At 40.4% G+C, this 72,089-nt stretch overlaps 5 long non-coding RNA genes across 5 annotated transcripts; 3 read left to right on the forward strand and 2 right to left on the reverse strand.

Moving 5' to 3' along the window:
• Positions 1 to 5,889: 5,889 nt before the first annotated feature.
• Positions 5,890 to 8,770, reverse strand: LOC145436929 (uncharacterized). The gene is made up of 2 exons (XR_013914494.1): positions 7,141 to 8,770; positions 5,890 to 6,454 (listed from the first exon to the last, which is right to left on the reverse strand). It is a non-coding gene; the product is annotated as an uncharacterized LOC145436929 (long non-coding RNA).
• A 3,084-nt stretch (positions 8,771 to 11,854) lies between these two features.
• LOC145436910 (uncharacterized) lies at positions 11,855 to 16,770 on the forward strand. Its single transcript, XR_013914485.1, has 2 exons — positions 11,855 to 11,984; positions 12,360 to 16,770. It is a non-coding gene; the product is annotated as an uncharacterized LOC145436910 (long non-coding RNA).
• LOC145436909 (uncharacterized) lies at positions 11,972 to 17,713 on the reverse strand. The gene is made up of 3 exons (XR_013914484.1): positions 17,099 to 17,713; positions 16,850 to 17,028; positions 11,972 to 12,326 (listed from the first exon to the last, which is right to left on the reverse strand). It is a non-coding gene; the product is annotated as an uncharacterized LOC145436909 (long non-coding RNA).
• A 22,706-nt stretch (positions 17,714 to 40,419) lies between these two features.
• Positions 40,420 to 49,639, forward strand: LOC145436933 (uncharacterized). Its single transcript, XR_013914498.1, has 2 exons — positions 40,420 to 40,590; positions 49,298 to 49,639. It is a non-coding gene; the product is annotated as an uncharacterized LOC145436933 (long non-coding RNA).
• A 13,040-nt stretch (positions 49,640 to 62,679) lies between these two features.
• On the forward strand, positions 62,680 to 70,780 carry LOC145436934 (uncharacterized). The gene is made up of 3 exons (XR_013914499.1): positions 62,680 to 62,717; positions 68,060 to 68,194; positions 70,316 to 70,780. It is a non-coding gene; the product is annotated as an uncharacterized LOC145436934 (long non-coding RNA).
• The last annotated feature ends 1,309 nt before the right edge of the window (positions 70,781 to 72,089 follow it).

Genomic DNA, 72,089 nt, shown 5'->3' on the forward strand with positions numbered 1-72,089 from the left:
TGCACTGTGCGCTATATGTAAACCATATCCGGGGCATCTCTGATCCCGGCATCTTGTATGATGCAATTGGTATCTCTGTCAAAAACTGCTCTCCAGAAGACACCATCTCCTTCATCGCAAGAACGAGAAGCACACGCACGCTATTTACCCCTTTAACTGTGAGAAAATGCAGCTCAACTGTCTATGGAATGACGTCACCGTAGGGAGGTGGAGCGACACACTTCAAGACGCTACCGGCCTTAAAAGTCGGGACCACATATACTTCCTGAACTTGTAGAAATCCACCCAATACGCTGGGAAGGAACTGACATTGTTGTCGACATATGGTACATCAATACCACCAGTAGGTCATTTGTGAGACCAGCCTCGTAACCATACGGACCCAACAACACTGGTATCCCTTACCGTCGTTCTCAGGGCCAGAGCACCGTGAATTTACACAAACGCCGTTCAGGATCTTGGCTTGTCAATGGAAGATACTTACGTCGACGCGATGCAGAAACGCAATAACTACAGATTGCCATTGATTACTCACAGTTACACTGCTTGCTGTTATTCTCGTCAATTTCGATATACCAACATAGTCCTATCAATTGTATTGCTTATGACTGCCCATTTTCAAGCCAACTCTGTGTGTTTAAGTGAGTCGTCAGTTTAAGACTACCTCCACAGTAGCAGTGTATAGCTTAAGTCAAAACTGCATCCGTTTATGGCAAGTTGGCAACATTAATCAGGAATACCTAATCTGTGACCAATAGCTACATTCTATTTGTTTCATTCTCGGTACAAAGGAAATACATTCTCAAGTTGTGAATTTGTTGAATTTATTGGCCAGTTATTGATTTTGTCAGCACTCTTAGAATTTTGTAAAATCAAGCGAGAGTATGCAACTATGCAAGATTAAGAAAGTATTGTTGTGGAAATATTATTATATCAGAATTAGGTAGTTCTTCTATTCAGAATCTCGAGGGAATCGTAGGGTCCAAAACGAAGAAATGGCATAAGTTTTGAGTATGCAATGCACAAGCTGCCCTGCACTTGTCAAAGTACTTGTGATGCTGGGCAAGTACTATAGTATCACCGACTCATTTCAAAATGAAGACTTTCTTCTAAACGCTCAAGTCTATTAATGATCTTGATTTGGTAGAATAGGGACACTTGATATCTGTCAATACACACATTACAAAAGTGCCGCAAACATGTCCTAAAACTACTTTAAAAAATATAACACTCCGGCAAGTATGCAATATTACATAGTACTCTGAAAAGGTGGAAATACTATCTTCTTTACTTTCATTCAGTGTGCATGCCTCCTCTTTACATCGCCTAGGTCAAGAAATCTTCCTGTCTTTTCATTGTATCGCATTTTGTGGTGTATTGAACTGATAAAATTGCTAATAAACCAATGATGATGATAATGATGATCGTCTGTTTGCACCACAACATAAATGCTTTAAAGTTCAAGGGTCTCTTTGCTTTTTGATAAGCTTTTTCTTTCTTCTCTTGCTTGCTTCCATACGTCCTCGTCAGTGGTGCCGATTTTCGAGCCTCATCGGCTTTACTTAGCCATCTGGGCTTGATTACATGACGCTGCTCATGTAGTTAGGTAAGCAGTGGGAGGCCAGATAAGCCTCCGACCCACTTGCGTCAAGTGGGATTCGAACTCAATTCCAACGCTTCCCCAATCTTTCAGGTAATTTTGCAGTTACCAACCTCTACGTCATAAACTTTCATTATACTCATGGCTGAACTGAATATTTCCCAATTCTTTGCCATCACCACCATACATTGCTGATATTGGATGGTCGTTGTCTAAATCATTTTGATTTCTTTTGACCAGATTCGGATTATTTTTGAAGAACTCGCAAATCGTAAAAGTAGCTTAACCAAATCCATCTGAAATCAAATTTAACACGGTACGGTAATGTTACAATATTAATAATCTCCGATGTTGACTGATCACTGTCTCCGTGTCGATAAGTATACACTTGAAGCATAATAATGCTGCAGCCATACGATGATTAGTTAGTACGTCCAGATGAAAGTACTAAACCTTGGAATTACTTGTTTGAAATAGGCTATCTTAAACTGCTCTATACTCCATCATGTTAATTGAATACTATACATTGTCATCTATCTGCACGAAAAAAAATCAATCCTGTAACACAAACACATAATATGACAGCAAAGACCAGCGCAGTAGCAGAAATTGCGACATACAAATGTATTACTGTCGCAGAGAAGATGATACCAGAAACGCGCTTGGCCCCAGACGGTGGTTGCTATGCTGAAAAGTCACGTGACTTTCGAGCCCAATACGCCAGCTTGGCAACGCAGAATTGAAAACAAAATCGCAAAACGAAGGTGTGACGTTGCGATACTCTCAGAACTAAAAAAGGAAATGTTTCCCGCAAAGTAAAAAATAAAGTAAAAAGAATAGAACTGGAGCACCAAACCAAACTGCAGTCAACATGAAAAGTGACAATGCTGCAAGAAGAATTAAAAATGAGAATATGCGCCAAAGCACAACGATTGAAACGATATAAAAAGCGAGAAACACAATATCGCCAAAATTTGTTATTTGCTCGCAAACCTGGACAATTTTTTCGAATAATGAAACAAAAGTCAAATCAAAAAATTACCAGCAGCAAAACGCCAGCCCCTGCAGATGTGGAAACATTTTGGAAGAAAATATGGAAAACCAAAAAATTGCACAACTCAAATGCAAATTGGATACAAGACCTCCACACTGACGATCTACAAACACCAGAACAACAATGGTCAGAAATCACAAAACAAGAAATCAAGGAGGCCCTAAAAAGTTCACTGAACTGGAAAGCAGCTGGTCCTGACCAGATCAAAAACTTTTGGCTAAAAAACCAACTGCAACACTTAATTACCTAGCGGTGACCTACAATGAAATTTTATCCTCAACCAGCTCGCACGAGATCCCAGCCTGGTTCACACAAGGGATCGCCTATCTTATTCCAAAAAATGAAAACACCAGGGACCTCAAGAACTACAGGCCAATAACATGCCTGACAACCATGTACAAAACACTGACCAAAATCCTGGCAAAACGAAGCTACAAACACCTAGAAAATATTCTACCGCCTGAGCAGAAAGGATGCAAGGAAGGCGCCCTTGGCGGTAAGGACCACCTGCTCCTTGACGAAACTATTCTTGAAAACTGCAAGAGGAGACACACTAACGTCAGCATGGCATGGATGGACTACAAAAAAGCTTTCGATTCAGTCCCTCACACGTGGATACTGAAAACAATGCGTGTGTACAAAATGAATCCGATCATCATCGGATTTATTGAAAATTCAATGAAAAATTGGCATACAAAACTGTTGATCAAACATGACCAACGTGAAATATAAACCTGTACAATTCAGATATGCAATGGTATCTTCCAAGGCGACTCATTCTCACCACTTCTATTCTGCCTCAGCTTAGCTCCACTCAGTGAGTTGCTGAGAAAAAATGAAACAAGATATGTGATGAAAAAAGCAGCAAATTCTGAAGGTCAAAAGATTCATCACTTTTTGTTCATGGATGATCTGAAACTGTATGCGAAATCCGATACAGACCTGAATAACCAAATGAAAATTGTTCATGAGTTTTCGGAAGATATAAAAATGAAATTTGGCCTGGATAAATGCTCAAAACTTACCATACGACGTGAAAGAGCAACCAGCACTGGCGACATGAACTTCAAAATGGACGAAACCATAACAGAACTGAATGCTGAAGATCACTCTAAATATCTAGGGATCTGTGAAAGCGACAACATTAATCATGCTGCAATGAAATCAAGTCTAAAAAAAGAATACATTAGCAGGCTCAAATCAATTCTCAAAACTGAAGTCAATTCCAAAAACAAAATCAATGCCATAAACAATCTTGCAGTGCCTGTCTTTAGATATAGCTTTGGTGTGGTGAACTGGCGCAAAGATGAAATTAAAAAATCGGACACCAAGACGAGAAAACTGATGACAATGCACCACATGCATCACCCAAAATCTGATACACAAAGACTGTACATCCCCAGAAAAAATGGTGGTCGAGGACTATTTGGTTGTATTAAGCTTTAAAGTAATCTAGGCTAAAATCTAGGCTATATACCCATCTAAGAAACAAAATGACAAAGCCCGGAACAAACGAAGATGTCATCTTGCTGAGACTGAAAAAGATGGAGAGTAAACTGGATAATACGCTCGCCGAAGTCAAAGTGTTAAAGGAAGAAAACAAGGAACTGCGCAACATCATCTCAGAACTGCAGACTACAGCTGAAGATATCAAAAAATCTGGTTCTGCCGTAGAAGAACTGCGAGAAGAGATAGAATCTTGCAAGACTGGTATGGAATTCATGAATGCAGAATTTGAGGACACCAAAAAAAATCTAGAACTCGCCTCACAAAAATCCATGCTCAACGAACACGACAAATTTGAGTCAACTATAAGATTCCTGAACAAAAAAATATCTGACCTAGAACGCACCAACGACAACCTGGAGCAGCAATCTCGAAACAACAACCTGGAATTTCATGGTGTTCCCCACTCCGAAAAAGAAAATCTGCCTGAAACTATCATGAAAATAGCTAATGCCTTGAAAGCTGAGATTACTGCGCCACAGATTGTGCAGTGTTATAGAGTGCGCTTCAGAAATAAGGACAAAACAGGACCTGTTATAGCCAAATTCTCTTCAGAGCAACCAAAAAAAGAATTCCTCAAAGTGAAAAAGGCCAAAAGGGATATCAAGGACTTTGGTGTAGAAGGAATGAAACAACTCTTCCTAAACGAAAATTTAACAGATTACAGAAGAGATGTTTTCTTTGAAGCGCGAGCTGCGAAACAAAAAAAAAGCTTCAAATACCTCTGGACTGCAAATGGAAATATCTACATGAAAAAGAATGATGGTGCACCCAGAATCCGCATTGAGTCAAAGGATGACCTCGATAAACTCAAATAGAAACTGCTATACTGCTCTCTCACTGCAAACGCAACCCACACTAAAAAATGGCTCAAAACTTTTTCAACGTGAGCAACTGCAGATCTATCAATTCAACGAATAGTTGTGATATCCCATCATCTCAAGGAATTTTACTTGCACACTTAAACACAAGATCCCTCCAAGCTCATCTAGATGAAATCCCCCCCCTGTTTGAAATGTTCAATTGCTCACCAACCATCATCGGAATTTCTGAGACCAAGTTGAAAGAACATCCAACGACTAATGTTAACCTGACAGGTTTCAACTTTCTACACTCGCCATCTAAAACGAACGCTGGAGGTGTTGGACTATACATCAACGAAGGTCTGAGATATGACATGATGCCCGACGTAAAATTTGAAACCGAAGGCGTAGAATATATATTTGTCAGAGTACATGTACAAAAAGCTCTCACAGTGGCAGTCATCTACAAACACCCAGGAACAAAGCAAGAGACTTTTCTTGACGAATTCTCAAATATTCTGGAAACGCTAACGGCAGCTAACGAACAAATATTTATTATGGGAGACATAAATATTGATTTGCTGAAGACCACCAACTTTAACACAAGGTACCGTGAAATGCTTGATTCTTATGGAATAGCTCAGATAATTACTGAACCCACAAGAATAACTGATCAATCCAAAACTCTACTAGATCACTTCTACTCCAACACTCAGCAATATCACCTGTCCCCTTTTGTGCTCCAACACAGTATGACTGATCACTATCCCATCATCTGCCACATGAAATTGGCCCTGCCACATTGTGCTAAAGAATTTGAATCTCGAACGCCCTTAAACCCACGCGGTATAGAGGAGTATATTGAAATTGTCAGCAATACCTTCAACAACTACAAAATTCCTCCACTCACAACTGACAACTACAACTGCCATTTTGAAAAATTTATTGAGGAACTGCGGGCAGCCCTCGACACATCTTTCCCAATTAGGAAAGTCAACCGCAATGCAAGGCGCTTGAAATCGAAACCCTGGATTGGTCATGACATACTAGTTGCGATCAAAACAAGGGATTGGATGCATAAGCACTACTATCTGCAAGGCACCATCGAAGGCAAAAAAGTGTACAAAAAATATGCAAACCAAGTGACGCATATGAAAGAAAATGCCAAAAAAGCATACTTCCAAAAAAGATTCGAAGAGTGCTCCAAAGATCCCAAGAACACATGGAAAACCATTGGAGAAATTATCAACCTAACTAAAGGTAATGCTCCCAAGAGTACTGATGACATCGAGCTACTCGAGAACGGCAGCATCATCAAAGACCAGCTTGCAGTAGCAGAAAAGTTCAATCAGTATTTTTGCAACATTGGTCCGGATCTTGCAGCTTCAATACCAAACTCCTCCGATGACTTTCTCTCGTACTTGAGTCCTGGTCCTCAGAAATCCATTTTTCTTGAGCCGACAAGTGAAGGAGAAGTTGCGATCGTATTATCTGAAATGAAAAGTAACAAAGCAGTAGGACCCGATCTCATCCCAACTCACTTTCTGAAGCTAGTCTTTAATATTATTGGTGATGTTATATGCATTTTCTTCAATGAGTCGATACGTCTAGGCATTTTCCCAGATGCACTGAAAACTGCCAGAGTAATGCCAGTGTTTAAGAAAGGCTGTAAAAAGCTAATTTCTAACTACCGACCAATATCTGTTTTGCCAAATCTTGCCACGGTTTTTGAGAAACTGATTGACTGCCGACTTAAGAACTTTTTTGAATTGAATGCAGTACTGTCTCCGACCCAGCATGGATTCAGATCCAACCACAACACCAACCATGCAATACTATCAATTGTAACGGACTATTACAAAACCATCAAGCAAAAAGAAAGTGGCTGCAGCATTTTTATCGATCTCCGCAAAGCTTTCGATACAGTTAACCACAGAATCTTAAGATACAAGCTAGAACACTATGGAATCAGGGGTATTGCAGCAACTCTACTTGAAAGCTACCTGGCAAACCGCAAACAATTTGTTAAACTGGGGACATTAAGAACGACTACCAGAGATATAACTTGTGGAGTGCCACAAGGCTCAGTCCTTGGACCGACTTTTTTCCTCATTTATATTAACGACATTGTTAATGCATCTTTATTCCGCACAACGCTATTTGCTGATGATACTCACCTCTTCATAACCTCCAACACTGTCGATGATTTGCATGCATCTGTGAATAGGGAACTCCCAAAAGTGTCGAGATGGCTGCAAGCAAACAAACTAAGTTTGAATGCAGATAAGACCGAAATGCTCGTTTTAAATAATGCCAGTCATAATTTCACTGTGAACATCAATCATAAACAAATCTCAATATGTGACTCAGCAAAATATCTCGGCGTCACCATTGATTCCAAATTGTCTTGGAAGCAGCATATTGAATGCACAATATCAAAACTAGCTCGGTGTGTGGGAATAATGACCCGTCTCCAATCTTTGGTTTCCAAATCAGTACTACGAACCATCTACTTCTCTCTTTTCCACTCGCATCTGCAATATGGAATCGTAGTATGGGGAAATGCATGTACAACATTTTTGTGCAGAATTCGAACCCTGCAAAACCGTGCGATACGGCTGATCTCATCTGTACCTTTACGTACCAATTTATCGCCTTACTACCGTAAGCATCGAATTTTGCGAGTTGATGAACTATATCGCTTCGAAGTATCAAAAGTTGTTCACAAATATTTTTCCAATAGTCTCCCTCCTGTGTTTGATGACTTTTTCATACCTGCTAAACATGTCCATTCCCATTACACGAGATCTTCGTCTAAAGGAAACGTCTACTTACCCCAACCCAATAGCAACCTAACTAAGAGATCTATCGACTACTCGGGACCTATCATCTGGAATGCATTACCATCACATATCCGTGAATTGCCTTATAATAGATTCAAAAAAGCCCTACTTGATCACCTCTTGTCGTTACACTAACACTGTTGCCCTACCTCGCCCAGACATTGCTTCATTGATCATTTGCTACCATTGTTTATTTTTTTTTCTATTTTCCTTTCGTAACTAAACATTTTTTTACAGCCAGACTGTTCTGAGTCAAGTGTACCTGTTTGATGCTGGTGTGATCAGACTAGATGACCTTCACGGTCTTATCGATCATTCCTATCTAATACCGAATACTGTGCACGCATATTTTCTGTACCACCATCACTGCCGTTTGTTATGTATTTTGGTTCGATGAAAATAAAGACTCTCTCTCTCTACAAGAAATTGAACCAACTTTTAAAACAGAAATCATCGGCTTGTCACAGTACATCAACAACAGCGATAACATTTACTGCAAACTCATTGCACAGGAAGACAAACAGCGCAAAACAAAATCTCTGAGCTATCGTCACGACAAGTACGTCAGAGAAGTCAACATGGAAACAGCTAACTTGTACACTGCTGAAAACACTGTTGCCAAACCCACAACAATAGCAAAAGCAGCACGAGTTCGATACAAAAATGCAACGCTCAAAATGAGAGAAACGATATGGGAGTCAATGCCTCTTCATGGACAGCACAAGAAGTTAACTTCACAGCCCCATGTAGACGAGCTTTCATGGACCTGGCTAACCAGCTCTGGCCTGAAACCGGCAAGCGAAGGATTCATTTTTGCAGCACAAGACCAATCGCTTCCCACAAAATACTATCGCAAAATAATTCTGAAGCAAAACACAGACGGCAAATGCAGAATGTGCCACAACCAAAATGAAACTGTGGCACATCTCATGTCCGGCTGTGGTGCACTTGCAGCTACCGAATACACACGGAGAAACAATAGGATTGGTCACTACGTTCATCTTGAATTATGCAAACATTTTAACATCACCACTTCGACAAAAAATTGGTACGATTACAACCCAGCACCAGTGACAGAAAACGACCAGATAAAAATTCAGTGGGATGTACCCGTTAAAACTGACCGCGAAATCTGAAGCAACCGCCCGGATATGATCATCAAACTAAAAAAGAAAAGAGAATGCTAATTCATTGAACTGGCTGTCCCAGCTGATCACAATCTACAACAAAAAGAATCAGAAAAGCTGTCCAAATACGCAGATCTCAAAATGGAATGTGAGAAAATGCGGCTATGCAAAATAAACATTGTACCGATAGTAATTGGCGCTACAGGGGTCGTAAGAAAAAAACTCATGAGACATATCCAACAGATTCCGGGTAACGTTCGATTCGACATGATCTAAAAGATCACGGTATTGGGCACTGTGCATATTCTTCGGAAGGCCTTGAATGCACCACAGGACTAAAATTATACTAGGGAATCACAGCATCATTTCTGTAATTTCGATTCTTCATTTTCAATCATCTCTACCCCTGCTCTGTAACCCTTGCCAATTCTTCATCAACTGCAATTCTGTAATTGACTTCTCCGTGTATTGCATAGGAATAACAATTTGACTGCATTACTGAAATTTTAAAAATTTACTCCAATCTCGCCATTTTCCTTTGGGTGCAGGTTGCTCCCCGGATTATGTGTGTATTGACCAGTTTCTCACTGTGAATAAAGAATATTATATTATTAATAATAGATGCGAAAGGAGGGGCGGTCTGGAGGCCTAAAGTTACATTAGATACTTATGGGAGGCCCCCCGAGAAGTCTACCCCCTTCTATTCGTAGGGCCACCACTGCTATAGGTTGTATAAACTGAATCGGAAACGCGTTCACTCTGAAGTCTAATATATTTATGCACCGTGATTACGAATTTACGATCGATGTTAAAAATTTATAAGTTACTGTTTCGATATTCAAGTTCAAATCTTATTTGTTGACAGGTTTGTGCTTTAAACAGTTCGTCGCGCGTTTCGAAGTCCTAATTCGTAATACAATAAATCCGTACACGTGATTACCGGCAATCCTCACTCACAAAAGACGTTATTTCAAGCAATGAAAGCACCAAATATTTGATTACTTAAGTCAGTCACTAACCGGTCTTTTTAGTTTGTGACGAGCACCCAGCACGTCTCCGTGTTTGAGGAATATAATTTGAGTTCACAGTATGAGAAAACTCATGCAGTGAAATACGTACAATCGTGTAACACTCGTGATATACGGGAATGGATATACAATGTACATAAGGTACAGAGGTAGCAAAGATGAGCGGATTTTAAACTTCTGTGTCCTAATCCAATCCAAATCCGAAGTTTCGAATCCTAATCCAAGTCATAATCCAGAAACTCTGTGCATTCCAATCCTAATCCTGATCCTAATCTGATATAAACTTGGAATTCCCCGTGAAAATCCCAAATCCTCCGCCTATAATTATGTAAATAAAATATACTGCATTAAAAGTGCCAAAGTACATGAAGTAACTTGGGTAAGACGAAAAACCTCGTCGTCATTCGCCACAGGACTTCTATATCTTTTCGAAAATGGATAAATCTAATTCTGATCCTAATCCAATACAAAAATATTCTAAAATCCTAATCCAATCCAAATCGGACAAAATTTACCAAATCCGCTTTTTCCGAATCCTATAATCATAATCCATGCTCATCTCTGATAGCTGATAGGTAGTACACGGAACCAGTACCTACTTCAAACTTCCGCCACGGTATGAATGAAACACGTCATTTTAAGTCAAATCACTCTTGCACCTGAGGACATATAGCAGTGGTCGGGAACCTATGGCTCGCGAGCCATATATGGCTCTTTTGGGTATAAGATATGGCTCTTTGACATATTTTTAATTCTGTACTAAATTTTATCGATATTGCAGCAATAGACACTTACGTGACCTTTGACACGAACCAATCAGGTTGCAGCAGGATGAAAACAAACATCAAGCCCGGGCAAACTTACTATGAGCTCTTATGGAAAAGGGTTGAAAAATGAAGGTTTTTAGCAAAATGACATTTAATTGGGGATAGCTGGCTTTGGTGAATGGTAATAACGTTGAGCTAGTACGTATTTGCAGTGTTATAACCTAGAATAAACCTGAATGGTGGCAAGCAACCATCAGCACGGTATGTCTAAATGAATGGATTTCTGACAACTTTTCGGATGAAACAACTATTGCGGTGTTATCATTAGTCGTAAACAATACTATAGGATTGTCGTACCGAATAGCACGTATTAGAGGAATCTTGAGTCAGGATAGGTGGGGTATTCATTATGTGTGCTCGGTGTTATATGCGTTCTAGTTAGGGAATCATATACGGAACAGTCTGTATCACTATCTAGCAAATTATACTGTTACACTCAGGGTTGTAATGACTCGAGTCATGACTCGACTCGAGTCACGATTTTATGATGACTCGACTCATTTTCTTAAAATACGGAAATGACTCGACTCGAATCAATCTGTGTATTGACTTGACTTGGACTCGAGTCATTGTGCATGACTCGAGACTCTGACGGTCAAGACCGACATTTCATTGTAATTTCGAAGAATAGTAAAGTAACCACACTATTGGGATTTCGTCTATTGGTACTGATACTTGAAAACGCGACCAGAAACTGCTAAAAATGAGGAAAATTAGTATTATAAATGCGAACCATTCGATATCACCAAACTGAGTTATAAAAAGTGGATTCAGCAAGATTTAGCAACTGATCAGTCGACACAATAACTTGGACTCGGCCCTCTGATCGCTGACTTGGACTTGACTCAGTGGTGAATTGAACATGACTCGAGTCAAAACTTTAAACGTGTGATTGACTTGGGACTTGGTTACAACCCTGGTTATACTGGACACTTGTCTGCATATTCTATAATCAGCATGTTACTATAATATATGTGTTAGGCAACATGATCCGACCACAGCTGAAATTGCCATTTTTTGTTCTAGCTCATGTATTGAATCCATCAGGATAAATGCCGGATAAACACAGCAGCTAAACTGCTAATAGCCTACCTACGGTGAAACTTGGAGATTGCTACCCAGAACGTTCCTGGTGTGCGCTTCTACCTTTCCCAGAGCCAATAACATGCATGGAAGAATGTAAAATCTGGATAAAGGCATGTGGACTTCCTTATAGTCATCTGAATTCTCATTTTATTGATAAAATGACGTATGTATTATTGTACCAAAAATATTGAATCGTCACATAATTTAGTAGATAGAACAATGAGTCCAAACTGATATGCAGTCACACCGCTTTCGTTGTTGATGCCACAATCGACTTGGTGTGTGTCTCATATTATTCCGCTCCAGTGTTGTTGCTTGATGGTGTAAAATGGATTGAAATTGTTGAAAGCAATATATTCAATGATAAGATGGATAGTTGATGACATTGGTAGGGGTCGACATGAGTCGCACGAGCACGCCTTGATGGGTGCCTGTACAGCAGTGTTGTTGCTCTGTAAAATAAACATATTATATATTTTATGCAGGCTTGATGGATATCCTTTATGACGCTGCAGAAAGAGGAAGTCGAGGGATAAAACGCAAGAAAATCAAATTTCTAGAAGAAGTATAGAAGCACAAAACAGGAAACTCTTCCAGGAAAATTACAAATTGACGGACAATTATTGCTAGTGAAGTTCAGCTCTCAGAGCACCATAGTGTCAAAAGATGTGGAGAAGCTGATGAAATTTTATACTGGACTACATTAAATTATTTCTGAATTGCCCGACTTATCCTACTGACGTCAAATTCCTGTTATTGTAGTAAGCATAGTATTAAACCATTAGGTGAATCGTATGTAACTGCTTCATTAAATTTCGATTTGGCTATGTAGAGATGTGGTTCTTAAAAATCCAGCATTTGCATCCATTCGCGAATTCTCAAATCTAGAATGATTATTGACTGTACTGAACTGATGAAGACAAACCCCGCCGTGCTCACAATATCTTTCTGTCTATAAATCACATACAACTTTGAAAGGATTGATGGATTGTGGTGTACTAACTTTTGTCCGAGAACCAGTGTTGGTATGACTCGAGTCATGACACTTTGCTAAAATGACTTGACTTGGCATGTCAGAAATGTGGATTGACTAGTGACTCGGAGCAAAATTCATGAGTCAATTTCAAGTCCTCAAGTAATCGGTGTCAATAAAAACCACTGTATCTTGCACACTGTATGTTCGGACTGTTCACGAAACGCTGGTGAGAGTGACCAACCATTCAATGATCGAGCGTTTTACGGAGCCTTCATTGTTCTCTCACAAATATATTTTTATTGCAAACGAATCTTACAGCTTACGTTGTCGTAAACTAGTATACCGTAGTAAAGTAATTTAATAGCAAAATGTCTATTTCTGTTCTACATTTTTACCGTAACCAAATGTCTTGTTTTATTGAAATTGATTGGAATATAGGCTAGTTTATATAGTCCTTAACTATTGACGAAGACTCGAATTGTATCATATCAATTTGTAAATGGGTAATGTATTGCATCTTATCAATTCATTTCTCTATTCTCTATTTTGGATGTTAACTATAAACTGAGGCTATGCAATCACGTAGTTTAGCAGTTCTACGTATACGTGAGCGACACAGCGCCTTCTTGTGTGTATAACTCTGTCTTCGTTCATTGGTGTGTGTGACTTGACTCGTGGCTCGACTTGACTCGAGTCAAAATGTGCAATGACTCGAAATGACTTGTGACTCGAAGGTAGTGACTTGATCCCAACACTGGCGAGAACTATTCACATGGAGCTATGGTGCACTAAGAGATGCTATCATGGCAGAAAAGGGATTCGCAATTGAGCCTGAAATCAAGAAATTAAATCTAGATTTTATATTCCTGCACATGATTTGGCACATCGTCAAATGTCAGGGCCAAACTGTTCCGCAACAAGAAAGATGACGAGACATCATATTCATATTAAACAACTGATCGGAAGAATCAAGGAGTGTGAAATTTTGTCCGGTGTCATAATATGCAGCATTGTCTATCAACTAACCGAATATGGACTAATTGCTTACTCTAATTCAAGATTAGAAATGAATGACGCAACATATTCAGCATTTGTGCAAATTCAGTTCCATTGTGAATATCGTAATGACTAATAGCATGCTACAGATCCTAATTGCATGGTGCCATGGTCAGTGTGTGCCAACAGTGCATGTCTATACCAGTGTTGGGATCAAGTCACTACCTTCAAGTCACGAGTCATTTCGAGTCATTGCACATTTTGACTCAAGTCAAGTCAATCGATTTTCAAAGGTGACTCGAGTCAAGTCAAGTCACTCGATTTTTGGAGGTGACTCGAGTCAAGTCGAGTCAAGTCAAGTCAAGTCACGAGTCAAGTCACATTTCAAGTCAAGTTGCCTTTTCGATGTATGTATGAGGAATGATTACGTCACTGCAATTTGCTAGCTGTCTGAAATACAGTTTGAGTGGTCATTGGTCATTGATTTCGAACCGATGAACGAATATAGAGTTAAATATACACGCAAGAAGGCGCTTTATCGCTCACATATACGTAGAACGTTACCCATTTACAAATAGATATGATACCATTCGAGCCTGTGCCCATGGTTGAGGACTATATAAACTATATTCGACTTCAATTTCAATAAAACAATCGGTTTGGTTAAGGTAAGATGAGAACAGAAACAGACATTTTGCTATTCTATACTTTACCACTAGAGCAGGCCTGGGTAAAGTGCGGCCCGCGGAGCTATTCTGTGCGGCCCGCGAGAGGTTGCTTGAAATTGAAAATATAAAACCTAATTTTTAATGTTGCTGTGTGGTCTAAAACCACAGAATGTATAAACTGAACCAGAAATTTACTATCAAGCCTGTTCATTAACATGCCGCATTTACGCAGCCTACATGCGTGCCCCACATTCTTAATCCAGATTCAAAGTAAAGTGAATGTAGCAAATTATGCCATTACAATTAAAGTCACAAGAAGTCACCGAACCTTCTTTGTTGCCATCGCTACATTACTCATTACACGGTCTCTGTTTCAAATTGTTACGTGATGCGTTTCCAAATCCCTAATTCGTAAAACAATTCAAACAGTGCCCGTGATTTCTATGAATATATCACCACCCATAAAGGATGTCAAAAAAAAGAATCCAAAAGTTTAAATTCAAGGATGGTTCGGAGGACTAAATATTTGTTTACTACCCCTCTTTTTAGGAGTTAGTGCGGAGAAAGTCGCCGTGTTTAAGGAGTATAATTTAAGTCGGTTCCATGACAAAAACACGAAAACATACACTCGACCAAGATACGGCGAATTTCGGAATAACTGTAAGCTTGGCTCAATAACAAGGTCATTTCGGCAAGCTGCACACTTCTCGGAAACCATCAGACAATAAGCTTTATAGTATCCCCAGGACCGTAACTGCCGCACCCCAAACCCCGGAATTGGGAGGCGAGCTCTAAAGGAGCCCAAAATTATTTCGTGAACGAACATAAATTATGGAGCATTTTTTCAAAATTTATGCAACTTCTTTCAAATAGGCCTGATTTAGAGATCACTGGCTCATAGAATTGGCCATTTCGGCGTCAGCCATTACCTCGTCACGACTCACCAAAATATATGAAGTTTAGGCCAACACGGGATAACGAGAATGTACTGCAATTGCAACTGCTGATCAAATTCACTAAGTAAAGGCGAAAAAGCTCGACAGCGAGAAAACCTTAGCCGAAAAGGACTGCCCTTATGCTGACCGAAAAACACGATGTCCTATTGTTCATAGGCAATATTTGCCCGTGAAGAAATACCAATTGGGAATTGTGTGCGTCTTCTAGTTTAGTACAATTTGGCAATTTCAATATCTTTTCACATAGCAGACATGAGGTCACGAAATAACAACATGCAACGAAGTATTTATGCCAACGAACGGGCCCTCCCGAATATTTCCAAGACAGCGCCTCACTTAGCTCTAGCGGTAAAACTGGGTACGTGGGCTGAGAGAGATTAACAAAATATAGCAATATATATGCAATTATCAATATTATAGACCGATTGAATCACGAATCATGGAAAAATTCCGCGCTTCGCGCGATTAGGACATACAACGTTGCCAATTAGTGTATACAAGAAATCCCGCTCAGAAGTAGTGTTAAAAACGTGCATCCCGATGAGGTCTGGTGGGGCGAAGCACCATGAGTTTGATTTATAACTCTCTGGAGGGCCCAAGTCCAAAGTTTGGGGGCTGACGACCGGCTTTTTCGGCCATCTAAAATGCTTCATAATGCATTGATAGAAAAACGCGGATAGGGGTTTAAAGAAGGATCAAAATGTGTCATGTTTAACATTGTTTGAAAATATGACGGCAAATGAATATTTGTTTTGTAATCAACCGTCACTTTCTCATTCCCCAATATCAACACATCCACTGAGCACCATTTAGTGAAATTGACTGCTTTCAATTTAGAAATAAAATCAATACACTGGAAAACAGTTAAAATTTCTGACTCGGCCCGCCAACATATTTTATGATTCTAATTTGGCCCGCGGAGAAAAATAATTGCCCACCCCTGCACTAGAGTTACGACAACGTAAGCTTTAAGCTTCGATCACTTCGCGAACAATCCGAACATATCCAAGATACAGTGATTTTTATCGACACCGATTACTTGATGACTTGAAATTGACTCGTGAATTTTGCTCCGAGTCACGAGTCAATCCACATTTCTGATACGCCAAGTCAAGTCATTTTGGCAAGTGACTCGAGTCAAGTCAAGTCATGCGAAAAAGGTGACTCGAGTCTGACTCGAGTCAAGTCATGACTCGAGTCATCCCAACACTGGTCTATACATACTATATTCCAGTGGTGTGGTGTGCATTGAATCTCATTTAGATGCCCAATTTGTTGAATAAACAGTTCTCCAGGTACAGATGTTGTAGGATTATTTGTGTTTGGTGTAATGTTATAAAATCGAAGACACCAGAGACACCAGACACACCAAAATCTACCTAGAGGCAGGAGTTGATGGGTTCCGAGTACGGTTAAGAGATGGCTTGGCAATCACGATCGAGCTCACTGATGCTGACGCAAATCACAATGTATGTCTTTCAGCCCTTGTAGCTTCAGGTGTTGGATTGTCTTGATCCGTGCATAACTGCATATGCATGAGAGCATATCAGAACCTAATCTGAAAATAAAACCATGGTTACAATATCTATTGCATGAGTCTCTGAAGAAATGCCTTTTTCCTTACTTACCCTGTCTTACAAGTGCAAGACGAATCAATATTAGATTTTCCGAGATATTTCCATCAGGTGTGGTATCTCACTTTTCTGCAAGTTTTTTCTGCGATAACATTGGCTGTTCACTAGAATATTGCTTCCACAATAAGAGTGGATTGTCTCCTCAATCTTTATCCCTAAGTCGTGTACGTAGCTTCGTAGCTTTCTCCGCGGTGTTAGAAGAAAATACTGTCCCACTCAAATCCGAAAATCCGATAGAATATCCATAGCTTTCAATCAATATATACCAAAATTGTACTGTGTGGCAGCGGCTATATTTTTCTAACATATATTTCTGAACAGGAGATATTATGCTTGGAGATTTTACTCGTGACCTGAGCCTATGAAATCGTCAAGTATGCATTACCACAATCCGATAGTATAGTATACATCAATCGTTGCTTAATCCTAAAAGTTGTCAAAACTCCATGCATTTGGACACACCATGCTGATGCGTACTTGCCACCATTCATGTTCATTCTTGATTAAAACGCTGCATCTACATACTAGCTCTGCGCTATTACTATTCATCAGGTCCAGCCATCCCCAATTCAATGTAATTTTGCTAAAAACCTTCATTTTTCAATCCTTTTCCATAAGAGCTCATAGTAAGCTTGCCCGGGCTTGATGTTTGTTTACATCCTGCAGCAACCTGATTGGTTCGTGTCAAAGGTCACGTAAGTGTCTATTAGTTAGTAAATTTTCTTGACGCCCAGTATAATTGTTCTGCCCGTATCCAGGGTTACGAGCTCGTACCCCTTTATAAAATCCTCAAATATAAGTTGCTGTAGCGACAGCGACCAATATTCATCGCGTATTCGATGTACCCGGCATCGCGCGTTGCGTTATCTTGGAGTGCACCATATGTTGGTTAATCAAAGAGAATAGCAGACATGGGAACGCATAAATGACAATCTAGTTTAGAAATACACATTGTCTTCCTCATCTACGCCGAGATATGAACTGCGTTGGAAGTGTCATTCCAATTACAAATCCCAATTACAAGCAACGCTTCGCTATCCATCTTCTCCATTGATAAGTAGCTTTCTAGTATTACCGTTAAAATGTAGGCGTGTAGTGCAACGTTTATGTTACCGCCGTATTTGGATTTTCGAAATGAGTGCTACAGTTATATTACATTAATATCAATTATTATAAATTCTGAGTTATTAGCGATGAATTTCGCTATAACACTGTGATTAGTAGCATACCAGTTTTTACAGAGAAAATATGGCGCCCACGACGAATCCCATGTAGTGAGTTTGAATTGGTACTACAATGACGTCACTAATTTCAATTGTGACGTGATAATTGATGGATATGTATGGCTCTTTGGGAGTTCAAATGGAAAAATATAGGGCTAACTTGGCTCTTCAGACGAAGAAGGTTCCCGACCACTGACATATAGGGTAGTATGCACGTGCACGTGTGTCGTATACACACGTAGAATTTATAATCTCGATGTGATTCTGCTACCTTAGAAAAGCTAAATATTTTCCAATAGCCCATGTCTGCTTTTGCTACCGACAACAAAGAGGAATACGCATGACAATGACAGGGATACAGTGGGGGTGCATTGATCTGCCAAAGATGTACGAGCTGTGGATGGTATCTGGCTGGCATCGTGTCCTGGGGCTCACCAAAATGCGACGAACTTCCCTGCAGTCTTCACAAATACGTACTACGTCGAGAATTGGATTCGGCAACACACCTGTACACCGAGAGGAAAATGATTCGCGTGTTGGACCACGTGACAAAAATGCCGTTGAAAATATGTGAATTTGGAGAGAACGGCATGAGTTGGCTGAATCGCATGCATGATTCCATATTTTGTGATACTTATTTGAATGCTGAAGTACAGGACGACTTGATAAAGGCGTTGCCTCGTTCTTCATTTCTATGGGAAATAGGTAAAGCAAAGGTCCAAATTATGGGACTTCACGTTAAAGAGAATGAAAGTCTATGCATAAAGCAAATAGTTCCAATGCTACATTTGCCATCTTCTTAAATATATACAAAATGCATATTTCGGGAAGATCAGAAACCAGTGTTATTTAGGTACAACATCAATGGCAAATGCAAATGCCTATTCGGATATACACGCAGGTTATATATTTGCGATATAATACCATCTTATCACAGGTTGATTCATCTCCGAGTTACCTAAATAGAGACCAAACGAATTGAAAATACAGAAAGGACCAAATCTATAGGTAAAACATGATACGAATGCCCGTTAAAAATTCTCTATCCGGCCGAACCTTCAATGCTACGTATCAGGTGTGCCAAACTCAAGTTGCAACACGGGCCAGATTCAAACCTTCAAATACCTCGCGGGCCGGATCAGAAAAATTACTCCATAATGTTACCTCAAAATCAATGCCCCTGGTGCCCACTTGAATACTCAATTATGCAGACTACGGATTATAGGGTTCTATACTATCAACACTTTTAATCGTGAACAATGGAATTGATATCGGAGTCGGATGTAACAAAATCTAGCTGTTTACGGGGTCAATCTGGACTTCATTTGTTTATTGTATCATGAAAACAAAATCCGTGCGATTGAGGTCTTGGCTACTAGAGTTGGTGTGGACCTCTGAAAGGTTCAGGTTCGTGTGAACGCAAACCTTTTTTGAAAGGTTCTGTGTGAACGCGATCGTGAACCTCATAACGTCACGTGACGTCATATTGCTAATTCCAACCCTACATTTCAATGAAGTGATAGCATATTTATGTATACACAACAGCACCTAGCAACGACTCGAGCCACATATTGCCACATCGCTGAAGTAGGCTACATATTAACGTTTTGAACGTCGCCAAATGTATCAACTGGGGCAATCAAATGCTGGTAAAATAATCCCATCAAATCAATATCTTCCGTCGCTTTGCCAACACTTTAGACTAGGACTTGCAAGGGAATATAAGCGTACGAGTATTGCTGCGTTGATATTGAGCAGAGTGTAAAACGGGTTTCTATACTTGCTACCGATATTACTCCGTTAACAAGTTATACAGGTATCGTGTACATCAATATATCATTTCACTGAGATGTAGGGTTGGAACTAGCAATATGACGTCACGTGACGTCGTGAGGTTCACGTTCGCGTTCACACAGAACCTTTCAAAAATGTTCGCGTTCACACGAACCTGAACCTTTCTGAGGTCCACACCATCCGTATTGAATACATGCATTTATATAAATTGCTAAAACAATGACTATGATTGCTTTGTGTAGTTGCAATCTGGCGATAGCCCAGCTGTGTATGCGTTGTGAGCAGTAGGCCTGTACGAAATTTAACTGTGAACGCAGACGTTCAGATTTGGTTCATCGTTAAGATATCGAGATTCGGGTTTTTCTGGAAGTCGAGGAGGTGTTAAGTCATAAGCCAAAACGAAGTGCGACCACAGATATTTTATATATCTTTTTGTTTAAAAATAATCTTCTCCATGTACTGTTTCTAACTGGCGTTTTGACTTCTGTGAATAACTACGTTTTAATCAATTTTTCCATAACTCTCTGAGCTCAGTCTGCACTTTTTTCATTAGCGGAATTGGGTGTCATCTTTTTGCTGCTGGTGATTAGGGGGAAACCACAACAGCACCACCACTGTGGGGAGGGTAGGCTATAATGTGCCGTATATGAACGTACTCAACATTTTCTAGTATCAGGGGATTATTTATTGAAAGCAAATTGTACTAAAAATCTCAACATTTCTCAGAAATGTGTTGCATAATACAACCCTTTTTCTGAATCGCTTCGCGGGCCGGATGAAATCGTCTGGCGGCCAGATGCGGCCCCCACGGGCCGTATGCTTGACACCCCTGCTATAGATGATAATAAGATGGAAATACTGTGCTTGTGAAATAGTAATATTTTGCAGTGTCATCATCATCACGCATAGACGCATCCATGTTTGAAGCATACGACGAAGCTGATGTATTTATAATAATATTTCAACAATAGCCAGTGAGGTCCTATCGGGGTTATAGATTTATGGGCATACACACTTCTATTTGTGTGAGAGCCGACACGACAAGAATGAACGGAATTGTCGGGTGCAGTAACGTGGTTCGCATGAATCCAGTGGTTATATCTGTACTACCACACAGCAGCTAAAACACTTCTCACTAAATGATTATTGTTCTGCAAAAATTATGTTTTTTATCAAACGAAGAGCATAATATCTACCTCTGTGGCCAATTGAAAATGTATTGGGTGCCTAGTACCAGACTTACAGTTTGTGAGCCACTGGGCTGAGAGAAGGGCCAAACTTTTACATTATCAAATGATGTACCAATTCCCCCTGTCGGCATAAACTTGATTGGCGATTTGTGCTAACGGTTACCCATATTATTCACATTTATCATGAGTGTCTCTTTTGGTGATGTTTGTGCACTTTTCAATGTGCAAGTTTACATTCTACTATGAATCATTACATCTTAACGCTCACGTGGGTTAAAATCATGATACTTCGCATCATATGGGTACGGGAGTTTTTGAATGCACACGAGCAATTCCGCGAAATGCATACGTAACCGGTAACGTTAAGCGAAATTGGATATAGCTGATAATCACATTAGATTATGGTATACAACGTGACATGTCGCCCGTGACCTCAGCTCTAGGTACGGCGCTTATCATAATGGAAGGAAAGTGGTATCATCCACACAAACGATTAGTAAAAATCGCTTAACCGACACTTCATAGCGAGCAATTGAAAAGAATCAACATATTTTAAATGAATAAAACATTTTACCATATAATTATCAGCAGGGTGTATGGAAAATGCTGACACCGCCGAGAAAACTGGGATGTATGCGACGAAGTGCCAATATTGAGCGGTGTGCAGCCCGAGAAATTGGTTTCGAAATCAACAATCACTAAAATTTACATACGTTGATTTTGTACATGAATACTTTTACGGTGATCTTTTCGCGCCATGCGCGATTTGCCTTCAGATATTCACGATTGTTGCTATGTGTCGTCAGACACCGAATATTATTGCTTGATCAATGCATGACCGTTACCAATTTCTAATTACATGGTGAGCCTTGCAGCACATTAGAAATGTAGAAAGACTTGTTGTTTCACAGCGTTATGTAAATCGGGATTGCCTGTCAAAAAAGTACACGTCGCTGATTTAAAGCATGAGCACATACTTCGGAACAAATGTCAAGAAATGAGATGCAGTATTTTAGCCCGGTCAGGGTATTGAAATCAACATAAGTTATTATGAAACTTATACTGCTATTAATATTGACACAATTGTACATCATGGTCCGTTGATATATGCACATCATTATCTTCGGCTTCAGTAATTGACGAGGTATTAGCAGCGCCCATTGTTTGTCTCGTGACAGTCATTTGAACCTTGGTATCTTTTGCGAAAACGTTTAAGCTTTGGCATGGCATCAGTCGATTTTTCCAGTTTGCCGAAGTCAATATCACCGAAATCACATTAACGCAAAAATTGATCTGCGGGGCCAAATATCTCGTCCCCGGATGACGCCATTTGTGATTGTAAAATACCGCAGTGGCGATGTCGCTCGTTAAACATATTGTGGTATAAAATAACAGGCGCTTCATCAGCGCGAGAGATGTTGCGTCCGCCACGATATTTGTCCGATAATGTTTCGTCAGCGGGAAAATAATCAGAGCCAGAAGAGTGATTTGACAACAAAACGGTGCAATTATCAACGATGCTATGCTGAAATATTTTTTGCATTCATCCGTACAAACACCAACATCACGAAGTACCAAATAGCAAATAGTCAGGCAAACAATACCAGGTACTATAAAGACAACAAAATATTTGCTGACAGCTCTCGAAACTTCATTTGTCAAATGCATCATAGCGGGATTCCGGTAGAACCACCGTTGTCGGAACCACAACGCGCAATAAATCAATATACATGTAATGATGTAAGTGATGCCTATCACGTCAGTCATGTAACTTGAATGTGGCTTCCAATTACTGCGAATGGGCAGAATATCGTGAATAAATACTCCCATTGATGCAGCGGCGATCAAAAAGCTCTCAGACAGTTCTTTTGGATCATTCGATGCAGATTTTTGACGCCAGATTATCCAGCAATACAGGCATTGCGTGAGCAACAAGTAAGCCGCAATTGTACATGCAGTCAGATTAATGACTACTTGTCCAGTAGAAGCAATATTAGGATCTTCAGATACCATACTCTGAAATGCAACCAATATACACTCCCGTTTCATGCAATCAATTTCAGCTGGTCATGTATGATTTCAAATTCAATCTACCGAGTGTGCACATTTTCACAAATCTTACGATGCAGTCCCTTGTCCTCCAACCAGTGATACATCCACCGGTTTTAATTACCGAAGATGAATTAATATTAAACCTATGGAACTTTACTTGGTTACTTCTGGCTTTACGTGGGTATTTTTATTTGGATTTTTTTCAAGTACGACCGATATTCATTTAGAAGTTTTGCATATACCTATAGACAAGTGGTGCCCAACGTGGGCGATATCGCCCTCCAGGCGCGCGATTTTGAGAAACAAGGGCGCGAAAATGCCAAAAGGGCGATCGGGGGCGATAAGGTTCGAAAGTGTTAGAACGCCCATTGGGAGATATTTAATTACCACGGCTAAAAATACATGTGAAGACGGCTCAATCTGCATATGAGAGTTAACTACAAAAAGACTATAACTAGGACGATATTTTTTACATTTCACAATGAGTCAAAATTTTGTCAAAACTGCAGCTTTAGGTAAAGAAATTGTCAAAATTCTCTACAAATTTAAAAGAATATCATACCTACATTTAGTTTGTATCGTAAATGTTTGCACTGTCGGTGAGCTTATCATACGACATTTTATAGCTTTTAGCCTACTTTATAGGCCTGCTGTTGTAGACGGCACAATATCTGCTCATTGCGAATCATAAACGGCCAAATGAAACAGATAGGTTGACATGGTGTTATGCTCAATGTATACCGTAATATACCAACCTAAGAAAAACTTCGTGCTGGGCATTGGTTCTTATATCAAGAAGAGCATGATGAAAAATTGTAATGTAGACAACATTGTCAGAATGAAGCAACACGCTGCGTCACCTGCAGTGTACACACAACTTCAGTGTTGCCAGCCAACAACTGCTGGTATGGAACGTTCTTTCTCCATTCTCGACAAGCTACTTAGTAAGTACAGACACTGTACACTGTACAAGTTGTAATACAACTAATTTTAATTAGGCTATTTCTACCATATTACGTGATGTAACTACTGGAATTCTTTATAGGTCCAGATTTCGTTAAAATGAAATTTTTTCATGTGAAAATGTGTGAATTTCCAAGTCAAATAGTTTTTTTTTCAGGCCAAACTACTTCGTAATAACAGACAGTTCCAGCCAGAAATGATGACAAGTAGTACAATTCTAACATTATGTGGGAAAACCCCTAATTTATATGCATGCTCAAAAAGCTTTTATGGTAAGAAATATCAAAATTTTGATTTCTTAGGTCAATATCTTCCATTTTTAGGTAAAAAATCACCCTAGTCATAGCTAAACGGAAAATGAACACGCAAACCGGTTTTCAGAGCATCTTCTCGGAAAAATGACGTTATTTTTAGTCAATTCATAAGCGATCAGAGTTAGATGAATAAAGCTCCCGTATATGTCCTCTTGTTAGATCCGTGAATATTGGAGGGAGAACATTTGTGTCGAGCTTGATAAGGGGGACCAGTATTCCAAAAAGGTTGGGAATCACTGCTCCAGACGAAATCGATCCTAAACCTGAGACTCGAGTAAACGTGGATAGAGCAGCCTTTAAAACTGGGTCGCCCTGTACTTACAAGATGCGAGAAGTTTTCCTTTCAAAGACTTTGAAACAAGATATAAATTCAAAATATCTTGCAATATAGTAGCGTTGCTATTTTTCTTAGATCAGAGGTCTCAAACTCGAATGTGCTCGCGGGCCAATTTCCTAGCTTTGATGACGCCGCGGGCCGCACCATCAATAAAAGGGGTATTTATTGTATAATTGTCAAGTAGGCTTTATTTTACGGGACGGGATCAAAAAGCCTATTCTCGTAAAATCGTGCATAGTGCGAAGAATATTTATCAGTTGAATAAATTAGCCCAGAAAAGATGCCAGCACTTTTGGTTGGTTTGCACCATAATTTCAAGTTCTAGATAGTATATAGGTCTATAATTCCACAATACATCTCGCACCCCCTGACGTGGTGCTTCGTACCCCGAAGGGGTCCACATACCCCTGCTTAAGAACCCCAAGAATATAAATATCTAATTACTGAATAATCCGTCGGTGTTACAGCTGTGGAGCGTACCACTACCTTACTCGCCACCGGCTATAATAATATGGATGAAGAGACCAAGGATCACCCAAGACGTATATTTATCACTATACATAACGGGGGTAACTGAATGCCAATGGACTCCATGTTGACTTGAATGAATAGCTATATACGCTATGTAAAGCAAGTAACGACATTTTAATATGTTAGGGTACTATTTCCCATGACAGTTTAATAGTTTGTTACATAAGTGGTCGTACCAATTAGTCACGCCGTTCCCAGTCACATGTCCTTCTGCGATTTTAACGTTTAACAAAACTAGAGCCATTTATATTTTATAATCCAGTCATACAGAATTTGAGTAATTTTACATAATGTTGGGCCGAAGTCCCAATCACAATTTTCATTCACGAATCATCAACGAGTCGTGTTTTATCATCATGTACTAGAAATGTGACCTAATAGCTGATCTTCCACCGCATAATAGCTTTTGAGAGTGATGTGATAGTGAAGTCCGATGAGATAATTTCCGGTTTTTGGAGTAGTTTTAGGGTGAACTCAAAGTTTTCAAATCTATCAAATATATGTGGCAGTTGAATAAATTGTCGAATACTTAAAAATCCAAAATTACGTGGCGGGCCGCACAAAATGTTCTCGCGGGCCGCATGCGGATCGCGGGCCGTGTGTTTGAGACGTCTGTACTTAGATGTTATCCACGCACCCTTGTCGTAAATCAGCACGATTTCATTAGTAGGCCTATATGTAACAGGGATGTGGAGTCACATAAATTTTGTTGACTGCCTTTAGAGTGTAAGTTGGGAGCATACTGGCTGGAATCGAAGTCGAAGTTTGCTAAAATATTCTGATGTTACCAAGTGCTACTAAATAGTTCAGTTGCAGAATGCAATTGAATAACTGTCTACACTTTCCACGACAGCAAACCTTCATAGACTTGATTTGTTACTGTGAGCGCAAATTCTGTTAATTTCTCCGAACCGTACTGGTATAATCCCCTTACTTCCTGAAATGACAGTTAGCGTATAATGGCTAGATTCTGTGCCACCTATGGGTTGTGAGTAATTGTACTCCATAATACAATCTTGACTAATCTTTCCGAGGTTAACGAGTGCAAAGCGTATTAATAATGATAACAAAGTCGCGACAAGCGATTATCTCGCTCTAGAGTCTAGAGTCGTTAGTACAGGGGTCGCTAACTCAAAATTGGTCGCGGGTCACTTTTAAAAGTTTGTAGAGGCCGCGGGCCGCATGACTTCAATATTGAGATTAAAATAGGCAACGCTGTTTAACAACCACGATCTGATGATTCTACGACAGTACAACAATGTGCTCTCTAACATGGGCGAGAGGCATAATTACCATAGATAAAATTATATTTTATTGAAGAAATACAAGTACAACAAAATTATCATGATCATCAATTTCATTATATTTTGAACGAAGAGCTGCGCATCATAACTGACAACACTCTTCAACAAGTAAAGCAGCGGTGACCAACCACTTTGCTATTTGCGGCCGCATTTCAGTTACTTATGTAGCATGCGGTCGCATTTCTGTGCGTTGTGCATAGTCGTAATGAACCAACAGGAGGCCAAATACCCATGTTAAACTGACCATGTCAATTACCGGTGATTTCCGGACTATTCACTCATATCGGCTACCATGCGCACCGAAATCGTGAGTAGTCATGTTATGAATAGCCACAGGGATCCGTTTACTAATAGCGCCTAGCGCAAAAAAAAAAATTCATACTCATGAGTTAATTTCGTCATTAATATTAGTACAGTTTCCCATATTACACTCAAATATTTGTGCTTTCTCAGCCCATGTGATCAGATTCACCGGTAGAGTTGATGCTGGCGGTGTCATCAGAAAATTATGGAAGTTATTGATGCTGTGCTGCGTCTTTGGTAGGGCCAATTGCTATTAGTCACCTTTGTTGCATGTTGTTATTTCTTGACCTACCATCAGGATTGTCGGTATACTGGAAACATATTGGATTCGCCCAAACATAGGCCTATGCCGAAAACAACTTTCCTTCGTGACGATAACATGATTACAAATTGGTACGTCTTAATGGGGCGCAGCATTTTCCCCTGCTATTGGTATGTGTACGCCTGCTGGGGGGCTCAGATTACAAATGACACTACTATATATTTTAATCGAAAATCTACACGCATTGAACCGCGAATAGCGCGAAGAAAATTTCCAGAATAATTCAAACCTCTCTTAAATAGGGATCCTTCTTCGGGAACCAGTGGTTCTCAATCTTTTTGCCTGCGTGGAACACTTTTGGACCGTAACGGACACGTGTTGACCCCTTAAGTTTTTGCTCAAAATTAGCTCAATTATCGTGCAACCGGCATTTGTCTTAAGTAAATATTAACTGTATGCTTGTGATAAACAACCACGAAATGACTTTTCTTGAACATAGCATCGTACTGTATGCAGAAATTGGGTAGACTTTTATTATTTCGAAGTGAATATTGCACCTATATCGATTTTCATGAAAATCCACATCTTCGAATATTATTATTATTACACTCAGGTATTAACATTGACGCTTATCGATGTTTGGGCATACTGCGTCACGACACAGACATTTGTACAGAACAGTTTTATTGACTGGCGGTTCCGTATCTTCAGCTTCATCCATCTTCTGGCTTTCTCATTGGACGACTCTCATTCACGCGAATTCACACTTTCACTCTTACACTTGCTTGCGTCCGTCTTCGGGTCTCGGCTGCCGAATTTATGAGAGCGTGACTTACTCTGTTTCTGGGCTTTTCAACACACTGTTAGTACAGCGTGATCAGCGATGAGGAACCCAGATAACCACCGACACATAGAAACATGGCAGAGCCGAGACCCGAGCCAAGAACCATTGATGTCGTGACGGTGTCGCTTAGCACACTGCGCCACTCGCTTCCCCTACATATTCGGTTATTAATGAGCGTCGAAAATCCGTTTCCACAAAGATAGGTGGTGGCGAATGTAATATTAAAACGTGTAACTTTTCCGACTACACCCTTTGGCGTGATCGCAAGTCGCAACATATATCGCACCAAAATTGAGAAACAGAGTTTTAATGAACATATCACGTCCAGCCTAATCATCTTGAAGTTATTCTGAAACAGTGGTTGTGCATCACAGTAGAAATAGATTTTGAGTCGAGGTTTCATTACCCTCATTGGGACAGATTACGAAAAAATTCAGGAAATTCCATTTCAAACGACTGTGCACTATTTTGAGGAGACTGACTGCAAATCGAAAATATGTTTTGCCAACAATTCGAAGTCACTATGTTTGACCTTATCCAACTTTTCATTTTTGAGTCCTGATGTGAGTCCTGAAGTTTTAGCAATTATTAGCTTTCCCAAATTGCAAATTAGGTTTCCAATCATTTTACAAATTCAGAGGTTTCGCGGACCCCCTGACAATGCTTCGTGGACCCCTAGGCTTCCGCGGGCCCCCAGTTGAGAACCACTGGTGTAGGCTATGCAGTGACGTCAATCGATATGAGGTTTGTCGACTTCATAATCACCCAAAGTATCATAAAATTAAAAGTTATTAAGTAAATTCAAAGAGATGTTGGATTCCAAGTTCCGTGAAGAAAATGTTAGGAATCACAGCTGGAGTCCGTCAGAGTCGGTATATTGAATATCGGCAGAGTGTATCATCTCGACAGTACACATAGTCTCCATATGTACGAGTTATGTACTTGTGCGCATGACATTGTAAGTGTAACAGTCTCCATGCGTCTATCTGCCTATTAGTCGACAGTTTTTCACCAAACTTTTCCGATCCGCGAAAGCCGTGTCTCATAAAATCCTATGGAACAAAAACGTCTCGTGCTATAAGTCCATGATTCTTTTCGCCATGCACACCTAACGTATGTTCATGTTCACTGTTGTTGTAGCTCTCAAGTATATTTAGTTAATCCTTTCGGCCAAAAAGCTTCAAAGTATCTTTAATGTACAATAGGGCGGTTCAAAAATAACTTTTTTCCGGATTCCAGGGATTCCCTGATTAAATTGTTAGGTTGCCTAAGAAAGCGCTGCACAACAAATTTGGCTCAATTCCAACAAGTGAAAGCAACCGCCGAGCTAATTTAAATTTTTGAATTTAATATATAAAAAAATATATAAATTTTAAATTTCATAGTCACCCCATGAAATTGTTGAGTTGCCTAAATGATCGACGCATAACAATTCCTGCAAGCTTTCAGCAAGTATAAGCGAAGTTATTGCTGTTAAAACTTGTGTATATGCACAAATAGCCTGGACGGTGGGTAATCCCAGAATCACTGATGGAAAACTCAAGTAACTTCGCTTGTACCGGTTGGAATTGCGTCGAATGTCTATTATATTGTTTTTGTCGATACCTCAACAATTTCATGGGGTTGAGAGCAAAATTTGAAAAACAAATTCAAAAATTTCCATAAGATCTGCGGCTGCTCGTTCTACTGGTTGGAATTGAGCTAAATTTGTTGTGCACCGTTTTTTAGGCAACCTAACAATTTAATCATTGAATCCTAGAATCCGAAAAAAAGATATTTTTGAACAACCCCAATGTACAAATGCATCACTCTCGAAAGTGGCACAGTGCCTTTTCGATTTCGACACCATGTTCGCTGCAGAATACAATACCTAGTTCGAAACATTTTGTCGAAAATAATCCGAGCCAGTTTGACAGTTTGACGGGGGTGTTATAACGGGGAATTGGCAATCCAAAAGTACGCGCAATTCATTTTACATGAAATTGAATAAACCACTGGATTCATGAAAAAATCGTCGGTGTATATTGCGCCCGTCATTTCAGGAAGTAAGGGGATTATACCGGTACGGTTCGGAGAAATTAAGAGAATTTGTGCTCACAGTAACAAATCAAGTCTATGAAGGTCCGCTGTCGTGAAAAGCGTAGTCAGTTATTTAATTGCATTCTGCAACTCAACTATTTAGTGACTCTTGATAACATCAGAATATTTTAGCAAACTTCGACTTCGATTCCAGCCAGTACGCTGCTAACTTTGACTCCAAAGGCGGTCAAAAAAATTTCTGTGACTCCACATCCCTGTTACATATAGGCCTACTAATGAAATCTCACTGATTTACGACAAAACTGCGTGGATAACATCTATGAAAAATAGCAACGCTTGAATTTATATCTTGTTCCAAAGTCGTTGAAAGGAAAACTTCTCGCATCTTTTAAGTACAGGGACGACCCAGTTTTAAAAGCTGCGCTATCCACGTTTACTTGAGTCTCAGGTTTAGGACCGATTTCGACTAGAGCAGTGATTCCCAACCTTTTGCGAATACTGCCCCCCCCCCTTTTCAAGACCGACACAAATTTTCTCCCTCCAATATTTACGGATAAAAAAAGAGGACATATACGGGAACTTTGTTAATCCGACTCTGATCGCTTATGAATTGACTAAAAATAACGTCTTTTTTCCGAGCAGGTACTCTGAAAACCGGTTTGCGCGTCCATTTTCCGTTTAGCTATGACTATGGTGATTTTTTACCTAAAAATGCAAGATGTTGACCTAAATAATCAAACTTTAGATATTTTTTGACCGTGCTTGTAAATTAGGTGTTTTCTCACATAATGTTAGAATTGTACTACTTGTCATCATTTCTGGCTGGAACTGTCTGTTATTACGAAGTGGTTTGGCCTGAAAAATACTTATTTGTCTTAATACTCACAAATTTCTACATGAAAAAACTTAATTTTAACGAAATTTGGACCTATGAATGATACCAGTAGTTACATCACGCAATATTGTAGAAATAATTAAAATTTGTTGCCGTACAACAAAATACAATATCCTGCATTCTCGCGTATAAAGTGTCTGTCCTTACGTAGTGGCTTGCCGAGAATGGAGAAAGAACGTTCCATAGCAGCAGTAGTTGACTGGCAACATTTCAGTTGTGCGTACCTTGCTGGTGACACATCGTGTTGCTTCATTCTGACAATGTTGTCTACCTTACAATTTTTCATCGTGCTCCTCTTGATATAAGAACCAATGCCCACGCAGTTTTTCTTCAGTTGGGATATTGCGGTACGTTCAGAATAACACCATGTTAACCTATTTCTTTCATTTGGCCGTTAATGATTCAAAATGAGCAGACAATATGCCGTCTTCAACAGTAGGCCTATAAAGTCGGCTAACGCTATAAAATGTCGTATGATAAGCTCACCGACAGTACAAACATTTACGACACAAACGAACTGCAGGTGACAATTTTTTTGGACTTGGTAAACAATTTTGACAATTTTTTTGACCTAACGCGACAATTATGACAAAATTTTGACTTAATTTGCAATGTAAAAAAATGGCCCAAGTCATTACCTCTTTTAGTCAACTTTCGTGTCATATGCGGAATAGGCCGTCTTCACGTGTATTTTTTAGCTGTGTTAATTAAATATATCCCACTGGACGTCCTAACATTTTTGAACCCTATCGCTCCCAGTTGCCCCTTCGCCATTTCTGCCCAGTGTTTCTCAAATTCGCTCCCACTGTAAACCACTGGTCTAGAGGTATACGGAAAACTTCTGAATCGATATGGGTCGTACTTTGAATAATACAAATAAAAATACCCATGCAAAGCCAGACGTAACCAAGTAAAGTTCCACGGGTTTACTGTTAGTCTATCTTCGGTAACTAAAACCGGAGGATGTATCACTGGTTGGCGGACATTTCTGTTGTATAGGGACTGCGTCGTAAGATTTGTGAAAATGTGCACACTCGGCAGATTGAACTTGAAATCCTACATGACCAGCTAAAATGGATTGCCTTAACCGGGAATATATATGTTGGTTGCATTTCAGAGTATGTCGTCTGAAGATTCTAGTATTGCTTCCACTGGTCAGGTAGTCGTTAACCTGACAGCATGTACAATTGCGGCTTACTTGTTGCTCACGCAATGCCTGTATTGCTGGAGAATCTGGCGTCAAAGATCTGCATCTGATCCAAAAGAACTGCCTGTGAGCATTCTGATCGCCGCTGCATCGATGGCAGTATTTATTCACGATGCTCTGCTCATTTCGAGTAATTGGCGGCAACCTTCCGGTTACATGAGTTACGTGATAATAAATATCACTTTTAGCGTCGCATGCATACTGATTTATTGCGCGTTGTGGCTCCGACAACGCTGTATCTACATCAATCCCGCACTGATGATGCATTTGATAAATGGAGTTTCGAGAGCTGTCAGCAAGTATTTTGTTGTCTTTATAGTACCTGCTGGTCTTTGCCTGACTCTTTGCTATTTCGTACTTGAATATGTTAGAGTCTGTACGGATAAATGCAATAACTATTTCACTCTAGTGACGCTGATATTTGCACCGTCATTTTGCCAAATCACTCTTCTGGCTCTGATTATTTTCCCGTTAACGAAACATTATCAGACAATAGCGTTGTGGACGAAATATCTCTTGCGCTGATGAAGCGCCTGTTGTTTTTCACTACAATATGTTTAACGAGCGACATCGCCACTGCGGTATTTTACAATCACGAATGGCGCCATCCAACCACTAGATACCTGGTAGCGTGACTAATTCCGGTCCTTCCAATCCGAGCGCACAATGCAAATGCCACCCGGACACCCACATAGCATTAAAGACACGACAATTTGTGTGTGCGTCTCACGAAAGTTTTTCTTTTAGTCTGCTACGTCTGGAATACAACAATATCTTTTGATTATATAACAGACCGGAAGTCATGAATTAGCAACATACACTAAAGTAATTATAACAAGATAACAGACGCTATAATTATGAATTAGGTGCCCTGCTCTACAGGTAAATCTGACCATCAGGGCAGAGAGAGAGAGAGAGAGAGAGAGAGGGGAATAAATAATAATAGTAATGCGATTACCAATATTATTGACGAAAATCAGTCTTCAACTTGAATTTATCACCCTATGGGGCCGAAGACCAACGTTTGGACTAGGGGACGAATAGCTGTTTTGGTCCTGATTCTAGCTACAACCCACGCTAACACGAAACTTAGAAACATTTCCTTCATAACATCGGCTGACAACTATCTAAAATTCGTTCTCTGCGTGACTGCCTAATCGCGTCGAGCAAGTGCGCCGGTGAAGATATCGTGCCATGTAACGGGTTAAGCAGCCGCGGTGGTTGGTCTTGTAGAAATTTCAATAAATTGCAGCTCCATTACGGTGGCGTTCTGAAGGAAATGGCCGCGGCCAAAAATTTTTGTTCGTTTTTACCTTCAATTTGAGACCACATCATTTTTAGAGCGCAGTGCCCCTTTAAATTGTATTGCACTGAGGGATATGATATTTTCCGAAGCTTAAGACAAATAACAGATTTCCATCAGACGTAGACAGCAGTAAAGGAATTAATATACTTTTTACACGCTTTTTACAGTTATTGCGTCTTTTGGTGGTGTTGCATGGTATTCCTGATGGCTTTGTAGTCTGGTTGTTGATAATTGTTGAGGCTAAGCTTCATACAAAATTTGAGACTTTCGTCAGTGATACGAGATCGTAGGTTCGTCTTGATGCTATTCTTAAATGTGATGTCCCATGATGACATACGTAGGTGGATCCAAACATGGTCACATCTCCTGTCTACTAGATTTTGAACATTTTTACTACCAAAATGACGCAACTTGCCAAATTATTGTTCAAAAATAAAGCGTGAAAGGAGAGGTGAGGCATAGGTGAGGCACGGCCGGACCATACCTTACCTGTGATAGCGCAATTAATCGTAAATATCATATAACAACTGATATTATCGAATGTAATTGTCGCACTGAATCCGATTCTACTTTTCAATTCTTAAAATATTCGACGGTAACATAGTGTTGAGCCACACGCCTACATTTTAACAGCGACTACAAAGCTACGTTATCAATCAAGAACGTGGATAGCTATGGCGTTGTTTGTAATTTGAATTTGTCATTGTGAATGTCACTTCCACGGCAGTTCATTTCTCGTCGTAGATCAGGAAGACAATGTTTATTTGAAAACTGCATTGTGATACACGCGCCACCATTTCTCCTAACTAAACTCGTTGGTCAATCAACGTATCGTGCAATCCAAGATTTCGTGAATACGCCATTGTATTAACCTCTCAAATACATGTTTATACTGCCACAAGAATAATTATACAGGTCATGATGAAGATTTAATAACAAGTTGCTGCAATATTGACAGACTGGGCACAAAAATAAAAAATTCGCAAAGAGCCATATCTTATGCCCAAAAGAGCCATATATGGCTCGCGAGCCATAGGTTCCCGACCACTGCCCTAGGGTGTACCAGAATTTGCCAGTGGCGGCTCGTCCTATAGGGCAACTGGGGCATTGCCCCACCTAAAATTCTGTTCAATAACAATTTAACCATTTATAGACGCACAACAATCCATATATACCGAGATCACAGCGAAATCCGCGTTATTCTTGTGCTTTCGCTTTCAAATGCCCATACATAGAGATGTCTCTGCGAAAATCGAATTCTCTTCTGTGTTTTCGCTTTGTGAATGCCTAGCCGGGGCTTGCCCCGGTAGCGCTCATAACAAGCTTTCACTATCTATTCTCTCAAAGCCACGCACAATAAAGAAACGGTGATTTACTCTCTCCTATTCGTAAAATGGCCGAGCAAGTGGGGCAACTATGCCTGGTTGCCCCTAAGGTGTGATGTAACAATCGTATCTATATTTGAACTCGGTTACCGTAATATGCATTGAGTCGACCTTTGCTGGTATAGGTCGATTTTGACGGTGTTTCGTTACATGATAATTCTTGAGACTTGGTATGATATGTCGTGAAAGTAGTATTCAGCACTGCTCCAAGTTTCAGGCTTGCTACTTACAGATAGGGGTAGTAATTTCGTTTCCGAAGTTCAGTGTGTGCTGATCTATCATGTACATTGTACAGCAAACAGATTTTACTCAAAAGCCGGTATTGGCCTCCATTGATTTTGATGATGTTCCATACCGAGATCGGTCATGACATTTGGCACGGTAAGTCTTAATGTTAGTATCGACCGCTCTAACAAGTTTTAAGTTTGTCACTGAACTATGTGGGTGGTAATTTCGTTTCCAAAGACGAGTGAGAGCTGACTATTCATTTATCGCTAACAGATTTACGCAAAAGCCGTTATTGGTCTCTATTGATTTTAACGATGTTCCATACCTAGATCTGTCATGAGGTTTTGCACGGTATGTCTTGATTTTAGTATCGAACGCGGTGCCAAGTCTTAAAGTTGACACTCAACGATTGAGGCAGTTATTTCGTTTTCGAGGTCGAGTATGGTGATCTGATACTTGGCCTACCTACATCATTGCGGATCTCACGCAAAAGCTGGTGTCTGTCTGTGCTAATCTAGTCTGCGTTCCATAACGAGATCGGTGATGATATTTCCAATGGTATATCTCGATGATCGCATGAAACAGCTAACTAAGATTCTCGGTTTGCATTCAAATATTCACATAATTTTATGTTCGCCAATGTCCATTTCACTGTGAAATTGTGGCCTTCAAACCATTTGCTTACAATCCCATGTCCAATGCGATAGCTATTCCATTTTCGATGTCGGCTAACAGCTGATCAGTAATCATTCGATCAGCCTATTCCTCGATCTATTTTACTTAAAGTTCGATGTTCGTCTGTTTGTATTGATTTTGACAGTGTACCATGCCGGAATGGGTTATGAGATTGCGAATGCTACTTCTCGATGATTTCATTTAACAGTATACTAAGTTTACGGCTTTCATTCATGTATTTATTGATTAATATATTATCCAACGGCGATTTCGCAGCAGACTTATAGACAGTAAGCCGTATGCGTTGTGTCACAGTCTTCAGTTTCAAGGCCAAAATGTACTATGTTGTTCCGAGACCGAAGTTCCGAGTCTGCTGTCCTTAGTTCTTCAAAGACCATTCAAATTGATGTTCTGGATTCAATATGACAGGCCCAATCTATGAGATAACAATTGCGTATGTGTCCGAACTCGTTGACCTTTGCAGTTAGGCCTACGCAATCTCTCGAGTTCTAGTCATTGGAATTAGTCTGGTCAAGTCAAGTGCGAACATGAATCGTATTGAATATTTGCTCCGTACGTAGTTTACGCAGTAGCCTTTGGAGCGAAAATTAGAGGTCTAGAAATTGTCCAGTCCATTGATCCAATCGTACGCCGGGTAGCTCCGCTTTGGTTGCCTATCACCTGGTCGTAACCACCAGCTCAGTGGTCGTAACACACCAGGATCGTGTACGAAACACTTTCGGACGGGCTTAGAAAAATTAGGGCATGTCGATTTGCGTAATATCTAACTCTACCATGAAATCATAACGCGTGCTACTAAGGATGACCTGATAATTGATCCGTGGCATAGGGACGATTCTTAGTTGACGTACATTTTGTAAAATAATCCTTTGATTAAAAAATGAATAAAACATTTGTTACCACACTTCAAGTCACGGCTCACCGGCAAACCTCTCGCGGCACCTGCGTTAAAATCACTGTTGTTGGGAAATTCATGTGACCATCATAAAGTTACTTTTTTACGTTGGAAAACGTCATTGTGACGTCATGTTGACAAAAGTCGCTCGCAGCCTTGCCCCACCACCCGATATTGTCACGAGCCGCCACTGGAATTTGCAAAGGGTGTACCACTCGGATGGGGTGTACAGGGGTGTACCAGATCCGAATTACAATGAGCCGATGGCTAGCTATCACAAAGGCAGGTTTATGGGTCAGTACAGGTTGACTCACATGTTAATGAGCAATATGGTACGACTTTATCGCAAGTGTAATACTGTACACCCCTTGATTGTGATGTCATAAGCAAATATTTCTTCTAATCATTTAGCCGTCGGCAACAGACCAATGGTTCCGTTTGGTGTTGGATAGTATGCAGTTAACAAACATGTGTTCAGCTAGTCATTTGTCTTTTAGAGATTTTTGAGGAAACCGCCGCGATAGCTAAGACTTTTTGAATCAGTACTTCCTACCCGACGTTAATAAATACCGCAATGCACATAAATGAAGTGACGTAACCAGCCAGGGTCAAAACAGCTTCCATGATGAAATCGAAACCCTTTTGTTTTAAAATGCCGATTGTATGTCCAATATTTCTCCATACATTTGCAATTTAGTATTTTGTTATTAGTGATGTAAATTAGCGACAATAGACTGTGTATACAGGCATACGATCTGAGGTTACTGACATTTCTTGCAGTCCATGTGCTACTATCGACTGTGTGTGGTGTGGGACAGGCCTGATACGCAGTAGGCTGGTGCGCGTGCTATCATCGCTGATCTGAATTACCGCTTCTGCAGCAGTAGCTTTACCTCTCCCCAATATTGTTACATTTAGGTTGATTATCGTTCGTAATGTCATGCTGTTTTTGCTCTGACACAAAATAAATTCCAATCTGCGTGGCGAGGGGCCTAACTGGCTGCGAATAGACTCTGTGACCATAGTGTCCTATATGGTGTCGACACAAGCAAATCTCACGGCTCAGTGAACTTGTATCACGTCACAATTTCCATTTGGCTACAGGCAATTTGACGGTCATTTTTGACCGGCTTCCGAGCATTAAATTTGGTAAAACGGGTATCAATCGAAAGCTGACTCTGCACTGATGACGAAAATACAAATTTTATTCCGCTCGCGGCCCTGGAACCCCCACAATCAGCCTCGAATTTTTCACTGTTATGGAGGTTGGCATTGGGACGTAACAATGCTTTCTGACTCTTTTTCTCTTGAGCTACTCTCTCGTTTCGCCAGACAGCATTGTTGCGTCATGAGCTACTCTCTCGTTTCGCCAGACAGCATTGTTGTGTCCCAATGCCAATCTCCATAACAATGAAAAATTCAAGGCTGATTGTGGGGGTTCCAGGGCCGCGAGCTGAATAAAATTTATATTTACGTAATCAGTGCAGAGTCAGCTTTCGATTGATACCCGATTTACCAAATTTAATGCTCGGCAAGCCGGTCAAAAATGACCGTCAAATTGCCTGTAGCCAAATGGAAATTGTGACGTGATACAATTTCACTGAGCCGTGAGATTTGCTTGTGTCGACACCATATAGGACACTATGATGTGACCAAATACTATTTTATTCAAATCCTAATTTTTTGACGGCAATAACTCCGCTTCTACTGGTCGCAATTGAACCAAATTTGAAGAACATCGTTTTTATAGACAACCTTATACTTTCATGGGGAGAACAGAAAATTTCAAATTTTTCGGTATTTATTTTTATATAATAAATCGAAACTTTCTTCTCCCGTAGCAAGCCGGCTACTGGTTGCAATTGAACCAAATTTGGTGTGTAGGCTCAAGGTATGTAACCCAACAATTTTATCAAGTAGCCAGTACGATTTGAGAAAAAAACGAATTTTTGAAGACTCCTAAGGAGCAGGGGTGTACGAGTTTTGAGGAAACGTTAAAAGGGTGTACCACGTCGAAAAAGGTTGAAGAGCACTGGTATAATACATCTTCCTTGTTCACGAATGTTCAGTTTATGTCATGGTCCTTGCACAAATAAAAAGTAATCGTTCTTTCACAAAGAAATCGATTAGATATGGGAAGTAGTCAATTACGATTACGATTACTTCGCAAGTTTTTCGAATGTAATCGATTGCGATTACGATTACTTGAAAATGCTGTAATCGGCGTAATCGATTACGATTACTAATTGCGATTACCGCATGTATGATCCTTATACATAAAGAGTAATAAGGTTCAACAGTCTAATTAAGCTTAAATTAGGCTGCATAAGGAATATCGTAAGACATACGGCTTGGAGTATTTGATTTTGCTCTGCAGAGGGTGCTCACCGCTCAGTGCTCATCTGCTCAAGCTAAACCGGTAGAGTTCGGAGTATTACAAAGTTTGTAGTACAACGGCGGTACGAACACGAACCAGGCAAACTTTTCCTATGGATCAGCAAGTTTAGTGGAATCACCAATATGTTATATATAGGCCTATACCTGTACGTAGGATCTAGACTTGGCCTGAGATCATCAGTCCAAGAACAGGAAAGCGTGTCTAAGCCTAAATTGTGGAGTTCGCATTACAAACAGGCCATTGCACAGGTCAGTAGATAAACTGCTCAGTGACATTTGAATTATTTGAATTATTCCACGTCGGAAAAAGTGAGAAACATGGACAATTTTCATTCTCACTCATCCGGAATTTTCATTCGTACCGTTCGCACCACGCTTGCCGTTCGCACTCATCCGGATTTTTCATTCGCACCATTCGCACCACGCTCGTCATTCGCACTGAATTTTTTTTCATTCGCACCAGTGCGAACGGTCACACAGGTTGAAAAGCACTGAGCTGGACTATTAGGATCCAATTGGTAATATGGCCGTGGACTGGATGAAAAAATGAATCGACCTCGACATGACTCTAGATATGACGACGTCACCAACAAGAACGCCTTCCCCACTACTACAATCGCTATTGTAAACAGTCAAACACTTATTCATCATTCCTTTATTGATCGTAATTTTGGTTTTATTATAAATTGTTTAGGAAATTAGGGCGCTTCGAAGAGAACTGACTCTCCCAGAGAAATGACAAATCTATTTCGTTACTGAGTACAATGATAAAATCTGATATAATCCGCTTTGTAACTATTAATATCAGGGAAGAATACAAATGTTTGTCGGCATGACGTGCAGCTACTCCCCACTCTCGGAAGTTTCCTTACCACGAGTCCACGACTATGACTATGTTTGACGACTGCACATTGCACAAACTCATATATTACATCAATGGATAGAATGGATCGTCTCCGTGAAAATGAGCTTGGGTCAGTGTGATATAACATATGATGTTACTTGTGCGGCTCTTCATTGCTCCAATGATCTTCCTGACGATATTGACGCTGCTGCTTGACAATACTCTTCATTGCAGAAGACGACTGCAGAAGACGAGGAGGACTGCTTCTTTCTGGAAAATGCTTCGCTATTCATCGTAACGCAATATTTTCTTTCACTCATGACGAAGCAGTTGCGGAATGCGCAAAAGACGGAGCTCTATTGGCTGAAATTCATGATCGAGCTCAACAAAGAACGTTGTACGAATTCGCTCGCACGAAGATACCAGCTGGTAGACAGCGCGACTACCTATGGTTGGGGATGGAATATAAACACTCGGTAGTTTCCGTAACTTCTTACTAAGCCATGCAGTTTTCGGACTAAGCCGTTACCTTCGCGTGGAGAGTCACTGTAATTTCTATCGCGAGATTAATCAAGTCATCTCTAATCATGCGACTTCGAGTCAATTTCAAATCAGCAAAAATATTCGCTACAATGTTAATGGTCGATTGTGTCGAGCCGACCATGCATAAATCACTCGTTATATCTGAAGTGCAGTCAACGCTGGTAATAGCGAACTCTTCGCAATTAGTGGAGATGTTTATAAACTGAGCTTGATGTCTGAGTTGTGCGTTTCATAGTAATCTGGGCTCCACATTCACGAAAGTAATTTATTAGAAATCGCTGTGAAGAATTATTGAAGTGAACAAATTTTTATAAAGATGACATGGTTTGTTTGATTATATTGGAAGCATGAAAATCAATTTACCGCAATAGCGATCCCGATTCAACCCTGCTGACATTGTTCATCTTTCTAAATTCAAATTGTCTGCATATAAAATTTTGAGAAAATTAAGATTGTGCATACCGCAATGAACAGCGGTAAACACTATCGCACAGCCCAGGGATGGGCAATATTTTCCTCCGTGGGCCAAATGAGAACAATAAATAGGTTGGCGGGCCGAGTGAAAAAATGTAGCTCCAGCGTATTTTAGTTTTGTTTCTAAATTACAATGTTAATACATGCTGCTCAGTGAGTGTATTGATATTAGGTAATGAGAAAGTGTTGGTTAATTAAATATATATATATATATATTAGCTGTCATGATTCGAAACAATGTTAAACATGATACATTGCAGCTCTCTTTAAACCCCTATCCACGTCCTTCTATTAAGACTCTAAAACAGTGGTTCTCAAACGTTTTTAGGCACGCCTCCATTTATGAAAGTGAACAATTAATTACGCGCCCACCCATTATGATATCACAAAATATTAAAAAATGCAACCAGAATGCTAGCAATCCCAACGGATAGTTTGATTCCATGGAAGATTATGGCTGCTGGTGAGGGAATTATGAAATATCAAACCCGGACAATACAAAGAGCCACAACTATAAGGTGGGGGTATATCGCGTAGAGGTAAAAATTTTTTCAATAAACTTTTGCTTCGCGCCACCCTTCTGATTCTATCTCGTCTCCCTGTTCGAGAACCACTGCACTGAAAGGTATATGCTAAAGTGCAAGGCTTATTTTCTTGGTATCTGCCTTCCGAGCAGTGTGCACTGTGCAGGTTGAATAGCCTTTATGTTGAGCGAAGCTTGCAGTTTTTCTGAACTTCGCACTACCTTAATCGAGTGTGTCGTGCATTTGCCATATGATCGACTTCAATTAAAATCCCTAATCTCAGCGACGTGCTCGGTAAAAACTGAAAGGATGGGTTTACCCCTGACTCCAGTATGCGATATTTAGTGCTCTAAATTCGAAACCTAAACCTTCTTAAAACTTCAGTTTTCGGCTTTCGTTTTTTTGGCATGCCCGTTAATCCTTTATGGGTGATAGCTATGATGAGTCATATAGTAATCGCGAGCACTGATTGTCTTGTTTTACGAATTAGGGATTTGGAAACATATCACGTCACTAATTGAAGCACATGCCGTACAATGCGTAATGTGACAATTTCAACAAGGAAGGTTTGAGCTAAATTATATGGAAAGAGTGATTTCTTGTGACTTCCACTGTTACTCATACTTGACCACATTGCCTTTATATTATGAATCTGGGTTACGCATGCCAGGTACGTAGGCAGCGTATTCGTGGCATATAAATGAGCTGGCTTCAAAGTAAACGAATTTCCTCTTCATTTAATACAGCCTATCGTTTTAGTCATTCATATGGCAAGTCTGACTCGAGTAAAGTTTTTCGTATGACTTGACTTGACTCGAATCACTTTGGAAAAATCACTTGACTTGACTTGACTCAGAGCTCCAGAAATGTGTACTGACTCGTGACTCGTAGCAACATTTACGAGTCAATTTCAATTCATCAAGTAAACGGTGTCAAATTAATACGCCGGTGTCACTTGTGAGAGAAACCGATCATTCACTGATTGTACGTTACATTGATCCTCCATTGTTACATCAGATATAAATTGACCGCAAAAGAAACGATCACAGCGTACGTTGTCGTAGAAGCAGTAGATTAATCTAATACCATGCGTCTCTTTTTCGGTCTCTGTATTCTGTCTCTGTTACGTGTAGCACGTAGATAACATGGCCTATAAGATTTTACGGCGAGATTTGATGAGTCACTTTCACTTATTTAAGGGGTGGTGAATCAGAATCTGGTGTTATTTTTGCTCTTTCACATTACGTTTCTGAGATAATGTATATGTCGATTACTACGACTTTTTCGGGGTGAGCAAGTAGATTTTGCCTACTTGCAATACTTTATTAATTATTTACCTAATTATTTACTTTTTCAATTTGGATTTTGAACAGTAGAATGTAGTTAAGAAATAAGATTGCAGCACTCCCATGAGTTAAGTTGTCATCAGAACTGCGCGAAATAACCCCTGAATCACAGTAACTGAATATACGAAGATTATACCAATAGGTAGTGTCCTTATACATATCCCGATATCCGAGTTGAAAGATCTTCATATTTTGTATGTAGCCACCTGCGAGTAACTGCTAAAAGTATGCGACCCCGCCCTCATAAAATATACTTACCGATTCTGACTTTGGTACTTCTCATACATCTCATCTTCCTCATCCACTTGAAGCAGTTTTGACATGTCTCACAAACTTCAACTTCTTGTAATCGAGTAGAAATGTAAGGCGGTATTTGTTCTACTTAAGTAGCAACGCTGATCCCTTCGACCACTTATGGTTCACAGGAAAATACTACGGCAAATATACGGCAGAAATAGCCGGGAAAATGTAAAGATGATTATAATCAAAACTGCCCAGCCGTTTAATCATACCAAACACAATCGAACAGCTTCAACACATGCTCCGTCCTAGAATCGATGCGTATTTAATTCTGCTATGAAGTGACACAAACGTTTGTTTCGAGCTGCCAAAAATAGTCTGCATTCCAAGGATGAGCGGATTTGGAATTTCTATATCCTAATCCAATCCAAATCCGAAGCTTCAATTCCTAATCTAAATCCTAATACATTACTTTTGTATATTCAAATCCGCGTCTAATCCTAATCCGATTCTAACTTGAAATTCAGAAAAAAATGCTAATTTATGCAAGGGAGGATTTGGAAATTTTTCTTTCACAACCAATAATTCTCTTGATTTAATAAGACTTAGCATATGACTACACCTCTCATGTTCATTGGCACCGAGTGTGCCATAGTGTAGTGTACCATAAGTACATTGATAACTGATATGAGTAAAGTTTGTCGCTATTCGTCACACGACATCAATCTCCCATAAAATCGGTAGATACAATGCAAATCCTAATCCGTTCAGGAAAAATCTTCAATCCAATCCAAAGTCCGACAAAATCTAACAAATCCGGGTTTTTGAAATCCTAATCTTAATCCATGCTCATTTGCTCGATTTCCGTCCATAATATACGATGCAAAAGAAGATCTACACATCATGACAATAAAAAAATAGTTCAGAAACAGCTTCTCTCGATTCTGATAAACTGATAGATGATATCAAAACTGGACAAGAATTAGCATGATACGCATGCGCGCTCAGGTTACCAGGATAAACAGATTAATGAGGATAAACTCGTTCAAGTTATCATGATAAGCAGATTGGTTCTTTGCAAAAGCAGACATCCTGCGTCTTTTAATGTTTTGAAGCGAGCTTATAGGATCCCACCTCGTGCGAAAGTGACATATTCTTTTCTACCATATGTATGAACAATGTAATGTTTCTTGATGCAAATTTTTTTTTTCCCGAAATGACAGTGTGCTTTGTCACAAAATGTAATGATCGATGAATTTTGCTGGGCAGATGTATGATGATAACGGTCGTAACTAAATTAAGTATGAAGCAATTGAAGAAAATTTGTACCATGAGCCATGTTTAAAGATATGATAAATGCTAACAACTGAAACTGGTTGCGACAACTTACCTTATAAAAAGTAGGAAAAAGGTCCCGACTAAAAAAAGAGAACCACTGGATTAAAGTGTACCGGAAACTCAGTCATTCGATTACACAAAATCCCAGGTTTCATCATAGAGGATATCAATAACAATTTTACGAAATCAGAAAAGTTGGTTGATCAGTACTTAAAACAGCCGATTTCGCTAATTTTGCTGTAAAATTTGTTGAGTTGACTAAAAAAAAAATGTCATCACATTCGTTCGAACCACGAATTTTCCGTTCGAACGTCCGTCTTTGTTATTTAGTGTCTTTTATGCCCATTTTCGCTCGAATCTGTCCATTACCTTAGATGTAAAAGCTGCAAAGGAGGACGAATTGCCAAAAAGTAGGACATTTAGGCGTCCTCGGAGGACATTTTCAAAGAACTCAAAAAGGAGGACAAATCCTCCTAAAAAAGGGCGTGTTAATCATACTGTAACGCCCCTAACAAAATTCTAAATTTATGAAATTCATAGCAAAAATATCGTACGTGATAGAACAATTCTTAGCTTAGTGTCGGACCAGTGTAATCAGCACACTGCCCTGCTCAAGCAACCAATTGACAGTCAAACGAAATTGATGAAGAGAATGCACCGTTGCATAAAGTAAAAAGTTTTGCTTGTGCTTGGGCATATACACGAATATGTGTGAGGATCTCAATATTCTGCGGACTGAGGCAAAAGGCGCTATAAAATACTACTTTCGAAAAGACGATTGAAATAGTGGCAATTAGAAACTATTTAGTTGATGCCAACTTCGACAAGTCGGTTCAAGAATACAGGCTAATATCCAACAATCCGAAATAAACACACATCGTAGTGTTAATACCCAGCAGGGTTGTAATGACTCGAGTGATGACTCGACTCAAGTCCGACTCGAGTCACGATTTTCTGATGACTCGACTTGACTCGAGTAATTTTCTCAAAATACGGAAATGACTCGACTCGACTCGAGTCAATCTGTGTATTGACTCGATTTGGACTCGAGTCATTGCGCATGACTCGATCCAAGTCATTGACTCGAGACTCAGACGGCCGAGACCGACATTTCATTGCAATTCCGAAGCCATCACACTATTGGGATTTCGTCTGGGGGTACTGGTAATTGAATATGCTATCAGAAACTGCTAAAAGTGAGGAAAATTGGTATATTATGAATGCGAAAAATTCGATATCACCACACAGAGTTATAAAAAGTGGGTTTACCAATATTTTAACTGGAAACTGAGCAGTCTTGGACTCAGACTTGGACTCGGACTCGAGTCATAATTCCATGACTCGGCCTCGACCCTCTACTCGCTGACTTTGACTCGGACTTGACTCGGTGGTGAATTGAAATGACTCGACTTGACTCGAGTCAAAACTATAAAAGTGAGATTGACTTGTGACTCGGAGCCTTGTGACTTGGTTACAACCCTGATACCCAGTAAACAAAAGTGTATATATTCAATGCCGAACCCGGCGAAGACAGTGCAGGAGAGAAGTGAACACACCGATTTTGACATTGACACTACAGTAGTGACGTGCGTTCCAATGAGGCAGGTGAGGCAGTGCCTCACCTGTCGTCAGAGCGAATAAGTGAAAATTGTGAAAACCCTCCATGAGTCGATGATTATTGATATTTTATATCGATGTTCTGTTCATAAATAACTGAATTTGAACATTTTTTCACACAACATCATCAATTTTCATAATCATTATTCAAAAATACAGCGCGAAAGGAGAGTTGCGGCACAGGTGAGGCACGGACGGCTCGTGCCTCACCTGCGACAATGCAATTCATCATAAATAGCTCGGAATTCTTAACAACTTGTATCAATCAAATGCTATCAGCACACTGATTCCGAAAATCCAAATATTAACAGTGTCAGACCACTAGAACCCCCTCAGAATCGCCAAGGAAATTGACAATCGGCTTTATTTAAAACAATGCCATCGCACAAAAATAATTGTAGCAGCCCTCGTGCGCCCCCTATCCGGGTCCGCTATCGGTCATGCTCTGTCTATTCGGCGGAGACCATAAGCTGGTTCGCTCTCTCGGGTTGCGTCGGCCGTGCGGGGCGGTCGACGGTATTTGTGGTCGGGTAATTGGTTCTTGGATCTGTATAGTCTGTCGGGTTGCGGGATATTTTGTGTGCTGAATAAACCTCCATACTGGACAAAGGCCTCTACACAATGGCCAGGTGAGGCACAAACGAATTTGCCTCATGCACTACTCGCTAACAATTGGACAATCGCAGCACAATGAAACGCGCTATCGATTTCGTAATACAACATTCTTGACTGCCTTGTAGGAATTATATAGTAGCGATGGCCAATACGTAATGCGGAGCAAATAGATTCCCTGACCTGTTATTTATTTTCCGTTAAATTGTGGTATGTGATAGCTATTTGCATAGGCTGCTTTGTCGTTGCTTTATGCTTCGAATAATTTATACCGGTACTACAAGAGATAGTATTTATTATCCGTCTAAACTGGCCCATTTAGCACAATAGCGTATTGTATTGTATATGTATTGTATAATGTGGAATTGCAACGGCTATCAGTGTGCGAAAAAAATGTTCTCCATATCCGTTGCTGTTGTTATTCACATTTTGGATTTCTTTATCAGGTAGGCTACTTTACTTGCGTGTGTGTGGGTGAGGGGGGGGGGGTTCCGTGCGTCACCAGCCATGAACCTCACCGCTCGTCACTGCACTACAATGACGCGGCACTTCTGATGTACAAAAACTGGTCGCTTTCGAATTGTTCTTCTTTCCATCGATCGGCCAGAAAGATTGGTGTCAGCGTTATTAACAATCAAATTGCGCTTGATTATCACGCGGCTTCGCTGTGAAGTTACTTCTGCCTAGCTTTGCCCGCTCCGTGTTCGTGAGCACTTGAGTTTGGAGTGATTGTGCTGTCATAATCTATCCGATGTTGTTTATCGCTGCACACTTAAAGTTTGAAATATATTCCTTCCGTACCGTTCCGTTGGAAGGGGATATGAATGAGGTTCTTCGTTTAGATACGTTGAGCAAGATATATTTCGGGCTATTATAATTAGGGCTGGGCACAATGATTCGAGTACTCGAATCTGAATCGAGTAATAATTTAAATGATTCGAGTCGAGTAGTAAAAGACGATTTTTTCAAGTACTGAAATTATACGCTCCTCGCAACTGTAAGTTAAGTTATCAACGAAAATGATAATTTCGATACTGTTTTCAACTGTGGAAACCTTGAAACCTTGATTTGCCGCATCACAGCTTACGAAACATAGTACAAAGCTACGAAAACTACTGGAAATAACACATTTCCGAAGTCATGATCATCCCACAACATTTTCACAAAGTGCATGAAATCGGAATGGCAAAAAAAACGAAGTATCTTTAATGTAACCTAATGCATAACAGGCACTAAATTATTTGCGGTGGCATAAAACGATCATATTTGAAGTTGGACATATTATATTCTGTTATGACGTCATGGTCAGTGATACTCGAATACTCGACTCGACTCAAGCATAATACGTGATTCAGAATCGAATCACTCAGGCACTCGATTTTGCCCAGCAGCCCTAATTATAATTTTTTGAATGCTTGCTTCGATGTGTATTGATAGTCAAATGACGTTTCGAATAGCAATTCAGTCTCATTAATTGCTTGTTTGCGTTAGGCTTTTGAAATAGGACTTGTTAAAAATCAAGGGCGGCCAACTTCTCTAGTCGGCGGGCCGGGTATAGGAGGATTAAGTACTTGGCGGGCCGGATTGCTGAATGGATACACTATTCTCCCATTTATCCACATATACAACGAATATATCGTATTTAATGAATGCATTTGAACGACAGCAATGTCACTTCAAAGCCATTTCTCGTCGATAGTGACGGAGACAATGTGGTTTGAGAATAGCATTGTCATACAGGCGCCACCATGTCTGCTTCTTCTATCCGATTAATCAACACACGGTACGACCGTTAATTAGGACTTCAAGGCGTTCGATAACACCGGTTGCCCAAATATACCAAGATATCAATTCATTAGAGTTGAGTAGGTGACGAGATAGCGTTGTTGTTCAACTGTGTGGCCTAGTTAATCTCGATATTGGATTCATGCGGCCCGCGTCCTCTACGAAATTTGACAAGTGGCCTGCGACCAGTTTTGCGTTGGCGACCCCTTGCATAAGCGGTGTCTTTCAAAAGCCTAGAAGTGTGCCGTGCTGCAAGTCGGCGGTTACGAAATCAAAAATAGGAAATACTAGCATGCTGTGAATGACCATTGTAGTCGACACCATGATTACCACAAATGACATTAGGGTTGAGTACATCGTAAATGATGATAATGCAAGTCTTCTCGCTTGGACGAACTTACGCGTAAGCTCCACTCTCGCACGCTGCGTATAGTAAGCAAGTAGTGGGCAACCTCGGCAGACTGGGGCCGCGGGTCACATTAGCATGTAAGACGGAAAATTGTCCGCGGGCCAGCCAAAATCCCTTCGCGTTCACATCGAATCCTTTGCAAAGGTTCGCATTCACATCAAGTAGGGCCTTTCAGGAGTTCGCCCAATCCCTCATTTCCATCTACTCGTAATCGTAATCGACTACTGAGACATTTTGCTGCAACCGTGATCAGCGTTTCCGCAATAATCGTACTACCTATTTCCGTTTTTGACAGACTTCAACTCTGCTATACCGATCAGGAATTGAAAGAGGTTCGAATCAATTTCAATGGACTTCATCAAATCCAACATCTTCGTCGTCACGCAAGTACATGATCATGAAGATAAGAAATGACGGAAGTTCCGACGGATATTTTAATGTCCCAATATCTAACGTTTATCATGGAGTGATGTGCGAGAAAGAAACCTGATCATTCGTTACAACTACAGAAGAAACGCTGCCGACGATCCGCTGAGCGGAGAAGTTGATCTAAATATGTACATTGTTATATTAATGCGATTTCGATGCAGCAAATAAAATAATAAAGTGAATATGAGTCGCAAAGACGAATAAATGACTTGAAGCTTCAAAATGTTTCAATTGCGCAATGTGTACTTTTGGAATTCATAGTAATCAGACGTGGCCAATAACGAAGTCCTTCTACTTTTGTGAAGTACTCAAGTACAAAAATTACCCTAAAGGTGGAAAACCTGATATATTCCACCTTTATTACCAAACGGACACCAACCACTCTTATCAAGATAACCTTGAATATTCCGTTACTGTATGTCCTGTACTGTGAACATGCGCTGGACGGCGTCCTATAACATTGATCTCGAGATATATTATTGTGATAATGAGTTATCACGAGGGCAAGTTTTTGCTGTACTAATATCGCGAGAAAGCTCCATTTAAATTTAACAAAAGTTTCATTAAAAAGTTGCATTTATAATTTTTGTTGTTTTATTAGGGTATGAGCCTACTCGAAAGGCTCCGTTGTATAAACTAGTTCCTGCAGATCTGTCAAATTTGTTACTTCGTCTTTTAACGGTCTGACGAAACCGCCCAAAATTACATTTTCCCGGTACACAGTAAGGAAATTACGCAATGCGGGAATAATTTTCCCCGATATTTCCAAACAGCATATCGATAACCCCTCCCCCTAAAACAAGTAGAATATTACACCACAAACCCCCTACGTCTGCAAACTTGACCCAAGGCATTACAGAAAAACTCACTCTTGGCGACTTTAACAAAATCAAAAGCCTGAAGAAGGGGGCCCAGTGAAAATGTAATTTTCGGCGGTCTCGCCTGGGCGTTCGTGAAATGGGAAACTATTTCAAATTTAAACGACAGAATAAACAAATCGATCTATTTACATAATATTCGGGCAGCGTCGTGCTTGTCAGAGGGGAGTTGAACTTCTCTCTATTGTGTCATAGATAACACTGAGATTCAGCCAACCCATCATATAGCTCGTTGTTATGCAAATGAAAGGGAGTAGAATCATACTAGAAATAGTTTATAGCAGTGCTCTTCGACCTTTTTCGGCGTGGTACACCCTTTTAACGTTTTCTCAAAACTCGTACACCCTGTTCATGTAAAACACCCAAGTCGGTAATGGGCTAATTATCATAAGGATTAGCAAGCCATAGGATACTTCGATATGGGAGTCGATGCCTCTTCATGGACAGCGCAAGAAGCAAACTTCACAGACCCATGTAGCCGAGCTTTCATGGATCTGGATATCCAGCTCTGGCGTGAAACCGGCAAGCGAAGGATTCATTTTCGCAGCACAAGACCAATCGCTTCCTACAGAATACTATCGCAAAAGAATTCTAAAGCAAAACACGGACGGCAAATGCACATCTCATGTCAGGCTGTGGTGCACTTGCAGCTACCGAATAGCCTACACATGTAGACACAATAGGATTGGACACAAAATTCATCTTGAGTTATGCAAACATTTTAACATCACCACTTGGCCAAAAAATTGGTATGCATGCAGCCCAGCACCAGTGACAGAAAACGACCAAGTAAAAATTATGTGGGATGTACAAGTTATAACTGACCGCAAAATCAGGAGCAACCGCCCGGATATGATAATCAATCTGAAAAAGAAAAGAGAATGCTTATTCATTGAACTGGCCGTCCCAGCTGATCAAAACATACTAAAAAAGAAAAATACTCGAAATACGTAGAGCTGAAAATGGAATGTGAGAAAACGTGGCGATGCAAAATCAATATCGTACCGATCGCCATTGGCGCTACAGTAGTCGTAGGGTTACCATAATTTTGTGAAGCAACTTCCGGGCACTCTTTAGCGCCTACTAGCGGATTTAAAAATGAGGTGATACTTTTTCTGTCGATATGACGTCACACTAGCAAAGCATTGCTCATCGACTGTATACAGCAGTGGTAATGTTACGCGAAGGTCTTCGAGGTGGTACGCGAGTAGATTCTGTTTTTTTTTCGACCGAAGTGAGTTATTAGTTCAGGTGGTGTTTATTTTGAGTTTTTGAAGCCGCCATCGTTTGGGTAAGGTCGTCGTCGTTGGTGGGGGCTATCCCGCCAGTGACGGCCTACGGCGAAGAGATCTATAGTCGTAAAGTATTGGGTTTCTTACCAAACCATATTTCGTTTTAGTATATATTTGACCACAAGAATTTCAAATAGATCCACTACAGAAAAAGAACATAGGTCAGGAATCGGGCCATCTGTAATGCAGTGTTGGGATCAAGTCACTACCTTCGAGTCACGAGTCATTTCGAGTCATTGCACATTTTGACTCGAGTCAAGTCAAGTCAATCAGTTTTCGAAGTTGACTCGAGTCAAATCAAGTCACTAGATTTCTGGGCGTAACTCGAGTCAAGTCGAGTTAAGTCAAGTCAAGTCACGAGTCAAGTCACAATTCAAGTCAAGTTGCCTTTTCGAAGTACGAAGCATGATTACGTCATTGAACATTGCTAGCTGTCTGAAAAACAGATTGAGTGGTCATTGATTCTGAACCGATGAACGATTATAAAGTTAAATATACATGCAGGAAGGCGATGAATCACTCACATAGGCCTATACGTAGAACTGTTAAACTATGTACGTAATTGTTTAGCCTCAGTTTATAGTTACCAGCCAAAATCGGGAAACGAATTGATAAGATGCAATACATCACTAATTTACATGTTGATATGATACAATTCGAGCCTGCGCCAATGACTGAGGTGTATATATACTATTGGAACAGAAATGAATATTTTGATATTAAATTGCGACTACTAAGCTGTAAGCCTCGATCACTTCGTTAGTGGTCAATTTATTTATGAGAGAACAATAGAGGCTCCGTAAAACACACGATCATTGAATGATTGGTCGCTCTCACGGGTTACACCAGCGTTTCGCGAACAATCCGAACATATGGAAGATACAGTGATTTTTGTCGACACCGATTACTTGATGACTTGAAATTGACTCGTGAATTTTGCTCCGAGTCACGAGTCAATCCACATTTCTGATGCGCCGAGTCAAGTCGAGTCAAGTCATTTTAGCAGAGTGACTCGAGTCAAGTCAAGTCATACGAAAAAGATGACTCGAATCATCCCAACACTGCTGTAATATGGTCTCTTGTGATTGCTACTTGCTAGGGTCTGCAATAGATTTCTCAACGATCCGGATGAAATCGTCTGGTGGGCCGTGTCTGGTCTTTCGGGATTGTGTTTGACAGTCCTGCTATACTGTTACGTCGGTGCGGCTATCTGGTTATGTGTAGGTCCGAAACAACATTTTTTCTGCCCCCATCCGCCGAAAAAAAACACTGATCTTGTTCCCCACGGTACGGTAGTCGATGTAGCTTCTTGGGCACTTACAATCTGCATTTGGCTGTTAAATTTTTTGTATGATTCTATCAATATTATTGATTATTCTATATATTAGTCTACTATAAAATCAACTAGCAGGTAGCACATCCGGTGATTTCCAATTTTTTATGGTCACGACCTCAATTAATGTTCCGTGGTCCAGCTCCAAACTTGATAAGCTGATTACTAAAAAAAATCAGCTTGCCCAAACTTACGGCATAGAAAGCTGATTATACGTCCTACATATTCGCGGTCCCCAGATAAAGGAAAACTACCTCAAGATTCGGAACCACTGCCTGTGACTGAAGCATCCAATCGGCCTTAACCAACTCTAATAATAATTTACCGTTAGCTTATAATTGCGATTACAATCAGACTTATATCAGTATACGATGGTTATTTATATTTATTTTCATTGCTAATTTGGCGAGGGTGGTGCCTGGTGTCCATACTAAATTCAATATACGTTGCATTAACTCGCGCGCTGCGCGAAGAAAGAATTTTGAATAGCACAAATCTGCTTAAAAATAATATTGTTTATGTTGATTTACGAATATATTTTAAGCCTATACTTCAAACCTTCACAATTCCGGACATTTAGGCATATTTTAGAAATTCCTCCCGGACGCAGATTTTTCAGTGAAATTCCGGACATGTCCGGGAAATTCCGGACGTATGGCAACCCTATCGTAAGTAACATACTCATGAGACATATCTAACAGAATCCGGGAAACGTTCGATTCGACATGATCCAAAAGATCACGTTACTGGGGACTGTGCATATTCTTCAGAAGGCCTCGAATGCACCACTGGATAACACCTGTGCGTGTGAATCACAGCATAATTTCTTTAATTCGGATTCTTCATTTTCAATCATCTCTACCTCTGGTCTGCAACCGTTGCCAATTTTTCATCTACCGCAATTCTGTAATCTGACCTCTCCATATATTGCATAGGAATAACAATTTGACTGTATTACTGAAATTTTAAATAGATGCTCCAATCTCATCATTTTCCTTTGGGGGCAGGTTGCTCCCCGGATTATGTGTGTATTTACCAGATATAATGTGAATAAACAATATAACAATGCACCAGCTTCACCAGTCTCATTATTAGCTGCGATAAATGCCGAAGAACCTATGATATAGGCAAGGGGGGGATGGCACTTTATTTGCTGTCCAAGGGGGTGGTAACTCTCAAAAGAGTGTGAGAAGGACTGGCTCAAATCAACCAAATAGAACCGTACAGCAGGGCCGTAACAGCACTTCGTCAGCCCCCCCCCAAAAAAAACTTTGGTCTTGGGCCCTCCCATAGGGTTATAGACCAAACTTCTGGGGTGCTTCGCCCCCCAGACCCCCCTCCGGCGACACACTGTTTACCACTATTCATCATATTCATTGGGAGTTTGTTTAGAGAATAAGCTTTTGTCGCCTAAGCGCGGAAAATTTCTAGAATTCATGATTTCATAGGTCAGTGTGATCGGGAATTGCATATATTGTTATCAATTTTATCTTCTCTCTGCTCACGTAACCAGATTTGCCGGTAGAGCTGATTGAGGTGTGTTTGAAAAGGTAGGACCACTCAATAATAATTAAACATCTTCGGGCGTATACCCGTTGGCAGGAACGAGACAGCATCTCGTCAGGCCCCCAAAAACGTGGGTCTTGGGCTCTCATAGGGCGATAAAACGACCCCCCATCACGTTGTTCGCGTTTGTCACGAAATTATCTGTACTGTATTGTGAGCCAGCGCGGGGCGCGAAAATTTTCGATATTTTGTGATAAAATCGGTCAATCAGATCGGCGATTGCATATATATTATGCTATCAATTTATTGTCCTCTACTCACGTAATTAGATTTACCGGTAGAGCTGAGTGAAGTGTCTTGAAAACGGGAGGGCCCGTAAATAATGATTAAACATGTTCGGGCGGGCGGACCCGTTGATATGACTTCGTTACATGATGTTATTTCGTGACTTCCAGTCTGCTATATCAAAAAATATAGAATCGCCCAAACGTAGGCTTTTAAACTAAGAGACGCACACGATTTCGAATTGGTATTTCTTCACTGGCATAAAATTTTACCCACCGGGATGGTATTTGTCTTGTGAGGTTCAGATTGCAAAGACAGGAACATTCGGCGCCAGTCATTTAGGCGCCTGTGGACAATTAAACTTATATGCATTTTGTATAGCGTATATAACGAAGTCTTCGGTCTGCATAGGGGCATAGACCTTTTCGGCCATGCTTTTCTCGCTGCCGATTGTTCTGGCACACTTCTTGGAGTCGCATGTTATATGGCCTAAAACTTGATTGTATGTCATGGTGGGTCGTGGCGCGGTAATGGCCCAATACTTAATAATATAGAAAAACGGCTACTTGAATTGCAATTACAAAAAATTGCATAAATTTTCAAAAAATACTCTATGATTTATGCTAATTCATGAAATAATTTTGGGCCCCCTTCGAGCTCATCCCCGCCTAATTGGGGGGTTTGGGGTGCGGCAGTTACGGTGCTGCCGTACAGATGTATATTTGAAGACTATTGAGTTGCTTTCGTTTGCTAGTGGTTCTTGCAACGTTTCATGCAATATACACATGATAATATTAGAGGTGCTTTTATGTTGATTATGAGACAATGTGAGGGTGGCTAACCGAAAAACTTGACGTGATAGAGAAAAATTGAAGTCATTTTTGAACTCAGGTTAGTTAGTTAGTAAATAAGTTCCTAAAAAACAATTTTCAGGTCGAAGTCAACCAAAGTTGCGTTACCCAGTGTTATATATCTGCACATAAGTCTGCAGCGCTAGAAATGAACGCTAAAGATAGATTCATTCATTCTACTCCAGTGGATAGCATGTCTCGTGTATTTCCTGCCTTGACTTGGGAGACTCAGGCCTTAAAGTCCTCCATAATTTCGGGTCTCCCCGTCCAGTCTCTCTCTCATTCTCCCTCTCGCTCTCTCTGTCTCCCTCACACACAAAAAACTAACACGGTATCTAAGAAAAGGAGGCCACTTCTAGCCATCCGACAGCCACGAAAATCGCGAAGAATTTTGGTAAAAAGCAGATTACCTCATACAATACAAAAAACGTTGAAAATTGCGCACAAACTTCGTGTAAGACGTGTCCGATTCTCCACACCAGTACCTTGATTAGTAGAGGACAAACTAATCACAGGAACAAAGGCCAGTATACATGCACATCCGATAACGTTATATATTTAATTCGTTGCCGAAAGGAATGTGATGATGCGTGGTACATTGGGGAAACTGGCCAACCACTCCATAGGAGAATAAAGGGTTATCGACATGATATTTATATGGGAAACAGATCGAAGCCTATCGGTGAACACTTTTCTTTGGCAGGACACTCGGAGCTCGGACACTCGGACTGTCAACGTGTTGATCTGGAACATCGAGGACTCAACCCTGCGCAAGGCCACCGAACAAAAATACATCGACCGATTTGATACGTTCCATCAAGGGCTTAATAAAGTTCGAGGGTACATGTCACATTACATCATGCGAAGCTGCAGTTGAGAAATTCGGTGCATATGGATTTAATCACCGTGTATATACGCCATCCAACCTCATTTGCACGCCACAACTTTCGGTAGTCGTTTCAAATTACAATTTCGATTTTAATGTCTATGACGTTATAAAGATACATACATTTCGCACTTATAAGTTATCTTCTCTCTGATGTCACAATATGCGTATTGTGTATATGTTTGAATTCAGAATCGTTTTGCGTTATTTTCGCTTTACCACCTGACGAAGGAGCAGAGCTCCGAAAGCTCGTGTGATGAATAAAATTATTACGTTGCAAGTGGATGCTAAATGAGGTGTGAAAGCCACTAAGATGTTGATTTTATTATGGGTACCGCCAGTAAAAGACCTATAATTGAAAGAAAGGCGTCCAACTGTATTCGCAGTAAGGAGCGAACGTAATATTTGTAATATCGATTGAGGCCTTCAGGTTAGTTTAGTCTAGGAGTGTGGGACTTTTAGGCATCTGCACAACGATGCCGACCATTTTCGCACCAGGACGAGAAGATTGGGTCACCATGTGACTCTAATACACGGCGTTTATCAGTTATACCGTTACATCTGATCACATGGGCTGAGACAAGATCAAATACCACTCGAGTCTCATAGATGAAGGCACTAATATTATAGACAAAATTGATTCATCACCTTTATAATTATTATGCGCTTGGTTCGATTTAAAACAGGAATACTCACTATTTTATATACTTTAGTACGTATGAAGGCACGAAAGAGAAGTCTTGGCTGGTCAGCTCAGAAAACATTATTGTTTTGCGATTTCGAAATCTACAAATCAATCATTGTAACATCAGTTCGTCTTACGGCTCATGTACGTTGAGTGCAATATTTCGCGCTACTTGACACGAAAGGCGATCATTATGATGATTGATCAATGATCATAAAATAAACACACAACGGGCAAGGTAACAAAGCACTGCACACAAGAAACGTGGGTGAATTTAGAACTCACGTTTCTCCTAAATTGCAACAAATGGTATGGCCGCCAGCGTGCATTGCTGAAAGAACTCAACTCTCAAACCGAGTGTATTTGTTATGCTTTGTTTACATACTCATTCACGGAATTGTTATTTTCAAGTAAGTCGTAAGTGTCTGGAAATCATTACCGTCATTGTGAAGATTACGAATGGATATAAGTAGACGCTGTTAACCAAGATTTTGTTCATTTTAGCAACTGTTTCAGCAGTACATAACATCGCATTTATCTATATTGATTTCGACCAAATAGAGGGTAATACGCGACCAAGTAGTTGTCTTTATTCAGCTATATAGCAGGATTGTAGTTCCCCATCGCATGCCGTGGGCAACTTAAAAATCCATTCGGATCATTGATATATATTAGATTTCATTTATTGTATCTGCCGTTTTCATTCAGGATCATGCCATGGTACTATAGAATCTGCGTTGGTTTGGCTATATTGGGGATATTGTCTGTTCCCGTTACCAAGTGCTATCGTAAGTCATGCTATTGCACCATATAGTCCTGTTTGTCTGCCACCATATCGCCTAAATAGCTTCTGCTACGCTAAGACCTGTGACCAGGTCCAATATGTTTCAGGATGGTTAAAATGCAGCGTGTCTTGTGGAGGGGGATATCAACTGAAAAGACAGTCTTGCGCAAGAGGTTCCCCTTGTTCAGTGGCGGCTCGTCCTATAGGGCAACTGGGGCATTGCCCCACCTAAAATTCTGTTCAATAACAATTTAACCATTTATAGACGCACAGCGCTCAATATATATCGAGATCACAGCGAAACCCGCGTTCTTCTTGTGCTTTCGCTTGCAAATGCCCATACATAGCGAAGTCTCCGCGAAAATCAAATTCTCTTCTGTGTTTTCGCTTTGTGAATGCCTAGCCGGGGCTTGCCCCGGTAGCGCTCATAACAAGCTTTCACTATCTATTCTCTCAAAGCTGCGCACAATTAAGAAACGTTGCTTTACTCTCTCCTATTCGCAAAATGGCCGAGCAACCGGGGCAAATATGCTTGCCCGCCCCTAAGGTGTGATGTAACAATCGTATCTATATCTGAACTCGGATACCTTGATATGCGTTGAGTCGACCGTTGCTGGTACAGGTCGATTTTGATGGTGTTTCACACCATGATAATTCTTGAAACTTGGTATGTCATGTCGTGGTGGTGGTATTTAACACTGTCCTAAGTTTCAGGGTTTCTACTCAAAGTTTAGGGTATTAATTCCGTTTCCAAAGTCGAGTGTGTGCTGATCGGTCATGTATCGCAAACATATTTCACGCAAAGCCGGTATTGGTCTCCATTGATTTTAACGATGCTCCTTAGCTAGATCCGTCATGAACTTTTACATGGTATGTCTTGATTTTAGTATCGAACGCTGTGCCAAGTCTCAAGGTTGACACTCAATGATTAGGGCAGCAATTTCGTTATTAAGTTCGAGTATGGTAGAGATGTGCGCTGATCTGACACTTAGCCTACCTAACGCATTGCGGATTTCACGCAAAAGCCGGTGTATCTGTGTTCCATACTGAGATAGGTGATGAGATGATGATATAATGAAACAGTTTACTAACATCCTCGGTTTGCATTCAAATATTTAGTTTTATTTTATATTCTTTAATGTCAATTTCACCGTGGAATGGTGGCCTTCGGGCCATTTGCTCACAATTACAACCCCTGTCAAGCGCGATAGCTGTTTCGTTTTCGATGGCGGCTAACAGCTGATCGCTTGATCAGCCGATTCCTCAGTAAATATTACGCAAAATTCGGCGTTGATCTGTTCGTATTAATTTTGACAGTGTACCATACCGAAAACGGTCATGAGGCTATACTTCTCGATGATTTCATGTAACAGTGTACCAAGTTTTCGGCTTTCACCCACGTATTTATTCGGTAATATATTTTCCGAAGGCGATTTTGCAGCAGACATATAGACACTATAGACCGTAAGCCGTATGTGTCGTGTGACAGTCTCCAGCCTCAAGGCCAGAATCTCCCAAGCTGTACCGGGACCGAATTTCCGAGGCTGCTATCCGTAGTTCTTCAGAATGATGTTTTGGATTCAATATGACATTTCCTTGTCCAATCTATGAGATACCAATTGCGTATGTGTCCGAACTCGTTGACCTTTCCAGTTAGGCATACGCAATCTCTCGATTTATAGTCATTTCCATTTCTGCAGATAAGTAGTCAGGTCAAGTGCGAACATGAATCGTGTTGAATCTTTGCTCAGTACGCCGTTTAGCCAGCTGCCTTTAGAGCAAAAATTAGAGGTAAAGCGACTAGGTCCGTATCAGCCTAGAAATTGCTCATTGATCTAATCGTACGCCGGAGGAAAGCGCACTCGTGCTTTTTCTTCAGCGCATTTCGATAAAAATGAATGGCTTACTTATGGCGAGGATAAAAACGCCTTGTTTTGCTTTTACTGTCTTTTATTCGACAGTGCCGGTACCGGAAGCAGTGGCTCTTGTTGGAACAAAATTGGTTATCGCGATCTGAAGCATTTGTCAGAGCGTCTGAAAACGCACCAAAAATCCCAAGTGCACATGGCTAGTGCAGTTAAATATAAATTGTTTGGCAGAGTAAATGTAATGTCGCAGCTCAATGAAAGTTATCGCGTATCAGTCTGCAAGCACAATGAGCTTGTAGATAAGAATAGGCATGTTCTCTCTCGGGTGATTGATGCCATTAAATTCATTGGAGTTCATGAATTGCCCCTTCGAGGCCACGATGAGAAGGAATGCTCTCTCAATAGGGGGTATTTTTGGATCTAATTAAATACACGGCTTCCATTGATAGCATTTTGCGCGAACATCTCGACACCGCGACAGTAGCTAAGGGTACCTCAAAGACTATTCAAAATGATGTGCTTGATTCGATATATCACATCTATCTACAGCATTTGTTTACCGAGATTGTTGACGCTGAATTTCTATCTATTCAGTCTGACGAAACAACTGACATTACGTGTTTGTCACAACTAGTCGTGATTTTTCGGTTCACGAAATTTGGTATGCCAGTCGAACGATTCCACAGCTTTGTGGCTGTTGACGATCGCACTGCTGTCGGAATTTCTTACGTATTAAAAATAACATTACAGCCCTATTCAGTTGAGTCGAAACTTATTGCGCAAACCTACGACGGCGCAGCAGTCATGAGCGGATCGCGACATAGCGTACAAGTTTTAATGAAAGAAGTTTACCCGCATGCGCATTTTTTGCATTGCTACGCGCATCAGCTCAATCTTGTAGTGAAAAAAATGTGCTTAGGAATATCTTCTGTCAAGATATTCTTTGCAAATCTTTCAGGGTTCTCCTCCTTTTTCTCTGTTTCGCCAAAGCGATCTGATCTATTGCGCGACATATGCAAGCACCGGTTACCTAGATGCGTATCAACACGGTGGAACTTCCAATCCAGAGTTGTGCAACGAGTGTCAGAGAGTAGGGTGGAGCTTCTGGAATGCTTCTCAGTGATTGAGAGCTCTCCTGTCTGGGATGATACTTCCATACGTGAAGCGGCGGGGCTTAAACGACTCCTGGAAGACGAAGAATTTTTGTTCTTTTTGAAGCTTTTTTGTGACATCTTCATGCACGTCGATACACTGTACAGCACTTTTCAGTCGCGTATGGCCGATGGTACTACTGCGCAATTGTGTATTGCATATTTTTGTGAGGCAATTTCGCATATCCGGGCGAATGTACACTTCGCTGGTGACACAGCGCTTTTACGTCGTGGGATAAGTGTGCAAAACCTGCTTGCTGCGGCTTACGAATGTTGCGATATACTGATGTCCCAAATCCAACATCGTCTGAATAGTGACCAGTTGGTTACTTTCGCCCTGTTAAATCCGAGAAATTTTCCTGCCTACAAAATTCATTTTCCTTCTGGACTACTGCGCAGCGTGCCTCGTTATTACCCGATGATCGACATTGCTCGGTTGGAGAGCGAGTTGACTTGTTTGTATTCTAACACATCCTTTTCGGAAATTAAAACCACTCGTGAACTTTCAAAATTCCTAGTTGAAAATTCACTTTCGATCAACTTTGCTACAGTAACTAGCTTTCTGAATATCATTTTGACCACCCCGATTTCATCCGCGGAATCCGAGCGCAGTTTCAGCACATTGAAACGTATCAAGACCTTTCTCAGAAACAGGATGGGCCAAGATAGGCTTAATGCGTTGGCTGTTCTCTCGATTCACAACGACGTGGTTCTGGGAATTCCAGATTTCAATAAACTCGTTATTGAACATTTTGCTAATAAGAAATCACGTCGCGCACAATACTTATACAAGACATATATTAATGCTGGTGGGCGGACGACTGTACACATCATGTTCTTTCCGAATAATTTCAATCAAGTGAGTCCAGGTAACTCAACCATGTCTATGGCTAAGGAAAAGTGAGTGGTTTTCATCCTTATTACTCGAGGCACACTGACAGTTAATTTACCGATATATTTTGTTATGGCTATGGAAAAAAAGTGAAAAATTCATCAAGATAAAATAATTTATTCATGGAATTGTTTAATGCGATATGTGCTCGCATTTCAATTTTACACAATGCTTTGATTCCTGCTTGAATGATGGCAGGCAGACTCGTAATTAATCTTCCATGGATAACAGCTGGCTTTTTATAATGTTTTACGTTTATGGGTGCCACCGCTTCGATTGCCTATCCCCTGGTCGTAACGCATCAGGATCGTGTACCAAACACTTTCGGACGAGGGCAAATCGATTTGACTCGCTTTCGGGACAAGAATCCATATACAAATCGGGTCGGAGGCGCTGCAGCACTTTACAGAATTGCTGAGCATGGAACGATTAAAACACCACAAGGTGTCATGCGAATGCTCTTTGTAGGTAGTTGGTCTGTGTATTTTTGATATAGTCTTACTCGGCGCTTGCTTAATCTCTACCACGAAATCATAACGCATGCTACTAAGGATAACCTGATGATTGATTCGTGGCATGGGAACGATTCTTAGTTCGCGTACATTTTGTAAAATAATCATTTGAATAAAAAACAATGAATAAAACATTTGTTACCGCACTTCAAGTCACGCCACCGGCAAACCTCTCGCGGCACCTATGTTAAAAATCATTGTTTACGGGAAATTCATGTGGCCATCATGAACGTTGAAAAACGCTACTGTGACGTCATATTGATAACAAGTCGCTTGCGGCCCTTGCCCCACCACCCGATATTGTCACGAGCTGCCACTGCCCTTGTTACATACGTCGGGAATGCAACACCACTCCGTGTACAGGTAAGCAACCCTACATCGATTCACTGATTCATTTAATTTAACTAATGGTGTGGAATGGTGCTTGTTTAGATTATGACCAGCGTACACGAATATAGTCCCGTCCGCCTCGACATCGTGCCAGCAACTATTTGATCGATGCTTTAGTAATTATCCCCTATGGACAGGCCGTGTTATTTTTGGCATATGCCAAAACTGCCAAAAATAGCTTATTTTTGGCATTTTTCAATTTTTATTTTTGGCAGTTTTGGCATCGAATTCTAAATAGATATTTTGAGACTCGAATTCGTCATAAATACGCTTTATTTGGGTCAGTTTATCAATAGAGACCAAAAAATGTGCAATATACACTTATAATCAGTACCAACAAACAATAAGAAGAAAAAATCTAGTGATTACATAGGTTAATACTATCAAAGGAAACCACAAAATGTGCAGTATCCATTCGGAATCGGTGCCAATAAGCAAAAAGAATGAGAAGCCTAACAAACACGCTCAACACCGGATTGTTACAGCTTTTGAATAGACTTAAATTGTTTGCACTGTAACAGTGCTTCCAAACTCAGGTCAGCAAAGTTTCTCCCGAATTATTTTTTCGCTCAACGAATCTGGGAAATATCGGCTTCAACAGTAGCCGTTGAGGAAAAGAATGTTGTCAGTCCCCCACAAAAGGTTTTCAGAGCTTCAAATTTTCTGAGGACAGAACCGCCTTCCAAGCATCATGAAAAGAGATCACTGCGCTAGTGCTATCGATCTCATCGCGAAAAGAAGTTTCTTCCCGATACTTTTCCAGGACTTCCCTGTGTTGTCTCTCAACACATTCTATTTTGTAGCGCGACCATCCCATCTCCATCAGTCTACCGATATATTTTAGGAGGACTGTTGTCACGTCAGATGGCATTAATATTACCAACTCACATGGAAGAGTCCTGGGAAGGTTAGCTTGTTTACGAACATTAACGCAAAAAGACTGTCTGGTAAAACGAGACTGCAGCTCAGAAATAGCCGGACTGTTTGTTGTGTCACAATGTTCAACTCGATTACAATGCAAAAATCGTGGTTGAATTTGGGGTTTCCAGATCCATGAGCAGAATACAATTTATATTTTAGTAATCAGTACAGCGGCAGCTTTCCATTGATACCCGTTTCATCAAATTTAGCGCTCGGCATGCCGGTCAAAAATGGCCGTAAAATTGCCTTTGGACAGATGGAAAGTATGACGTAACCAAATGCAGTCAGCCGTTCAATCTCGCTGTGCCCACACCATTTAGGGCACCATGCTTTCTCCCCTAATGGGTGGGCTGGACCCATAGAGTAAGAAACCTGCCCTTAACACACGCTCTTCACGCTTGTAATGCGGTCCTGTTAACACAACACCATGAAAGAAATACACTATTGGCAGACCGTGTTATTTTTGGCATATGCCAAAAATTAGTTATTTTTGGCATTTTCAAATTTTTATTTTTGGCAGTTTTGGCATCTGGCTCCTGAAATGCCAAAAATAACACGGCCTGCCTATGGATGTATCTTTTCGCTCACATTATTAGACAATTTACTATTGCCGGCATGTTCTTGGCTAGTATTCTCTGCCGACATTCGAACTGGACGTACTATTTATCTGGGATTTTCAAGAAGCCGAAATAAACTATTGCAAAAACCAATATGTTCCTATTGTCCAATTTATCCCACAATATGAACATTTGGTCTGTTGCAATATTGAATTCCTGTACTTCTAAAAGCATTGACCTATTCGAAACAAGCTACTCGCTAAAGTAAAGATATGGTTGATATATACGCGTTACCACGTCTTTCATTGGTTTGTGAAAAAAAGAACACTAAAGATTCAAAGTATGACTTGACTCACAGGCTTATTAAGTCTTACTCTCATCAGGAGTGAAGGTCAGTAAATGCTGAAACCAGAGGATCTAACCTAGGGTTACCATACGTCCTCTTTTTTTACTTTTTTCAAAGTGTCCTCGAAGGACGCCCTAACGACTTTTTTGAGATCTTGCCCTCTTTTTTTCGAGAATTTTGGTCAAATAAAGGGTAAAATTCGATTGAGATACATTAAATCAGCACTGAAGTAAGGCTCCAGCGGCTATTTCGGGAGCTGATCCGGAAAGTCGACCATTTTTTAGTCAACCAACCACAAAGTCGGAAAAAATTTACTATTTTATCCGGATTTTATTCCAGAATTGTAAGTCGGGAAATTTTGAAAAAGTGTCCTCTTTTCAGATTACCAAAATATGCTACCATATTCTAACCGGTTCGCCATGACCCACTGGCGGACCACAGCAGCACTACTGAAAAAGATTTAAAATGATGAAAGTCAGCATATATACTGTGCCACCGAAATTCTGCTGCTTCAAGATTATCGAATGGTTCCTATTAGTAGAGAACGTCGTTAATGCATGAGTCGAATCTAACAGATCTAAACGAAAGTATATAGTCACTGAGATTAAATTGGCACAAGTATAAACAGGGTATCTTGAATAGTATATTTGAGAACCCACGGTAAACCGTAACGGAAAGAGATTCAATTTTAAAACCTACCGAAACAAACGCAATGGTAAATTCAATATTACATTAGTCTGAAGCGGTATGCCTTTCAAAATACGTGTGAAGTGTTGCTACTACGTCTCAATGACATGGTTCTCTACATATTCCAAGGAATAGGCCGCAGAATATTTCCAAATCGTAAAGTGGGCCACGACTATACGAAGATTACTTTTGCAAACAGTAAATCATATTTGAGAAATAATGACGGAACATTTTGGTTAGGACGTAATCACGGAAAGTAACGGCATGTGGCAACGCACCGTTTGAAAAATATCTTTAAGTCAACTAAATGGCAGAGCTGGACCAAACCGAGGATCTGAATCATTCGTTTCAAAATCGAGTATAGAGCTTCGAGTCGAATATTCGAGTATCACTGATCATGACGTCTTAACGCAGATGCGGGCAGCTTCTCCGGTCGACGGGCCGGATATGGGGATATGAAGCACTTGGCGGGCCGGATTACAGAATATATACATAAATCGCGTATTTATCCACCTATACAAGGAACAAATCCTATTTAATGCATACTTTAGGTTGGAAACATGGAGATCAAAAACAATATTTAATGAATTTATTAACAGTAGCCGTTGAAGTCCATCAGACATCTGCGGTCGGTCAGAGTTCTTTGAACTATGGCCGCATCTCGTACGTAGAGCCCCTTAGTAAAGACTACACGTGAACATCAGATATATTGGGACGCAGCCTTGTCTGGTTTCTCGCTATTGTTCGTGGTCGGACTATAAAATGTACACCCGAAAAGAGCAATTAGTTTCATGTCCATTTTTCTTATGTTGGCAAACTTGGATTACTTCCGTGACGCTTAAAATTTGCTAATACTTTCAAAATAGAATTTCACTTTCGGGGTGGAAACGTTCTGAGGGCCGGTCAAAATCCGGATCCGGTCCGTGGCTGTATGTTACCCTTCCCTGTCCTAACGTATGGATTATGTGTTAAGTTCGCATGTAAATGCATTTATGTAACCACATTGGAACTAATGCTAGTTGTACCGCACATAAAAGTAATACTATAGAAATTAAACATGGAACGGCAACGACCGATTTTGCAGCTTCGTTACGCTTCGCCGAGGCTGGAGTGGAGAGTGGTTTTGCGTAAGCGACTGTAGGATTTCCGGCAATCCAAAAGCTATCTTCCCGAGCACAGAAATTATTGAATCTGGTCTTGATTGAAAGCCACTGCTGCACCGATTCCGAAAATATAAAGTAAAATAATGATCAGGTACTGATCCACCTAGAATCCGTCCTCCAAGTCGAAATGTCGGCATTGTTCGAACAATCGGAGAGTCCCAACGGGTCATTGTTATGGTCATTGAGTTGCGGTCACCCGATTGTTCTGAACAATGCCGATATTTCAGACTTGGAGGACAGATTCTAGGTGGATCAGTGCCTGATCATTATTTAAATTTATATTTTCGGAATTAGTGCAACAGTAGCTTTCGATCAAGACCAGATTCAATAATTTCTGCGCTCGGGAAGATAGCTTTTGGATTGCCAGAAATCCTACAGTCGCTTACGCAAAACAATTCTCCACTCCAGCCCCTGCGAAGCGGAACGAATCTGCAAATTCGGTCCTTGCCGTTCCATGTTTAATTTCTATAGTAATACGCTCCTTTTTCGACCATACCTATTGTATTGCACTCATTGCACTTTGCGGCAATGCCATGGCCACGACCACGACTTCGCTGAAACCTCATCTCCACAAACGCGCGTTGCTTCGTACAGGTATACAGTAAAGCATGTCTCGGCTGCTGTTAAACGACCACTTGAGTTTTGCAGGCTTCTCTCTAGGCAAGTAGCATCGAAACTGCAGTTGTCGTTGATAATGTAATTTCGTAATCGAAAGGTCTTCTTGGAGGTGCAGAACTCCAATATACAATTGAATATAGTATATATTCATATTGAAATGAGCCCGACTAACTTCGGCTGTCAGAGGTAGCCTAATCGTCAGCAACCAGTAGATAATTTGAAAGAACTTCGCATATCAACAATCGTATCACAATCATAACGTCACCGACATGGAATTTTGACTAATCGGGCCGGAAGAGCGCTGAACCTCAATGTGCTATGTTTTGATGGTACATAAGCTCCTTCAATGGGCACAGGCTTGGTTCAGACTTGGACAACTAGATAATTCTAGTTGTCTAATTACACTAAATTAGAGCGAAATGCCGGTAATCTAATTCTAATCTAATTTGGAAAAGCTGAAAATTTTCTAGTTGTCCAAGTCTGGCTTGGTTGGCGTATTTTGATAAAAGTCGATTCCAAGGCACTCAAATGAAAATGTGAACGGCCTCTTCTGACAACACGAAATCTGTCGTCCCCATAATTTTTCATGCAAACAGGGTTATCCATGCAGCAGATGTTTGCCAATGGTAGAATTTATGGCCTTTTCCTGTTCTGAAGAAGCCTTCAGGGGATGAGTGAAGGGTGAGCCTTTCACAGAGCGTGATGCGCGTGTTCTAATAAATCTAAGGGCATGCTGTTTCATGCGGTCCTGCAAACGTTGTTGAAAGTTTGCCTAATTGAAATTTATGCGTCAAGAATATAGAATTCCTACTGTAGTTCGATCGCAAGTATGATTATATTATTTATTCATCGACGGAAGATTGACTGGACCCTACTTCTGAAATGTAGCCCACTTCAGCTTGTCAGCGGATCCACACGTCATTTAGGAGCTTTCAGGGAATTATTGTGTTTATAAAAGTTCAAATTGTGGACGTCTTATCCGCGTTGACACGAACTCAACGAATTCTTACCCATTGCTTTCAGATTGGGGTAAATGGCAGATGTGTTCCAAAAGTTGCGGGGGCGGACACGAGTTCAAAGTAGACTGGTGCCCAGTCGGGAATATCGGTAGGTGCCCCAAGACTTATCGAAGCTGCAACACTCAAGCATGTCCTCGAAGTAAGTGGGAATATGCGTAAAAATAGAATCAAGATGTAGGATTAAACGTAAGTATTCGGTCTTTTGGTGGAATAAGACTGAATTTGACCAAAACTGTCTGGGTGTTAGTGTGACACGGGATGGTTGTACAAATCCTATGTTACTGATGAAACGACACAGCTTGTCGCTGTTTTGAAAGACGAAAGAGTGGATTATTTCAGCACGGTGAATACAAAATCTTGGACCTGCATTGGGGATGTGTGGTCATGGTCAGGTGAGACATGGCCGTCAATATGTAATATTAGTAGCGTACCGAAACCGATATAGATACACAGTTCCACCAGATTGTATGATTAATTAACAGCTATGCGGTGACAATTGCACGATTTTCATGTTTCCTGATGAAATGAGACTCACATCGGGCTCACCTTGTAACGCTCGATTCATAATCTGAGATAGATCAGTTGCGGAGGAGGTCAATACCCTAATCACTCTTAGCTAAAATAGTTTTATTCAGACCGAAAGGGCCGAAAAGAGTGCTGCACGAAAACAGATCCTAATTCAGAATTATATCGCGCTCATAAATCCAACGGGCCTACCTGCATACCTCCTTCGTTCCTTCGTGAATGCATAATTTTGATTGAAATGTTGTACTCGATTTGTACTGCGATACAAGTCAGAGATAGGTTCTGGTTTTTTGTGCCATGGATTTATGTTCACACCCATGTATAAGTGGTGGTACATGGGAGGAAATACACACTTTTTTGGTTAAGAGTGTACTTCTACTTTTCGAAGTACTCAAAGTAAATTGTGCCTACTCACGCTATCTTTTAAAGTGGTTATGATTTCAAACTACTTCTACTTCTTGACAGTGTTCCGTTTTTAGGTGAAACCAGGCCCAGAATATGTACTTTTTCACTTACTTGTAAATCGCTACTTCTCTCTCTACTTGAGTAAATATAAACCGTGTTAAACCGTATACGCTTTCCTCGAAAGGTCACAACAATGGTAACTTCCACTCGAGTAGCGACGTTGACTACTTTGAACACCTCTGATCAGTTGTCACTTAACTGTGTACAGTTGCCGATTCTTTTCATGCCGTCAATAATATTGATCCTTCACAGTATTCAATCGCCATTTACAATTCTAGATAATTGGCTATAATTGATAAAGAGCAGCTAGTAAAACATCGATGCGGCACATATAATTTAGTAGCACTATGCACTATACTGATACGTGATCCAAGACGATGCGTGTTTGTTTCCGCTGTCCCGTGACCTGTGCTCGATCTAGTATTTAAAATTAGCAGAGAGCAGCATTTATTTAGCTTGCTTCAAGGTCTTTAGATCAGTAGTTCTCAACCACCGGTCCGTGGTAACTTTCCTGCCGGCCCGTCAAATATTTATAGATTTGTACATTTAAATTCCAAATTGGAAGGAGTTAGACGCTTTTCCACAAAGGAACGCATTTCTATGCATTGTATTGTAATATTGGATTCATGGTCTGCTTCTTTGGACTTCGCGCACAACACAATGCTGCAAGTGCTGCAGGAAACTGTTTCACAATTAGTGCGCTAATAAATTTAGACATTACGATTTAGCGACAGTTAGCAGTAGAATAGAGGCTAGGAAACAGGAAAGTCGCATTTCTCTGAAAGGAAACCGAACAATGCAACTGAAGTTAGTGGTTTTTAACAGCACTTCGTTCAGGAAAAACTGCATTAGATATATGTTTTATACACCTAATATCAAAATCATCATTAACTGAAGTTTTCAATATCCCCTTTTTTCAGCTGCATACATTTGTCGTAATGGAAATTTGGGTGGATTGTGATTATTATGGCTTGCCGGTCCGCAGCACTTATTTTCAGGTTATAGCCGCGGAAAATGTCAAAAAGGTTTAGAACCACTGCTTTTGGTCACCTTAATGGTAAATCGATTATACCGATATTTAAAAGATTGCAGAGGCTCATCTTCTCCGCCATGAAAGTGTTGACACCCGAATTACCGGCTTTATGGTAGCAATATGTCGTGCATAGGCGAAACACTATCTCTTTAACTCCAGTACACCACTATTTATCCTGATAGTGTTTAGTAGCAATTAACCAGTACTATATAGTACATATCGTTATTGTATTTTCAGTACAAAGTTGTCCTTATCGATATGAGTTTCGGTACAAAGACGAATCGGCATGTTGCAGAAGTACGAATGACAATTGGGGGATGACTTGGGTCATATCGGAAAAAATCATTGGAGGAGACGAAGCTGCACCGGGCCAATGACCATGGGCGGTGCGTGAACCTTACGTGAAACTGTAGGCGCTCCGGTGAATACATAAGAGCGTAATTAGTCAACGTTAGTAAATCCAGGATTCAGGAAGTGTGACTTCGCGTGATACGTGTTATACCGGCACCCAGCGTTCTCTGTTGAGATTATAGCTGGTAATTTGGATTGTATTTTGAACGTAGACTTATCGAGGATGTTGCAAATTGCCACCATGCGATAATTACCAAATCGTTTTGTAGATTAAACAACATAAACAACAACAAGATCAAATAGTAACAGATCAAGCAAACACTCGTAATTATAGTTAACAACAGTCTTAATCACAATGGACGATTCTCACCGCTTTAGCGCCCCCTATGGAGGGATGGCGGTCGTGATTTTGCCTCCATAAGGCTACCATTGTGGGCAGAAATATTGCAGTTGTTTTTCCTTTATGACGACTCGTTACTGCGAATGCATGAGTTGTTGGTTATTGCAACACTACTAATGCCTGATTTCATGTCATTGCTAGCGAAATCCAGACCCCACTTCTTCATTATAGCTGTTTGAGAAGCCTTAGCGTGTGACTGTATTTTTGCTTTAACTGAACTGCTGCTAACTTTGTCTTCTGATGTCACTAGTAGCAGTAACAATTTACACAGCAGTGTATGGAGCTTGTATTTTCTGAGTTGTTGACGGGTCTACCAGAGTTCAGTTTGCCGACCTAGACAGGATTGCCAGTGAATCGAGAGGTCATGGAAATAGCAAAGGCTATGAATTATCTGCTGAATCTTACATTCGAGATTTTAGAGGCATGTTGTAATTTATACTAGCAGAGGTCCTTGGTAGATTTATTCAAGCACTCAAATTATATAGGCTCCTAACTGGCTTTGAGAATTAGACTTCGTGACTTTGCAAGTATCATCAGTGATCCTGATGAGTTTGAGCATGTCAGTATCAGCACAGTGTTGTTGACGTCAATGCTTGATATTGCATATTGTCAAAGCAAAAAATTGTGCTGGAAACTAAAATCAAATACCTTGTCAACCAAGCAATTGTTCAGTAATAAACAAATACGAAGCTTTACAATATGACTACGAATTGCTGTCGTTGCAATGTTTCCAGTTGCACTGCCCCAGTCCGATGATTGTCAAGTGTACCACATGCTGCTGCAGTATTATATGTTCCAGGTGCAGATGTGCCTCATCGACCAGGACCACGGACCATCGATGATCGACAAGGATATTTTGAAATCTGATGAAAATGCTAGAACTGTCACGGACACCTTGCCCATTTGCGGGATATGAAAGCGTCATGGCGACCCGGAGATCTTTCATGTAAACTGGGTTTAGACTTAGTTCTCCACGGTGGGCACATCCACCAAGCCGCTGCTATCTCCCAGTTGTGTCCCGGAAAGCTTTGTGCATAACTGGCTAGCTCCTAGCAAATAGCGGATAAATTGTCAATATATCTGATAATTTGTCAATATACAATACCCAACAGAACTGTTGAATGTTATTTGTTTGTTTAGTGAGCAGATAAAAAATGAATGGGTTAGCGATATAAAGCAGACTTGACTTGTGTGTATGTAGCCACTATGGCCATGTGGCGCGATACCAATCAAGCATTTACAAGTTACAAAGTTCTTATA

The sequence above is a fragment of the Botryllus schlosseri genome, chromosome 4 (assembly GCF_051294905.1).
Source record: "Botryllus schlosseri isolate E-star chromosome 4, Bs_hap1, whole genome shotgun sequence".
Lineage (NCBI taxonomy): Eukaryota > Metazoa > Chordata > Ascidiacea > Stolidobranchia > Styelidae > Botryllus > Botryllus schlosseri.